Here is a 72089-nt window from a genome sequence, read left to right on the forward strand (position 1 = left end):
GGTTCTTCAATGTATTGTTCCAGAAAGCCATCCGATATGCACTCCAGAAATTCCTCCTCTATTGTACTGTGACTAATTTGACTTTCCCAATCTATATGCAGATTAAAGTTGCCCATAATCACAGATGTTCCTTTAACACACGCATCTCCGATTTCCTGTCTAATGCTTTTCCCAACATTAGCACTACAGTTTGGTGGTCTGTATACCACCCCCACCAATGTTTTTTGCCCTTTTTTGTTTCTTAACTTGACCCATACAGATTCCACATCATTTATGCTAATATTTTCCCTCAGTATCGTATCAATATCATAGAACATAGAACAGTACAGCACAGAACAGGCCCTTCGGCCCACGATGTTGTGCCGAGCTTTATCTGAAACCAAGATCAAGCTATCCCACTCCCTATCATCCTGGTGTGCTCCATGTGCCTATCCAATAACCGCTTAAATGTTTCTTATCATGTTTGATTAACAATGCAACTCCACCACCTTTTCCTTTCCGTCTGTCATTCCTAAACATTGAATAGCCCTCAATGTTTAGTTCCCATCCTTGGTCACCTTAGAACCCTATCTCCGTACTGCCAACCAAATCATACCCCTTTACATCTATCATGTGCAACTAATTCATCCATTTTGTTTTGAATGCTCCGAACATTCAGGGACAAAATCTTACGGTGAGCACTTTTAATATTTCTTTTCCCTTTCCTACTATTGTTTTACTCAGTCTTTATCATATCTGGCTCGCTCTATCTATCTATCTATCTATCTATCTATCTATCTATCTATCTATCTATCTATCTATCTATCTATCTATCTATCTATCTATCTATCTGTCTGTCTGTCTGTCTGTCTGCCTATCTATCTGTCTGTCTATCTATCTATCTACCTATCTATCTATCTATCTATCTATCTATCTATCTATCTATCTATCTATCTATCCTCCATTGTCTAATTAGGTTTTTCATAAATGTGCACCTACCAGGACACATTCTCAATTGCTGGATTTTTGAACTGAGTGTGACATATCGAAGTTTGTTGTTGATATAAAGTTAGATGGAAAAGTAAACAGTGAAGAAGATGAAAAGAGATCAAAAAAGTTTAAATGGGCAAGAACATGGCAGATTAAATATAATGTGATGAAGTGTAAAGTTATACACTTAGGTAGGAAAAATAAAAAATAATCTTTTTTGAATTGTGAGAGACTGGGAAATGTTTGCATTCAGAGGGACTTGGGTGTCTTTGCACATGAATTATAGAAAACTAAAATGCATTTCTGCTGAATCCTCTTTTAAATGTGCCAATCTATGTAACCTGCCATCCATTATAGCTCATTAACATTAGTTCCAAGAATGTCAGAACATTGGGTGCAATTGTTATTTTAATCAAAACCAATAAAGTGGGTACTCTAATAATAACAGAAAATACTGGAAACATTCAGCACTTCTGGCAGAACATATGAAGAGAGAAATTGTCTATCTGGAGGAGGGGTATCAGAGGTGAGATCAAGCTCGTGAAACTGCACACATCTATCTACACACTGGCATTCGTGCAACTGAAGTTACAAACTGTTTCTCTTCACAGATACTGCCAGAAATGCTGAGTATTTCAATTATCTTTAGTTTTTATTTTGGGTTTTCTGCATCCACAGCATTTTGCTTTTTTATCAGTATATGTTCTTCTCATGGTGCACATATGTGCAAACATACCAAACATCAGGACTTTATGTGCCTCAATTGGTAGCACTCCTGATTCCAAGCCACAACATTGTGGATTCAAGTCCAACTCCAGAACCTGGAACACGTGTCTAGGCTGAAAGAGCACTGCACTATTGATAGTGTTGTTTTTCACATGAGATGTTAAACTGCAGCCCTGTCTGTTCTCCCAGCTGAATGTGAGACAACCTGTGACACCACTTTGACAAAGAGCATTTCTTGGGATTTTGCTTGCATCAGATGTCAATGCTGAATCTTTTCGCTTGTTATTTATTGTCTTTCAGGTGTTAAGCGCTACACCAGCCTTTTGTAAGACATTTAACAAGGTAACCTATCATCTTCTGATTGGGCACGTTACAGCCTTTTGGGATCAACACTGAGTTCAACAACGTCAGACTGTGAACTTTCCCCTTCTTCGTGACCTTCTGCTTTTTTTTGTTTCCTTGGCTTGTCCCAATACAATCCCTCTCCTCCACGGGGCCATTTTTCACCTGTTCTTCAATTTTGCTTTCACTGAACACTGACCTTGGTTCTCCTATTAACACATTCTGCTATCTTAGGTCACTGTCAGCACTCCTTTAGTCCTTAATGTCACCATTAGCACTCTGTTTGTGTCCATGACACCTTTGTCTCTATCTCCTTAGCTCTGACCAATGCCTGACCTTCTTGCCCCACCTTCTCCACCACTATCCACCCCCATCTATATAACCTATTATATTTCTATTCTCCTTCAGTTCTGAAGAAGTCATACGAACTCGAAATGTTAACTCTGTTTCTTTCTCCGCGGATGCTACCGGACCTGCTGAGTTTTTCCAGCGTTTTCAGTGTTTCTTTTTTCATTTCAGATTTCCAGCATTTTGCTTTTATTACAGTGACCTCCACTCTCGGATCAGGATGGAATTAAAGTGGGTGGTGCACGAACATCAGCAGCCCCCTGACCCTGTGATGCACTATCAATAAGGCGAAAGACTACCGATATGCCAATATAAGTGTAGGCTTTTATTCACAACAGAATCAGGAGCAGATCCCAACAATTAACCGACCTGGACTGAACAAGGGGGAGGAGACAGCCACCTTTATACTAGGTGCTGAGGGGAGGAACCAAACTGGAAGGGGATGTGTCCAGGTATGACAAACACACACAATGGTGGTCCATATAGGACAAAGGCACAACTGAGGTCCACCACACCCTGACTCTATTTCCAGAGTCCGCCTCCTTATTATGACATGGGCAAACTCCCTACACAGCAAATGCCGGTGAATGGGAACTCTTCTCCCACCCCAGCTCATTGAAGGCTGGGGAATTCAGTGCTCCAAATAGAGTCTGACCGAACGGTCACTGATTATTGTAACCTGCAAGGTTTGCACAACTGTTCCCTACAAACAGGCTTGCCCACAGAACAGGCTTCCCTCTTCCAGCTCTCTCCTCGCCTTCATCCCCTTTTCAGTACCCTCTATTTCTTCCTTCACCGCCAGGCGTTTCCTTTCCATCTCCCGTCCTCTCTGTTCTTCCTTCGGCGTTTTTGCTCATAGAAATAAGTCCAACTATCTTGGACAGTAACTTCTGGTGAGAAATTCTGCCTACACTGGGCAATAAAGATACTGTAGATGCATTCGAATGGGAAACAGGCCATGAGCATTACCACCCACCCCCCAGACGGTCCTTCCCTCTGATCTCGATGTTTTCTTTAAACTGAACAACAGGTGTCGCTTGTACTGTCACAACTGCCCCGGACTCTCATTCATTCATTCATTCCATTCCCCTACTGGATTTATCACAATTGGCTGAGATTCGTTCCTTTCAATTATATATTAAACAAATAACCTTGGACCCAAGCAATCGGATTCAATCGTTGCAAATATAGAATGCTGCGTTTAAATTAAATCGAATTAAATGTCATCATTACTCTGAGAGAACAATTCCATCACACAATAATTGAAAATGTGGAACAGATTTTTAATGTCAGCACTCGGAACGGTAACTGTATTAAAATGTTCACGAATAAAGCAGATATATTTCCTGATAGGACAAGAAGGTTTTTATCCCTTCATTTTCCACTTAAAACAGTAATTAGTGAATTGGAATGATAATTTGTGACGATGATTACATGCAATGATTCGTAAACGCAACGGAGACAATAATTGTGAACAGACTTTATTTTAAATTATAATCTCTCTCCGCTTCCAGTGTTTTGCTCTTTGCCACTCTTTTTTCCCCCCTCGAATTCCTTTTTATGAAACTTTTCACTGTTTCGATCACAGTCGATGAAAGGCTCTTCATTCTCTCTTCGCTACGCCCCGCCGTTAACTCCTCCCAGCCAAGGCACTGTATATAGGGGCTCTCACTCCACACTGGACTACGGGCTTTGCAGTTTCACCGTCAACAGAGTCACCCCACAGTTCCCAACGTGAAATCTCTTCCTTCCTCCGGTACCGTCACCATGGTCGATGTTTTTGTTGGAACCTGGAAGCTCGTTGAAAGCGATAATTTCGATGCATACATGAAAGCTTTGGGTAAGCAGCGCAATGTTAACCTGCTTAAATAGCTGGGGGAATCAGTCTAAATCTTAATATCTGCAGTCAGAGCCGTAAAGGATGGCCGAATCTTGTGGAGATATGTGTTTGTTGTTTGAAATAATCGAGTTTAGGCTTTGATTACCGTGTCACGTGGTCCATACTTCAACAACTCAGCTACAGGTATGTCTTGATGTTGCTACATATGTCTTGATATTAAGCCTAAGTTTCTCTCGTGTTTTTTTTACTAAGTGATGAAACTAGCCGCTATCTCACTCTGTCCAGAGAGCAGCAACTCCTGCATTTTCTATCTTTTTGGCAGGTGTGAGTTTCGCGACTCGGCAAGTTGGGAATGTTACCAAACCGACGATTGTCATCAGTAAAGAGGAGGATAAAGTGGTGCTGAAGACCCTGAGTACCTTTAAAAACACCGAAATCAGTTTCAAACTTGGGGAAGAGTTTGACGAGACCACGCCAGATGACCGAAACTGCAAAGTAAGTTGAGAAAAAATGGCTGTGCCTTGTGTACATGAGGAGTGGGTGCAGGCCTCCCAGGCCAGCACAAGAGCCCATTCTGCAGGTTGGACGGTGCGAGGAGTGAACAGAGGTCGTGCTGAAATATTGCACATTCCACCGTTATACGGGAGGGAATATGTTCTCTAACCTGGATTGAAATATTTACAACTGCATTGACTACTGTGCTGGTTGGTAATGAGTGGCCGACTAATTCTTTAACTAACTAAATATGTTTGGCAATCGGTAATTCGTATTTTTGGTGTTAATAGACGACGGTGACGTTGAACGGTGACAAGCTTGTCCATGTCCAGAAATGGGATGGAAAGGAAACCACTTTCACCAGGGAGATTAAGGATGGTAAAATGGTTATGGTATGTCAACCCTGCAGTCACTTTTTCCTGGTGTTTTGCTCTGTGTGTGTGTGCACCTCGCTTGAGTTGTGTTATTGAATTATTTTCTATGTTCAAACAGACCCTCACGTTTGACGATATTGTTGCCGTTCGTACCTACGAGAAGGCATAACGTTCCGCGGGGAGGGAGTCCCGTGCCCCTGTCAGAGCAATCGGGTCCGATTTATTGGACTCAATGACAGTATTTGAAATCTGGAGCGGTCCTTCCTCTGCCAGTTCTGTAACTTGCAGGGATTTCCATTGGGGGAAACCAGTCCGCCAACCTCTTTTTTTTTTAACAAGATCCGAAATACTGCATTTTATGTTGTAAAGCTTAACAGAATAACAATTTTGTAATATCTGTACATCACTTATCCACCTTTTTATTTTTTATAAAACGGAGTTCAGCTGTGGAAGGCCTGTCTTTTAGTCACAATGACAAGTTGAAACGGTTAATAAAAGTGTTGCTCTGGAACTAGCAGTTGTGGTGTTTCTTCTGTTGACACTATTTATATCAAATCTTGATCGGGTCGTCATATCATCTCAAAGGCATAGTTTGTCTATCCAAAGGATTTTTTTAAAAAACGGGTTCTGTAGCTTCATTTTCGTGAAGTAGGTTTCACGGATGTTGTATTTTAAGGTGGGTGATACACTGTAAGGTATTTAAATACATCAGCATACAGCTTAAACCCATTGTCAGCCACTCAGCTGTTCCCTGGCCCTGGCCTGTCTGAGTCGAGCTGAAGCGGCATCCGTGGGCCTGTTTGCTGCAATTGTGTAAACTCTGTGTCTGAGTGGACCCAAAGCCAATCCCATTCAGTACAATGGTCACGGTGGGAGCAGATTGCGTGTTTATTCAAATATTATTTGACAAATAACTTTAAAGGTTAAGAAATTGCTCCACGTTAGTTTAAACAAAGATTAACCGTAATATAAAATGGGCAAACAGCTTCTTTATTTGTCCTTGAAGAAATTAATGATTGATGATGTGCTCAGACGGTTAATGTTGCCGACGATCGAACATTGTTCCCAGAAAATGTAGGAGAAGGAGGAGGGGGGGGAGGGGGGGGAGGGGGACTTTTCCAGCTCTTCTCCCTGTTTGGTTTGGGTCGGGGGGGAGGAGGGGGGCATTATAACTGGAGAAGGGTGGTGGGGGATTTTCAATCTAAACTCCTGGAAATACAACTCGCTCTCACCTAGTCTGTTTTAAAACCATTCTCAATACATTTTCCAGGGTGTGAAGGGGGAGAAAAAGGTTGTTTGAAACTAGTGAGCTGAAACAGTACACTAAATAACACGACTGTTTATTTAAGCAGTTGTAGTTTACTTCAACTGAAGTTAAAACAAATGCTGTTCTGCTTCTACATGCGTTACAGAGACAGCCTAATCCTTTACATGTATTATAAGTGGATTTTGTATGTGTCGAATTCAAACTCGGAAGGGAAAAGGAAAGCTCTCGCAGATTTTACAATGCGAAATGTAACCTCGGTTTCTGCATTTGACTGTGTAAGAATTTCAATGACTACAATGGACTAGCGATCCCTTTCTTTTGGCCGCCAATGCTTTCTTAATGTTACCCTTGTTGGGTGATAGCGGGACAGTAACCTGAGCTCAGTGAAGACTCTCCCACTTATTCAATGAGCGTGTTAGCTATAGACGTCGGTGACGTGGTGCCGCTGGGTTGTATCTGGCCAGCGATGGAGGCAAGGCTGGCAATGTTGTGTCTCTGCTTCGCAGGCAGTTTGTGTGCCTTCACTCTAGCCGTTCCCTGCCATCGGAAAAGGATCGGAGTCAGGGCCGCTGGTGAGTTACTGCTGTCCTGGGGGCTGCGATCTAAAGGAATGGGAGGAGTATGTATCTGCTGCAGTGAAAGTGCATTTGCCTTCGCTACGTTCCCCCTCCCCCCCCCGCTACCTAGTTCAAACTCTGTTGAGTCGAGAGGAGCAAGGGTCACATAATCAATCTATACCGAGTGCTGCAATAGATTGGATATGAAGTTATGTTGGGAGAACATTGCTGACATTATGTTTTGTAACATTAACGTAGCCGCAGCGGTAAGATGTGCTTCTTGTTTTGGGACGAGTCGGTCATTTGCGGATTGCCGTCCGATTTCTCACAAAATAACCCGAGAATGTCGCTATTCCCTTGACGACAATGGTTTCCTTCTCAAACAGAAATTTACAACAAAGTTTGTTGTTTCGAAGCTGATCCGGAAATAACAACAGTGGGAAGGAGGTGTGCCAATGTATTTAAGTGACGCCCAGCAGTTTGGAGAAGGGACGATTTTACATTTCCAGGGAATGGTGTCCAGCACACCCAGTCCCTTACATTCCCCCAGTCTTTGCTCATCGCCCTGCACTTGTTTTCTCTAAAGGCAAACATCCAATTCTCTTCCATATGCATCACGCTCTCAGGCGGGGCATTACTGATTCTAACCAATCCCGTTGGGAGAAAATAATTTTCTCATATCGCCCTTGATTTTTTGATATTTACTGTAAATCAGTGTCCCCTGTTTTTCCAAACCTTATGGAAACAGTTTCTTTCTATTTGTCTGTCCTGACGACTGTCGCCGTCATCCCGGATTTTGAATATCTCCATAAAGGAGAATATCACTAGTTTCTCAGAATATCCATTTGACTGTAGTCCCTCGTCCTAGAACCTTTCACATACATCTTTATATGCAACCGCTCTAAAACCTTCACACCCTTCAGAAAGGGTGATGCCCAGAATAGGGCACAGTACTCTAGTTGAGGCTGGACCAATGTTTTCTGAAAGTCCATCACAACATACTTGCTCTTGTAGTTTATGCTTCTATCTGTAAAACCCAGGATTCTATATGTTTTTAACCATTTCCACAACTTGCCCTGCCACTTTCAATCATTTGTGTCCAGCGCCAGTGCTCTTTTACCCCCATTAGAAATGCACCTTTTATATTGTCTTTCCTTGATTTTCCTACCAAAATATATCACTTCATACTTCTCTGCATTCAATTTCAGCTGCGCCATGCCCACCTAATTCACCAGCCTATCTGTGCACTCCTGAAGTCTATCACTATCCTCTTCATAATTTGGAATACTTCCAAAATTTGGAGTTGCACACCCAAGTCCAGGTCATTAATATAGATCAAGAAAAACAATGGTCCTACTACTGACCCCAGGGGTATCCACTGTATATCTTCCTCCACTCTGAGAAAACAATCATGATTCTCTGCTTCCTGTCACTCAACCAATTTTGTGTTTATGCTGCCACTGCCCCTTTTATTCAATGGCTTTCAACTTTGCTGATATGCCTGTTACATGGCACCTTATCGACTGCCTTTTGGAAGTCAATGTGTACCACATCACATCATTACCTTCATCAACCCCTCTGTTTCCTCATCAGAATAATCAAGTTAGTTGAACACAATTTGCCATAGACAAATTTGTGCTTTTCCTTAATTAATCCACACTTGCCTGAGTGACTGTTAATTTTGACCCAGATTATCATTTCTGAAAGTGTTCCCACCACCATGGTTAAAGTGATTGGCCTGCAATCGCTACTTTTTCCCTTACACTTATTTTTTGAACATTTGCATTTCTCCAGTCCTTTGGCACCACCTTCATATCTCAGGAGGATCAGTAGATTATGGCCAATAGCTTCATAATTTCCAGCCTTCCCACCTGCAGTTTCCTCATAAGCATCCCACTCAGTCCTCTTGGCTTATGAACTTTAAGTACAGCCAGCCTTTCCAATATCCTTCTTTAACAATCCACTGCCTAAACTTTCATCCTCTTTCATGTGACTTGGACAGCACTTTCTTCCTTTGTAGATAGATGCAAGTAAATAATTTAATACTTTGCCATGCCTTCCACCTTGATGCATGGATTCCCTTTTTGGTCTCTAATTGGCAGCAACCCTTGCTTGTGTCCCTTTCATTATTAACATGTCTACACAAGACTTGGATTTCTTTTTATGTTAACTGCTAGTCCCTTCTCATATTCTCCTTTTGCTGTTCTTATTCCCTTGTCCACTTCCCCTCTGAAATTTCTATTCTTAGCCTGGTTCTCATATATTATCAACCTGACATCTCTCATTCATAGTCTATTTTTGCTTCATGTTATACTTCATCTCTTTCATCATCCAGGGAGCTCTTCCTTTGGTTGGCCTTAGCTTTATCCCTTATTGGAATATATCAAAGTTGTACTCAAACTGTCGCATCTTTAACAGCAGCCCATTGTTACAGATTTGTTTCACAATCTTTCAATTTGCATTGACCAGATCTGTTCTCACCTCACTGAAATTAGCTCTCCTTTTAAATCTCTAAGACCATAAGACATAGGAGCAGAATTAGGCCACTCGGCCCATTGAGTCTGCTCCGCCATTCAATCATGGCTGATATTTTTCTCATTCCCATTCTCCTGTCTTTTCCCCATAACCCCTGATCCCCTTATTAATCAAGAACCTATCTATCTCTGTCTTAAAGACACTCAATGACCTGGCTCCCACAGCCTTCTGCGGCAAAGAGTTCTACAGGTTCACCACTATCTGGCTGAAGAAATTCCTCCTCATCTCTTCTTTAAAGGATCATCCCTTTAGTCTGAGGTTGTACCCTCTGGTTCTGGTTTTCTTACTAGTGGAAACATCCTCTCCACATCCACTCTGTCCAGGCCTCGCAGTATCCTGCTAGTTTCAATAAGATCCCTCCTCATCCTTCTAAACTCCAACGAGTACAGACCCAGAGTCCTCAACTGTTCCTCATACGACAAGCTCTTCACACCAGGGATCATTCTTGTGGACCTCCTCTGGACCCTTTCCAAGGCCAGTACATCCTTCCTTAGATCTGGGGCCCAAGACTGCTCACAATGCTCCAAATGGGGTCTGACCAGAGCCTTATACAGCCTCAGAAGTACATCCCTGCTCTTGTATTCTAGCCCTTTCAACATGAATGCTAACATTGCATTTGCCTTCCTAACTACTGACTGAGCCTGCACGTTAACCTTAAGAGAATCTTGAACAATGATTCCCAAGTCCCTTTGCGTTTCTGATTTCCTAAACATTTTCCCATTTAGAAAATAGTCTATGCCTCCATTCCTCCTTCCAAAGTGCATAAGCTCACACTTTTCCACATTGTATTCCATCTGCCACTTCTTTGCTCACTCTCCTCACCTGTCCAAGTCCTTCTTGGACAGCACCCCCCACCCCTTCCTTCTTTGTATCTTGCTTCTAGTCTCCTTCTTCACTTTCTAAACTCTGCCTGTAAGGTGTAGGGAGATGGTGGAATAGTGGTAATATCAATGGATTAATAATCCAGAGGCCAACACTAATGTTCTGGTGGCACAGGTTCAAATCTCACCATGGCAGCTGGTAGAATTGAAATTCAATTAATAAATCTGGAATTGAAAGCTAGCCTCTCAGTAATAGTGAAGCTGTCATAAAAGCCCACCTCGTTTTAGGGAAGGAAATCTGCTGTCAAAGTGTCGGAAACTCAAGATGGGGTGCAATCTTTTCAGCTTGGATCTTGTTTATCTCTCTTGTGGGGACCATGAATTGGATTCATTTGGATTTTGAATCTGACTTTGTAATTTTAAGGATGAAGTAAAGGTTTTTTAAAAAATGTGACTACAGAGACTCTTGGTTGACTCTTATCTGCCCTCTGAAATGCAAGCCACTCATTTCAATGCAATTAGGGCTGAACAACAATATGCTGGCCTTGCCAGTGATGTGAACATCCCATGAAAGAACATATAAGAAAATACCTAATCCATCTTTCTACTTATGTTGCTGCTACCAGACCCTCTGCCTGTTCATCCTTCCCTCTCAGACTGCTCTGTAACTGCTCAGTGACATCCTTGACCCTTGCAACAGGGACTTAAAATACGATCCTGGAATTATATCTGCAATGAAGAAATGCCTGTCTGTTCCCTTTACTATTGAATCCTCAATGACTATTGCTTTCCAAATATTTCCACCACTATAGCTCAGTCCCCCATGGTGCCATGGACAAGTCTGCACTCTCAACATGTCCAGAATTCAATCCAGGGATGAACACCCAGGGTGCGGGATCTCCCACACTTTCTGCCTGACCCTATTTGTCTGTTTGACGGTCACCCATTCCCCCTCTGCCTACAGGTCCTTTAGTTGTGAGGTGATAATCTCTATAAATCTGCTATCCAAAAAAACTCTCAAGTCTTGTGGATATACAACACTGATATCAATTATTGCTCACACACAAAAATTGAACTGGAGTTCCCACACAGAGCAGGGTATGCATTCCAGCGGACTGAGGTGCCTTGCCATGTCTCTATTTATTAAAGTAATAATTCCATTAGAAATAAACCGCAAGACTTTTAAAACAATTTAAGAATGAACTCTCTTTTTTAAAAACCCAATGGAATTATTCTCATTCCTTATCAGAGCTCTTTCCCTCAATACACAGTCTCAATCATAGTGTGAGTTTCTTTGTGTTCTGCTGCTTCCTGCTAACAAAATCCTATCTTACACTCTTTAAAATTTCTGCCTGAGTTAAATTACTTATCTTCACACTCCACTGTCTGGAATATACACCAGGATTGTTTATTGATTGTGGCAATTTTAGAACAAAGGAATTGCTAGACAAAAAATTCCAAATGTTATCTAGTGCAAATTTGTTTGGTTAAAGGAACCCTTTGCAAATTGATCTCAAAGCAGACACTCCTCTTCAAAATTAGCATACAATAAACTTTTTCCACATTTATATTTCTGAATGTAAACTTCATTAGTGTCTTGCTGAAGAACTTGCAAGAAATTTTGCTGGTGCTGTCCAAGACAATGAATGCTGATTGCCTTTATGCTGAAGTGAAAATACAATCTTACAGGTTTAAAGACATGCCTATTGAGAACTTCACAATTGCACTTTTCTTCCGAGAGTGAGAATTGGTTTGGTGTCACTTGTCATGTGAAATGACACTATTAGCTGTAATCCTCCATCTCCTGCCTACTCTTTGCTCAGCTGCTGGATCTTTGGGTGTTTTCCCCCTCCTCTGTCTTTTACTGGCTGATCTGCACTAAATATCCCTGAAATGCTGTCTGGTGTGTGTCATTTCTACCATTGTGACATTGCCAGTAACTTGGATGGCTCACAGCGTGTACTAGACCCATGCCATTCCAGCAACGGTGCCCATTCATATGATTTTGGCGACCCCTGTAAAGTCTCTTTGAACACATAAGAGTCCACAGACTCCACTTTCCGAACCACTGATCTTACCCATTGCGAATCTTCGGCAATAATCAAAGCACTTCCGCACATCTCATTTTCTCTTTTCCAGTGTGAGTATATCCCATTGAGATAATCACTCCTCATAATTTTTCTAGTTACTCTTTTCTTTATCCCTTCATTATCCAATATCCACATACACAAGTGCAGCCACACTAGTGATTTATAAAGGCACATGATTATCTCACTCTTCCACTTCAATAAGGACCATTTGATATATAACTTCACTATTGACACTTGTTTTGGTCCATTTTACAGGTTTTTACAAGAGCATATATCACATTTTTTAGTGAGCTTTGTGAAAGTGAATATATTTTGAGATGTAAGATGCTATGCTCCTTACTGACCAAAAAGAAGAACAATTTGCTTGCAGAAGAGTGAATTGAGCCCAACATAATTAGAATATACAACACAGTTGCTCAGCAACATGGCTTTTCTTCAAATTCTGTTTCAAAGAGCTACCTCTATAACAAGCTAACAAGTGAAGCACTACCAACTGAACGGCTGCTGCATATAAATGGCAGGAGAATAAGCCCTTCTGCCACTCCTGAAGTCAGCAATTGCAAGAAGTGTTTTTGTAATGTAGGAAACCAGTAAAAAAGAATGAAAATCTGAATGGAAGTTCAAGGTTGAAAGCACAAAATTGTGAGTGGTGTTTTAGGCTGATGCTTCCTATTTTTAAATTTTGCATTAAAATTCCTTATAAGTCACTTCCATATGTAGATCTCATTTTATTAGACTCAATCCAACTCCATACCTATTCACAGTAACTCTCTCTCCCTCTTCAATAGGATGTCTAAAATTGTAGATTTATACAACAATAGTGATTGGGCCACAGTTTTAAACACATTGATGCATGCACCATAAATAAAACACATAGATTCAACAGGATGATGCCAGGGAAGGGAAACTAATTGCAGCAAAATACTGGAAATGTCTCAGTTGGACCGATATTTGCTAGGGGATTTTAAAATTATGATGGAGCTGTTTTCAGGGTGAATGGGGAAGCACTATTTCCTCCATTTGAGGAGTTAATAATGAATTTAAAATCACCGCTGAGAGGGCGTCTAGGAGAATTTTATGCAGAGAGATGGACCATGGAATGGTTTGCAGCAGGCCATTGGTTGACATATATTTTAAGTGATAAATGGTTAATTGCAGTGGAATTTGTACATCTACACTTTCTAATTTCTCACCATTTAAGAAATACTCTGCACATCTGTTCTTCCTATCAAAGTGGATAACTTTATATTTTTCCACATTATATTCCATCTGACATTTTCTTGTCCACTCACTGGGCATGATTTGCCGCAACCCCCCCCCCCCCCCCCCCCCCCCCTGGTGGGATCGTCCAGTCCTGCTGCTATAAAAGGGGTTTCCTGTTGTTCTCATCCTCTGCCACCAGGGAACCTGCAGTTGGGGGGAAGGGAGGGGGGGGGGGGGGTCTGCCTCCGCCAGGAGTCAAAGGTCCCACCAGCAGGAGCAGCCAGAAAATCTCGCCCCTCCCAAGTCTGTCTGAAGGCCACTTACAACACACATTCCTGCCTAACTTTGTGTCATCTATGAACTTGGAAATATTACATTTAGTTCTACATCCAACTCATTGATATATATTGTAAATGGTTGGGGTCCAAGTACTGATCCTTTTGGTATCCCACACAGTTAGCCAACAGAAGAATGGCCTATTTATTCCTACTCTCTATTTTTTGCTTGTTAACAAATCCTGAATCCATGCCAGTGTATTACCTCCTATCCCGTGAGTTTCAATATTGTTAACCAACCTCCTGTCAAGCACTTGGTCAAAAGCTTTCTGAAAATCCAAATATACTACATCCACCAACCCCCCTTTTATCAATTCTGTTATTAACATCCTCAAAAAAACTCCAACATGTCTGTCAAACATGATTTCCATTCAAGAATCCATGTTGACTATGTTGAGTCATCATTATCATCCAAGTGTCCATTTATCACATCCTTTAGAATAGATTCTAACATTTTCCCTGTTACTGATGTAAGGCCAACAGGTCTGTCGATCCCTGTTTTCTCTCTTCCTTCTACTTAAACATCGGATGACATTTGCTCAGTTCCAATTTGAAGAAGGCATTCCTGAATCTATATAATTTTGGAAGATGATCACTAATGCATCCACTTTCTCCATCTAAGAAGTCTCACAACACCAGGTTAAAGTCCAACAGGTTTATTTGGAACGACAAGTTTTTGGAGTGCTGCTCCTTCACCAGATCCTCCTGATGAAGGAGCAGTGCTCTGAAAGCTCATGATTTCAAATAAGCCTGTTGAACGTTAACCTTGTGTTGTAAGACTTCTTACTGTGCCCACCCCAGTCCAATGTCGGCATCTCCACATCATGACCTTTTCCATAGATACCTCTTTCAACACTTGGAGACAGAGAATGTCAGAGAAAGGATTTACCAACCTTCAGTCCCATTAATTTCTCCAACACAACTTTCTTAGTTCTACTAATTTTCTTTGATTCCTCATTCTCCTGATCTCTGATTTACCCTGCTAATCCCCCTGCCACTAAAGGTCAATTTAGCATGGCCAATCCACTTAACCTGCACATCTTTGGACTGTGGGAGGAAACCGGAGCACCGGAGGAAACCCACGCAGACATGAGGGGAATGTGCAAACTCCACAGACAGTGAGGCCGGAATTGAACCCGGGTCCCTGGCACTGTGAGGAAACAGTGCTGGCTACTGTGCTGCAGTGCCGCCCCCAAACATTGAAACTCGAACGTTGGCTCTATTCCCTCTCCACAGATTCTGTCAGACCTGCTGAGGTTTTCCAGCATTTTCTGTTTTATTTCAGATTCCAGCTTCCGTAGTATTTTGCCTTTATTTTTGTTTTGTTTTGTTTGTTTTAAAGGATTTGATTCGTTCTTGTTGGTGAATAGCATACATAACTGGTTAGAGCTTACTTCTGAAATGATGAAATTCTTAATTTCCACTCTTTGCACTTAATATGGTTAAATCGGTAATAAAAAAGTTTTGAATTTCATCTTACACTACAATATACAACTTGAGTTCATTTGCAAATCTGGGCGGCACGGTGACAGTGGTTAGCACTGCTGCCTCACAGCTCCAAGGACCTGGGTTCGATTCCCGGCTCGGGTCACTGTCTATGTGGAGTTTGCACATTCTCCTCATGTCTGCGTGGGCTTCCTCCGAGTGCTCTGGTTTCCTCCCACAGTCCAAAGATGTGTGGGTTAGGTGGATTGGCCATACTAAATTGCCCCTTAGTGTCCTGGGATGTGTAGATTAGAGGGATTAGCGGGGTAAATGCGTGGGGTAGCAGGGATAAGGCCTAGGTGGGATTGTTGTTGGTGCTGACTCGATGGGCTGAATGGGCTCTTTCTGTACTGTAGGGATTCTATGATCCTCTGATGTCCATATCCTAACTCACAGTAATCCCATTCTTTCATCACATCCGTGCTCACGACTTACATTGGCTCCTTGTCTAGCAATGCCTCAATTTTAAAGTTCTCATCCTAGCTTTCAAATTCTTCATGTCATTGCCATCTCTGTAACCCCCTCCAGATCTCCTGTTACCATACTCCACAATTGTGGCTGCTTACATAAGCCCCACAGCACTATTTTAAAGAAGAGCAGAGGAGTTATTTTATTCCCCAATGTCCTGAACAATATTCATCCCTCACCCAACACCACACCACCAAATTATCTGATCATTATCAAATTGTTGTTTGTGGGAGCTTCTGTGCAGGTTGCCTGCTATATTTCATTTGTACTTCACTGGCTGAAATGTGCTTTGGGAGGACCTGTGTCACGAAAGACGCAATATAATTGCAGATTTTGTTACATTTTTTCTAACTCCCCACTCATCTTGGAGCCAACTCGATCCCAGGGCTACTTTTTCTACCACTCTCCGCACCCCTCGTCACTCAAGGAGGAGAATAACTAATTGGGTCTTATCATTAATGTACTCTGTACTTGCACCTTTCTTTTTGCTGATTCCTTTGAAATCTCTTGGAAATCAGTAAGTATGACAGTATATTGCTCAACTTATCTTTAAACCAAGTATTTTAACATGCTCAGTTGTTTGATTAGATATCTATCCTTGTGCCCATATGTCACATAGGTGAGCAGCATATAATGAGAAGCGTTGGCAGTGGGAGCTTCTGGAATTTAAACCAGCTCCACAATAATTTTATTAATATGATGTTGCATTTCAACTTGCGATAAATTAATCTCATATAGCCTGATACAAATGTAGGGGTGATTCTCCCATTGCGACCCACAAATGTTCTGGAGGGTCTGGTCAGGAGAATCGCGTGTTGGCCATTTTGTGGGATTCGCACATGCATTCCCGACGCATGCGCGTCTCCCAGAGCCAGGGAACAGTCGCAGTCAGGACCGTGCTGGAAACCAGCAGGAAGAGAGGTAAGTGATTTAAATCTGTTTTAAATGTATTTTAAATGTATTTTACATGTGATTATCGGGCCCGGCACGGAACTTGCCAGGCCCGATGGCATCTTCCACCCCGCCAGTACAATTTCACCCCGGCGGGGTTTAGAGTAGCTCCCCACATTCGCGGAACGAGCGGGAGACCTGACTGGAGTGAAGGGGGGGCATTGGGGCCCCCCAGGGGGTCGGGCAGTGGGGGCGTGGTGCCCCTGGGCATGGGCACCCTGGCAGTGCCAGCCTGTGACTCCTGGCACTGCCCAAGGGGCAAGGTGCCCATGCCCAAGGGGCATCTTGGCACTGCCCACTGGGCATCAGGCAGTGCCAAGGGGGTGGGGCCTATTGTGGGTGGAGCCTAGGGACGATCGATGGGGTTGGGGGTCCTGCTGCCATTCTGCATGGGGATCGGTCTGGGCTGGAGGGAGGCCAGCGATCAGGGTGGACTAGGGGGTTGGTGGTCTGCTGGGGGGGTGGCGGGGGGGGGGGGGTGCTGCCTCTCGGGGGAGGGGGGGTCTGCCTCCCGCCGGGTGGGTCTGACCCTGGGGGGTGTCAGCGGCAGAGGGGGGTCTGCCGGGTTGAGGGGGGGGGGGGTAGGGGGATCGCCACTGCTGGATGTGGGGGGCTGGACATTGGGGCGCTCCAGGGCAGGTGGGGGATCAGGGCTGGCCCGGGAATTGTTGTGGGGACCGCGATCGGGCTTGGGGGTGGGGGGGGGGGGGGGGGGGGTGTCTGGAGGGGCAGCACTGTGGCAGTCGTGGGCTGGCCTGTGATCGAGCTGGCCAGCAAACGGGGAGACTGACAGATCGGGGCCACTGCGCATGCGCAGAGTTCCGGAACTGTCAGACTCCGGCGCAAATAGGCCCCGCCCCCCCAGTTTTTTATTATATTTATGATTATGACCTCTGCAGTGCACAGAGTGGGGAGATTTGTGTCTGAACTTGCACTGAGAAAACAGTCATGATCTCGACTAGTTTTCTCACCAATTCAGCACTTTTGGGGGAATCACCCCCTATTTCTGCAAAGAAACACCATTAAGACAAAATCATAGCAATCTTGTGGTTCAAGACAAATTCCTTTTTCTGAAAGGAATGTGATTATCATTTATTTTTAAATGTGGGGGGTACCATTAAACATGTTAGAGGCAAAACCCAATTAAGGAGGAAAAAAGTTACAGCAAATAATTGGAGAGGGACAAATGAATGGAGGATATGGACAAGTTGGAGCAAAAGTAGATGGTCAGAAAGCAAAGGGATAGTGGCTCACAGGTACAAAGTGTGTACTGAAGCACGAGTGCTAACATTTTGAAATAGATCCAGTGGTGATATAAACCTCATTGAGCAACTGCAAGTAAACATACATAGGTTGTTTAACTTGTTTCACTGTTGAAGTTTTATTAGAATTTGAAATCTGTGTGGGGGGTTTTTGTTTGGCAAACTGCTAATTTTTGCATTTTATTTTCTGTTAGGACAATTCTGGCATATAACCGACTTGCATTTGGACCCTACCTACCACTTGACAGAGGACCCTACCAAAGTTTGCTTTTCATCAATGGGGCGTCCAGCAAAGCATGCAGGACCTTTTGGAGACTATTTATGTGATTCACCATATAACCTTATCCAGTCTGCTTTAAAGTTTATGAAAGATGCTAAAGTTCAACCCTCCTTTGTGATATGGACTGGGTAAATATTGACATAATGTCAAACTGAACCAAATGAGTCTTATTACCAAATTCTAGCAGCGTGTAAAACGTTTGATCGTATTTAAAATGACATCTCTTGTAGCACAGAGGCTGTACTGCACTGTTAGAAGTGCCATCTTTTGGATAAGATGTTGAATTGAAACCCTGTGTGCCCTTTCAATGTGAAATATTCTATTTGAAGACAAGCAGTGGAGCTCTCACCAAATCCATACCCAATACAAGAACAAAGAACAAAGAAAATTACAGCGCAGGAACAGGCCCTTTGGCCCTCAAAGCCTGCACCGACCAAGCTGCCCGACTGAACTAAAACCCCCTACACTTCCGGGGACCATATCCCTCCATTCCCATCCTATTCATGTATTTGTCAAGAAGCCTCTCATAAGTCACCATCTTATCTGCTTCCACGATCTCCCCTGGCAGCGAGTTCCAGGCACCCACCACCCTGTGTAAAAAACTTGCCTCATATATCTCCTTTAAACCTTGCCCTCGCACCTTAAACCTGTGCCCCCCAGTAACTGACTCTTCCACTCTGGGAAAAAGCTTCTGACTATCCACTCTGTCCATGCTCCTGATAAGCTAGAAGGTCTATCAGGTTGTCTGTCCCTCAACCTCCATCGTTCCAGTGAGAACAAACCAAGTTTCTCCAACCTCTCTTCATAACGACCTAATCCATAATGTGAAATAAGCTACATGTTGCTGAAGTTTTTCATCTTGCACTCATCAGGATAAACACAAAGAATGCCAAATTTTAAACTATCACAACAATTCATTATTCAGAAAAGGCTAAAAGAGTGCTGATTGGTTGGCAAATCAACTCTCCAGTTTGGCCAATGGGAAATTGGAAACGAGACGCCATAGTGAATAAAGGTTTAAACTCCAGTTTTGTTTTGAAAGAAAGCTTGACATTCACACACTGCTTGCTTACTCTTGTTTTTAGTGTTATTTTCAGAAACTGTTAGATTTAGTGATCTGCTCTCCCTCAAGTCCTAAGCCACCCACCATATCTAAATTCCCCCACCCCTCGCTCTGTTCACTGTCTACATCAGGACTTCAGTGCCAGTAAAGGCTACCCTTTTCACTGCTGCAGAGATGCCCTCAAGGTGTCAGGACAGATCACTTGCCACCTGCACTCACTGACTTCTTACTGTTTCATTGGTTGTAAGCCACTTTGGATCATCCTGAAGCTGTGAAAGGGACTGTAGAATCAAGTTCTTCATCATGTTCTTAACCTATGCAGGAAGTGACCATAAGACAAAAGAGCAGGGGTAGGCCATTTGGCCCATCAAGGCTGCTCCACCATTCAATGGGATTATGACTGATCTGATGCGATAATTCTCAAATCCACTTTCCCGCCTTATTCCAATAACCCTTGATTTCCTTACTGGTTAAAAATCTATCTCAGCCTTGAACATACTTAACAACCCAGCCTCTACAGCCGTCTGCGGGAAAGAATTCCACAGATTCTGGGGTAGGAAATTCCTCTTCATCTGTTTTAAATGGATGACCCCCTTATTCTGAGATTGTGCCCTCTGGTCCCAGACTCTCCTCCAAGGTAAAACAACCTCTCAGCATCTACCCTGTCAAGCTCACTGAGAATCCAATATGTCTCAATAAGGTTGCTTCTCATTCTTCTAAACTCTACTGAGTACAGACCCAACCTACTCAACCTCTGCTCATAAGAAAATCCCTCCATACCTGGGATCGACCTTGTGAACCTTCTCTGGGCTGCCTCCAATGTCAGTGAATACCATTTAAACAGTTTAGTCGATCATTTATCTTTTTTTGCTGTGTGTGGGGTCTTGCTGTGCACTAATTGACTGCCTTGTATCCATACATTCCAACAGTGCTGACTCTTAAAAATCACTTGGTTAGTTGTGAAATGCTTTGAGATGTATTGAGATCACAAAAAACACTGCATGACGGCACGTCCTTTCTTTTCTCATAATTCTGAGAAAAATACTGCAAGAAGTACCACAGGCCCAAGCAATTATATTCCAGGCCCTGTTGAGATTGAATATGCATTAGAGAGTGGTGTCACTTTCAATAAGGGATCCAGTTTTAATCTAGGTGTGTACAAATTAATATTTATGGTAGGGAGAACTTTAGATTTTGTGATTAAAGATGAATTTACTAAAAACATAGATTTTCTTTGGGTAACTTCACACCCACACTGTTTTTCCCTTTGGTGAATTGGAGGGGGTGGGGTGCTGTGGCTGGGAGGAGTGGAAGGATTCCTGAGCTGATTATCAGCCCATTGAACCACACTTGAATGCTCCTTCCCTGGCCAACAAGTCCTGGCGTTGGACTCGTACCCGGAGCTTCTGATCCAGGTGTAGGGGCGCTACCGCTACACCACAAGAGAAAATAATTAGAAACAACCAACATAGATTTCGGAAAGGAAGGTCTTGCTTGACAAACATGGAAATAATAAACTGGACTTTTAGAAAGCCTTTGGTGCAATACCACATAAAAGACTATTCAGGAAGATCAAGTGGTATGGAATTTCAATATCTAAGATGGCAACTCACCACTGCCTTTTCAATGACAATGATAATATATGATGGCTTAGCTATTGCTGCCCACAGCCCAGGAACAAATAAAAAAAAGTGCAGGAATTAGAAAGTTGTATTAAAAACAGAAGGGCAGCAGAGTGGAGTAGGTGTTAAGGGCAATTTCACAAGAGTAGTTGGAAGTATGTAAATGGATGTAGTGTAGATTCCATTCTGGCACCAGAAATAAATGTAATCATGTAGTAGTGAAGCTTTGTTTAAAAACATAGTAGGACTGCCATTGGAGTACTGTTATTGGCTCCACCGATAGGCAAGATGTTAAGGCAATCAGAAGGATCCAGAGCAGAGTCACTAGCATGCTGCCTTGTATAGTGAAATTCAGGCTGTTGGTAAAGGAGATTGTGGTTTAATTTGATAGGAATGGTTGAAAATTCTGAAGGTCTGGGACAAGGTGCAGATAGAAATTAACCCTCTCCAGTAATTGAAGATATTTTAATATAGTTAGCATGTTTGTAACAGCAAAGGCAAGAGTTAGATAGAGGACAGGAGCATTTTTTTAATGAATGCCATGAGCGTGTTACTGGAATTGGAGGTTTAAGCAGGAACCATGTCAATATTTAAAATAGATCAGTGGTTGAAAGAACATGGTTTAAGGCTGCTCTTGTGGAGGATAACCAACATATACTAGTTTGGCTGAATGGTCCTGTTGAAATGTCATGGACCTTTACCTTTAAAGTCTATTAGTTAATCACCCATGGTGTTACTCATCCAAAGCTGATATCAAATGCAGTGTTCAGATCAAGAGTGGATGGCAAATTGAACCCAGGTGAAAGGGTGATAACAGCAAAGAAATTAATCTTGTTGGACAATTGAATGAAATTTGATGAATTATTCAGACGGTCATATTTTCCTCTTCATGGGTAGGAGGAAAATTTTGCTGACTTGACTTTTCCTCACTAGGTGTTACAATTTAATGGAGGTGGAAGACATGGGTGAGGGAGAGATGCTCAGCCAGGCTTAACGATCATTGAGTCTGATTTGGCCCATAGCTGATGTTGCTGCTAGGGGTGGAGTGGGAGAAGAGCATTCTGTGGACCATTCTACTGTTCAGATGGATAAGATGGTTTCCACTGATGCAAGGTCACCCCTCCCAGCTCCACAAAATGATTCTTTGTTTAGAATTGAACACATCAGAGATGGCTTCTTAAATACTAGGGCACAATATATATTAAAGCCAAACCATTCATTTGGAAGAGAGCAAAGCAGAAGGATGGAGGAGAAAGGCCAATAATGTCAGGAGCAGAATCTAGTCATGCCACATGTAGGAGTGGTGGCATGAAGGGAATTGGCAGTCAACGAAAACAAAGTTGGGGACTGGTTGATCAATGAGCTGTCCATATGACAAAAATAGAATCAAATATATATGGTAACCTACTTAGACTTTGCACATGTTAAAGAATGACTTGCATTTTGCGGACTTAAAACAATGATGGCCTTTCCCACAATATATCACAACCCAGTGGATGGACTCTGCAACTGCAGGCATGCTAAAAACACTTGTTTTACCAAACTGCTATGGATTCCCTCACTGTGTAAATCCCCAGTAAAAACATAGCTATTCAAATAACGTTCAAAAAATAAATGGACTTGCAATTTTTGATTTTTGTTTGATTTGATTTATTATTGTCACATGTATTAGTATACAATGACAAGTATTGTTTCTTGCACGCTACACAGACAAAGCATACCGTTCATAGGGAAGGAAAGGAGAGAGTGCAGAATGTAGTGTTACAGTCATAGCTAGGGTGCAGAGAAAGATCAACTTTATATAAGGTAGGTCCATTCAAAAGTCTGATGACAACAGGGAAGAAGTTGTTCTTGAGTCAATTGGTTCGTGACCTCAGACTTTTGTAGCTTTTTCCCGATAGAAGAAGGTGGAAGAGAGTATGTCCGGGGTACATGGGGTCCTTGGTTATACTGGCATAATCAAGGACCCCATGGCATATCCTGATGTTGTAGGGTGCTACTTATATAGCACCCAACAACATCAGGATACCCTGGTACTATAATAACCATTGTAATGAAAGAAATGTGGCAGCCAATCTGTGCATACAAGGTTCCATACTCCACAATAAGATAATGACCAGATTTAGTGATGTTGATTGAGGGATAAACATTGGCCAGGCCACCAAGAGTAACTTCTCTTCATTGATGCACGCCATGCGATCTTTTATGTTCATTCGCGAGAGAAGTCGGAGTGCCTGTTTACTACCATCTCTTCTCAAAGCTGACATCTTCAGCAGTGCTGGCTCATTTGATACTCCACTGAAGTGTTAGCTGGTCAAGTCTTTCCAGTGATACTGGAACCCAAGACCCTCTGATACAGGAGTGGGAGTGGTACCATTGAGACAAAGCTGAATTTACTTTGCAGGAGGAGCAGTTAATTACTTTGGAAAATAAACTCCACCATTTAACCTTTATAGTGCCTGAATTCATGAGACATTTTGGAATGGAATGTTCTGACCCACTCAGTATTTTCAATATATTATAAATCGACCCTATAAATGTCTAAGGATAAGAATATAACATCTCAGCCTTTGTTGTAGGTTGTTATCAAAATATTGAGTCCTGCGACCATTCACATCATTGTTGCTTTTGATTTCTTTTTGTGATTGTAGAGATAGTCCTCCCCATGTACCAGTTCCAAAGCTTTCTACAAAAGTTGTGATTGACATTCTCCATAATATGACGCAAACTATCCGGGAATACTTCAAAGATCTACAGGTTTTTCCTACATTGGGAAACCATGACTATTGGCCACAGGTAGTAACTTAGTTTGCCTTTGGATTGAAAGAAACATAGCAGAATATATAGGATAACATAATGCTTAGCAAAACAGATAACAGATACTTGACACGTATGTTATGTACTTGTATTTATATTCACAAGAGAGAAATTCTACAAGCTCTAACAGCTATATAGTCTAAAAATAAATGTATAATCTTGACCAGCTTCACCAGGTGTTTAAATTTATTGGTGCTGTTTAAAAAGAATCTGTAAAAGAAGCAAAGAAACAAAGAACAATACAGCACAGGAACAGGCCCTTCGGCCCTCCAAGCCCGCGCCGCTCCCCGGTCGAAACTAGACCATTCTTTGTATCCCTCCATTCCCACTCCGTTCATGTGGCTATCTAGATAAGTCTTAAACGTTCCCAGTGTGTCTGCCTCCACCACCTTGCCTGGCAGCGCATTCCAGGCCCCCACCATCCTCTGTGTAAAATATGTCCCTCTGATATCCGTGTTAAACCTCCCCCTCTTCACCTTGAACCTATGACCCCTCGTGAATGTAACCACCGACCTGGGAAAAAGCTTCCCACCGTTCACCCTATCAATGCCTTTCATAATTTTATACACCTCTATTAGGTCACCCCTCATCCTCCGTCTTTCCAGTGAGAACAACCCCAGTTTACCCAATCTCTCCTCATAACTAAGCCCCTCCATACCAGGCAACATCCTGGTAAACCTCCTCTGCACTCTCTCCAAAGCCTCCATGTCCTTCTGGTAGTGTGGCGACCAGAACTGGACGCAGTATTCCAAATGCGGCCGAACCAATGTTCTATACAACTGCAACATCAGACCCCAACTTTTATACTCTATGCCCCGTCCTATAAAGGCAAGCATGCCATATGCTTTATTCACTACCTTCTCCACCTGTGACGTCACCTTCAAGGATCTGTGGACTTGCACACCCAGGTCCCTCTGCGTATCTACACCTTTATGGTTCTGCCATTTATCGTATAGCTCTCCCCTACGTTAGTTCTACCAAAATGCATCACTTCGCATTCATTTGGATTGAACTCCATCTGCCATTTCTTTGCCCAAATTTCCAGCCTATCTATATCCTTCTGTAGCCTCTGACAATGTTCCTCACTATCTGCAAGTCCAGCCATTTTCGTGTCGTCCGCAAACTTACTGATCACCCCAGTTACACCTTCTTCCAGATCGTTTATATAAATCACAAACAGATCCATAAGAATGGAAAATAATGTCTTTGTTTGATTTGTTTTTAATACCAAATAACAAAATTCACAACTGAGATTACTGAGCAAGTCATTTTGAATTCATCATTACCAGTTTTAAAGGACGATAATTACACATTTGTTGTAAAAATCAAAAAGAGTAAAAATTAGCATGTTTTTGAAAAAGAAAAAAGCCAAATATAGCGAGTGTTCCAACTTCTCTCCCAACAAGTATTGTTCAATATTGTTAACATTGGAGGGTAATACTTATAGTGAAAACCTTAGACCAACAGCAGTTTAAATGAACACAGTAAGAAGTCTCACAACACCAGGTTAAAAGTCCAAGAGGTTTATTTGGAAACACGAGCTTTTGGAGCACTGCCCCTTCCTCAGGTGAGTGGAGAGTTGGGTTCACAGACACATGTCCAGTCACCTGAAGAAGGAGCAGCGCTCCGAAAGCTCGTGATTCCAAATGAACCTGTTGGACTTTTAACCTTGTGTTGTGAGACTTCTTATTGTGTCCACTCCAGTCCAACGCCAGCATCTCCACATCAGTGTTAATGAAGAAATTGGTCAAAGCGGTGGGTGTGTCTGATTCACCATGCTTTCACTTTTCTGGCGATTGAAATGAACTATTGAAACAAAACCACAAGTGCTACAAAGTCTGTTTAAGAAGGGCTGCAAGGAAAAGCCTGGGAACTGCAGGCCTAACTTCTGTAGTGGCTAAGTTATTAGAAGGTATTCTGCGAGACAGGATCTACAAGCATTTAGAGAGGCAAGGACTGATTAGGGACAGTCAGCATGGCTTTGTGAATGGAAAATCATGTCTCACGCATTTTATTGAGTTTTTGAACTGATAACCAAGAAGGTTGATGAGGGCAATGCAGTCAGACGTTGTCTACATGGACTTTAGCAAAGCCTTTGACAGTGTACTGCATGGTAGCTTGTTGCATAAGGTTAAATCTCATGGGATCCAGGATGAGGTAGCTAAATGGATACAAAATTGGCTTGATGATAAAAGACAGATGGTGGTTGTAGAGGGTTGTTTTTTAAACTGGAGGCCTGTGACCAGCGGTGTGGCTCAGGGATCGGTGCTGGGTCCACTGTTATTAGTCATTTATATTAATGATTTGGATGAGGCATGGTCAGTAAGTTTGGAGATGACACCAAGATTGGTGGCATAGTGGACAGTGAAGAAGGTTATCTATGATTGCAATGGGATCTTGATCAATTGGGCCAGTGGGCAGATGAATGGTAGATGGAGTTTAATTTAGATAAATGCGAGGTGATGCATTTTGGTAGATCGAACTAGGGCAGGACTTAGTCAGTTAATGGTAGGGCATTGGGGAAGGTTATAGAACAAAGAGATCTAGTTTCATAGCCTCTTGAAAGTGAAGTCACAGGTGGACAGGGTAGTGAAGAAGGCTTTTGGCACGCTTGGTTTCATTGGTCAGAACATTGAATCTAGGTGTTGGGACGTATTGTTGAAATTGTACAAGACATTGGTAAGGCCACACTTGGAATAAACTAGAAAGAGTGCAGAAAAGATTTACTAGGATGCTACCGGGACTTGATGGTTTGAGTTATAAGGAGAGGCTGGATTTACTTTTTTCCCTGGAGCGTAGGAGGCTTAGGGGTGATCTTGTAGTGGTCTATAAAATAATGAGGGGAATAGATAAAGTAGATAGTCAGCATCTTTTCCCAAAGGTAAGGGAGTCTAAAACTAGAGGGCATAGGTTTAAGGTGAGATGGGAGAGGTACAAAAGGGTCCAGAGGGGCAATTTTTCTACACACAGGGTGGTGAGTGTCTGGAACAAGCTGCCAGAGGTAGTAGTAGAGGCGGGTACAATTTTGTTTTTTAAAAAACATTTAGACAGTTACATGGGTAAGATGGGTATAAAGGGATATGGGTCAAACACGAGCAATTGGTACTAGCTTAGTGGTTAAAAAAAGGCATGGACAAATTGGGCCGAAGGGCCTGTTTTCATGCTGTCAACCTCTATGACTCTAAGTCAGGCACTAGCCTCCAATTTTGAATATTCGGTTTACATCTCTCTCATTCTTTGCAATTGGTTCGGAGTTTGAGGATTCAGCCACATTATTGGTTAAAGTTGAGGGAGCGTTCTGTTATTTTCAGTATTATATGTGAGCTGATTATGGTTGATGCTAAAACTGGAGCTTTGAAACAGAGGTGTCTTCCATTCCTTGATTCTATCATCTCTTGAGTAGATAAGCAGGTTAGTCAACTGATAAGAACAATTTACTTTTTAGAGTATCAGAAGACAATTCTGCTTGGAACTATTGCTTTGAATCACAATGGTATTGGCTCCACTGATGGATAATTGATTTGAATATCACATTCTTGCTTGCTCCAAAAATGAAATTCAAAATCCAATTGAATCAATTGATGGTCCCCACAAGAGAGATAAACAAGCTGAGAGGATAAGGCATTGCATCCCATCTTGGGCTTGATCTGATGCTGGGTCTTAGCCAAGAGACCGAGAAGCATGGTGACTCTCTAAACACAGACCATCATTCTTGAAGATCCCTCCAGCACAGACAGTAAGTACCAGGTTTAAGTAATTTGTGCTTCAGTGAGTAATCCTGGCTTGTCCTAATTGGAAGAGGGGTTGGAATGCTATAATTGGCATAGACAAACAGGTTGTAATAAATACTATTTGGAGTTTCCGCCTTGATTTCCAGTCTATGACTCCTGCTGAAAACACAGATGTCTGAATATTTTTTGAAAATGGTCTTGACTGTGATGCTGTCCATATAACTCATGAAGAATATCTTCTAAAGTTACCTATCTTTACTTTCGTCTTCACAATGTCTTGCCGAAAGTAACTTGACAAAACTATATCCCAGCAAAGGTGGCATTTTCAGCAGAAGAGCTGAGGAATAGAAGAGAAAATAAAATAAAAACCCCAATAATATTTACATTCAAAGTACTTCTTGATGTAGTATTTTTTAAAAAAAAGATAAATGTGTTTGTTTTCCTTCTTTTGATAGGACCAGCTTCCTGTTAATGCAAGTGATGTCTACAATGCAGCAGCTGACATGTGGGAACAATGGTTGACTGGCGATGCACGTAGGACCTTGCAAAAAGGTTAAAATTTGATCCTAGTTGCTTGGATTGTGGTTTTAGATGAAAGGGGAAATCACATTTAACTGTAAAATGCCATTTAAAAATGCTTTTTGAAGTCAACAGTGTGTATTTTCTTCTACAAAGTGTCTTGCCAAAAGTAACTTGATCATACCCTCAGTGGTCTTGACAGGGTGGATATGGAGAGGATGTTTCCTCTTCTGGGACAATCTAGTACAGGGGCCGCTGTTTCAAAACACAAAGGGTCACCTATTTCAGGCAGAAATGAGGAGAATTATTTCATTGCGAGGGTCATAAGTCTTTGAACCTCTCTTCCTCAAAAGGGGGTGGAGGCAGAGTTCTTGAATATTTTTAAGGCGGCGGTAAACCGAATCTCGATAATCGAAGTGAGTGAAAGGTTATCAAGTGTGGACAGGAACATGGAAATGATGTTGAAATCAGATCAACCATTAATCTTATTGAATGTCAGAGCAGGCTAGAAGGGCTGAATGGCCTACTCCTGCTCCTAATTTGTCTGTATCCTTGAAGAAGCATCTAATTAAAGTGACATAGAGTCATTATGATACAGAGGACGGAATTTTCCCATCCTGCCCACCACGGGTATTGTGGGCAGGACAGAAAATCTGGTGGACTATGCAAAGATCCACTTACCTCGGGCAGGAATTTCCAGCCTTGGGGCAAGCGCGGCTGGAAAAATCCACCCAATTGAATGCATGGATTTCATGCAGTTCCCTGTACAACAATCTAGTCAGTACCATTCCTCTGCTCTCCCCCGTCGCCCTGAAAGGTTACTTCCCCCAAGTGCCCATCCAAATAGCAGCAAGTTCCAGCTCATTGTCACTTGCTGTGCAATATATTTCTTCCTTACTGTGGAGCTAATTTGTCTAATGGTACTAGAATGAATGTGAGTTCTTGTTAGCGATAAGAAGCTGTGAGTGAAATGGTGGATAGTTGGTCATTAGGAGATATGCAAGGGCTAGTTTTGGGGTGACTCTCCCTCCCTGTGTGAAGAATGTTTCAATGATTAGATGAGATTGGAAGCTTGTGAGGCTTTATATGTGCTAATTCATCTCTCTGCTTTATTATATACAAGCTCAAGACCCACCCTGATGCTCCTGTCCTAGGTACAATTTCAGAACTCCCTCTCATTCTGTTAACATGGGTCTGTATGAGATAGAACATAGAACATAGAACATAGAACAGTACAGCACAGAACAGGCCCTTCGGCCCACGATGTTGTGCCGAGCTTTATCTGAAACCAAGATCAAGCTATCCCACTCCCCATCATCCTGGTTTGCTCCATGTGCCTATCCAATAACCGCTTAAATTTTCCTAAAGTGTCTGACTCCACTATCACTGCAGGCAGTCCATTCCACATCCCAATCACTCTCTGAGTAAAGAACCTACCTTGGACATCCTTCCTATATCTCCCACCATGAACCCTTTAGTTATGCCCCCTTGTAATAGCTCCATCCACCCGAGGAAATAGTCTCTGAACGTTCATTCTATCTATCCCCTTCATCATTTTATTAAGTCTCCCCTCAACCTCCTCCGCTCCAGAGAGAACAGCCCGAGCTCCCTCACCTTTCCTCATAAGACCTACCCTCCAAACCAGGCAGCATCCTGGTAAATCTCCTTTGCACTCTTTCCAGCGCTTCCACATCCTTCTTATAGTGAGGTGACCAGAACTGCACACAATATTCCAAATGTGGTCTCACCAAGGTCCTGTACAATTGCAGCATAACCCCACGGCTCTTAAACTCCAATCCCCTGTTAATAAAAGCTAACACACTATGGGCCTTCTTCACAGCTCTATCCACTTGAATGGCAACCTTCAGAGATCTGTGGATATGGACCCCAAGATCTCTCTGTTCCTCCACAGTCTTCAGAACCCTACCTCTGACCCTGTAGTCCACATTTAAATTTGTCCTACCAAAATGAATCACCTCACATTTATCAGGGTTAAACTCCATCTGCCAATTTTCAGCCCAGCTTTGCATCCTATCTATGGGGCGGCACGGTAGCACAGTGGTTAGCACTGCTTTGCAGTTATCATGGGGAAAACTGAAGGTTTGGATCAGTTTTTCACATATTTTAGCTGGACATTGCGTGCAACATCTACTTAGTCTTGAGATTAACTAATTTTTTGGGGAGCAGTTCAGTTACAGGCTTCAGTGATTTTTTTAATAAGTTCTTGATGCAGTAGAGACTGTAGATTGGTCTCATAAAAGATCCAACATGAAATTCTTCTTGCATTGTGAGACTGGATTATTCTTCCTTCAGTTATTCTGAGAGAAGGAAAAGCAGGAAGTGTTCCTGAGTGTCAGCTGAACAGCTGATCACTGATTTGGGAGCCTCACATGGCTGGCAATGTTGGCCTAGCGTGATTCACATGGGAGCATTTTTTTAGTTTTAAAGTCATTGAATCCCACCAAGGTAGCGTTGCCAGTGCCAGCAGGAACTGTACTGAATTTCCCGCTGGTGGCAGCACCTAGATTTCATTTGGGAGAATCGGGCTGTTGATTTGACTTTATAAAATCCCGACAGTGCAGAAGGAGGCCATTCAGCCCATCGAGTCTGCACCAACCACAATCTCACTCAGGCCCTATTCATGTAACACCATGACTCTAGGGTCAATTTAGCATGACCAATCCACCTAACCCATATATCTTTTAGAAACAGTGTCGAAGAAGTGAAGGGGAAATATTTCAAAATTAATTGTATCTGCATGTAATCTTTCTTCCAATTCCTCCAGTTTGTTTCCTGGTGCACAATAATTCTCCATTCTGAATTAATTTAGTCAAAATCAGAATGATATTATTCTACCCTACCATTTTTATGTTGTGTTCAAAGTCAAGCTATAGTGAGGTTTCTTTCTTTTAGAAACAATCTTTCTATTAAAATCAATAAGGGGTGGTACGGTGGCACAGTAGTTAGCATTGCTGCCTCACAGCGCCAGAGACCCCGGGTTCAATTCTGACCTTGGATGACTGTCTGTGTGGAGTTTGCACATTGTCTATGAGGGTTTCCTCCGGGTGCTCTGGTTTCCTCCCACAGTCCAAAGATGTGTGAGTTAGATTGATTGGCCATGCTAAATTGTCCTTTATTGTCAGGGGGATTAGGAGGGTAAATATGTGGGGTTATGGGGATGGGACCTGGGTGGGATTGTTGTCGGTGCAGGCTCGATGGGCCAAATGGTCTCCTTCTGCACTGTAGATTCTATGAGTAGCTCCCTCTGTCAATTCATTTAGTTTTCTGGAGTTTTTTTGTTAACTAAGTTATTTTGTTACATTCCTGAGTTTGCTTTCTTCTTTCTACAGGTGGATTCTACACCCAAGCCTTTAATTGTAATGTTACCCAGCAAACTCTCAGGATAATCAGCTTAAACACAAACTTGTACTATGGTCCCAATGCAGTGACTGAGGGAATCCCAGACCCTGCAGGGCAGTTTGTCTGGCTTGAAGATACATTGAAGAAAGCTCAACAAAACAAAGAGAAGGTAAATCTGTTTAACCATCTTTCAAAAAAGATATGAATTTAAACTAGTAGGAGCAGATTTTATATTGGAGGCATAAATATACTCACAACGTGGCAATTCTCCTTTCTGTTTTCTTAGTAAATATTAATTTATTAACATTTCCTTTCAGCGTTGGAGGTTCTGCCTTTCAAATGAGACTTTAAGTGAGATCCTATCTATTCGTTGAGATTAATGTGAATGACTTTAATCATAAGATCAGTGACTGGAACTTCCCGGCCGTTCCCAGCAGGATATTCCGCAGCAGTGAGGAATGCATTCAACGGAAAACCCCACTGACAACAGCAGGACTAAAAGACCCTGTTGCTGGCCAATGATGGGCTGCCTCTCGCCCCTCGCAAAAATAGAATCCCTACAGTGCAGAAGAAGGCCATTCGGCCCATCGAGTCTGCACCAACCACAATCCCATCGAGGCCCTATTCCTGTAACCCCACATATTAACCCTACTAATCCCCTGACATTAAGGGGCAATTTAGCATGGCCAATCAACCTAACCCGCACATCTTTGGACTATGGGAAGAAACTGGAGCACTCGGAGCAAACCCACGCAGATATAGGGAGAACGTGCAAACTCTGCACAGACAGTGACCCGAGGCCAGAAATCAATCCGGGTCCCTGGCGCTGTGAGGCAGCTGTGCTAACCACTGTGCCACCGTGTAGCGGATTACACGGTAAATCCTACCGAGTATCAACCCTTCAAATCCGTTATTTATATGCTACTTTGGAATGGCCTGAGGACACAATAAGATATACAAATATGAGATTTGTCAGCACATTAAAAGTTACAAATTAAGCTTGTAACAGTATTTTTTTACATTTGAATGTGCCCACATGCCACTGATTTAGTGGGAAAATAAAGCCAGTATATATTTTTCTAAGAAAGCTTTACAACTGGGGAGTCTACATGATTTCCCCTATTGTGTCTATAAGACATGGCCTTCATGTGTGAGTTTCCGTTCATTTCTTTTGCCTTAGGAATGAGTCACAACACAAGATGTTCCACAGCATGAGAGAAATAAACTTTCCAAAAACACTGCATTCCTATATTTTGTTTTGTAAATTTCCACAATTTATTCACGGGTTTTTGTTTTTTTAAAATCGAATATACAGAATAATGCCTTTTTTGAATAACAGTAATGAAATGTGGGAAGCTTGTAATATTTGTGAAGTATGTTAAAGATTGCAATTCACTGACACCTTACAGGCTAAATAGATACTTTTCTTGAAAATATGAAGGCAGACAAAAACAAAAATGCAATCATTCTTGCAGAGGAACTAATCAGATCAGCGTGAGCCTGAAGAGGACTTGTTTTCAGGAGCATAAAAAAGAAATATAGATGTAGATTTTTATCACTCTGGGAAGTGATAGAGACCATAGGCACTGAATGAAAACTGAATTGCTGGATAGAATGTTGTATTTCACATCATCTCGAGCAAATGGTTATTGCAAAATGGATGGCATTGTGGCACAGTGGTTAGCACTGCTGCCTCACAGCACCAGGGTCCCAGGTTCAATTCCTGGCTGGGTCACTGTCTGTGTGGAATCTGCCTGTTTTCCCTGTGTCTGTGTGGGTTTCCGCCGGCTGCTTTGGTTTCCTCCCACAGTCTGATAAATGTGTTGGTTAGATGGATTGGCCATGCTAAATTCCCACTCAGTGTATCTGAACAGGCACTGGAGTGTGGCAACGAGGGGATTTTCACTTTATTGCAGTGCTCATGTAAGCCTACGTGTGAATAATAAATAAACCTTAAAAAAAATTATATTTGCAAACTGTTCGCAACCTTTGTGTAATATTCATCTCAAATTGAGTTTCCACCCACTTGTCTTCACTGTCACTAGGACTGTTTATTTTCACCAATCTATCATTGTGCAGTGGGAGTGGTGTATGCAGTGGGGAGTGCAGTCTCAGCTCAACTGCCGCTCAATCCCTCATTCACGCCTTTGTTAGCTATATAGCTTTTTCCCCCACTTTACATACCTCCCCAAGTGCACACACCGCCCCCAAAGCACACACCACTCCAACTGCACACACCACTCCAACTGCACATATCTCCCCACTGCACACACCTCCCCAATGTACACAGCTCCCCCACTGCACACACCTCCCCACTGCATACACCACTCCCACTGCACACACACCTCTCCTATTGCGCACAGCTTCCCCACTGCACACACTTCCCCCAATGCATGCAGCTCCCCACTGCATACACCACTTCCACTGCACACACTACTCCCACTGCAAACACTTGCCCCAATGCACACAGCTCCCCCACTGCATACACCTCCCCACTGCACATACCTCCCACAATGCACACATCTCCCCCAATGCACAGAGCTCCCCCACTGCACACACCTCCCCACTGCATACACCACTCCCACTGCACACACTTCCCTCAATGCACACACCTCCCCCAATACACACACCGCTCCCACTGCACGCACCTCCCCCATTGCACACGCCTTCTCCAGTTTGATTTGATTTGATTTATTATTGTCACATGCATTCGGATACAGTGAAAGTATTGGGGGTGATTCTCCCAGCCCGCTGTGCTGCTCTAGCAGGCTGAGAGACATCATCAGAGGCTGTTTAGCAGGCTCCCCACTGAGCGCCACATCCTCCGCATGTCTCCCGTTCCATGATCTTTAGAGTATTCAGCTCCTCACCGGAAATCGGGACGGAGCTGATTAAAATATTAAAATAGCCATTTCAATGTTATTAGCAGACCCGGGACTGAAATCTCCGGGCCCGCAAGTAGTCCCCCCCCCCCCCACCCCACGCCCCCCCCCCCACCCCCCCGTCCCCCCCACCCCCCACCCCCCACCCACCCCACCTCTGGCCAGGAGTGGTTCTCTCCAGTGGAGTTTACAGCTGCTGCCCACTAATGGAGAACAGGCGGCCAACCCTGCTGGAGGAAGGAGAGGCCATGGAGGCCCCGCCAATAGATCAGTGGTAAGTGGGTGCCCCTTGGGCAGTGCCAGCCTGGCAGTGCCCAAGGGGCACCAAGCGGCAATAGGCCCGCCCCCTGATTTTCAGAGTGAATCACACTAGGGCACTGTGCAGTGCTCAGGGTGTGGGAAATTCATTCTGAAAATCACGGTAACAAATTGGCGGGAGTTACTCCAGTTTTCATACAATTTCAGCACTCAGAATTGTTTTGGGAGAATCGCGCTCAATCTTGCACGCTATACAGACAAAGCATACCATTCATAGAGTACATAGGGTAGTAGTAAAGTAGAGAGTGTAGAATATAGTGTTACAGTCACGGATAGGGTGTAGAGAAAGATCAACTTAATATAAGGTGGATCCATTCAAAAGTCTGATGGCAGCAGGGAAGCAGCTGTTCTTAAGTCAGTGTACACACCTGCCCCCCATGCGCATATACCCCTATGCATCTCTTCCATATGCACTCCAACTATGCACGCCACTCCCCCATGCACACCTCCTCTCATGTGCACCTTCCCCCCATGTGTTCCTTCCCCTGTCACACACCTCCCCTCCCCCCTGCACACACCATATCGAGGGGTGAGTGGTGCAAAGAGGAGCAATCACTGGGTAAATCTGGAAGATTGGGACTGTTTTCACACTCCTGGTTTTTCTTGTAATGCGTTTCTCAGCTTTGTACCAGGGAGCGGACCTTAAAAAAACCTAAACACTGTTGCATGTTCTGGGTAATCAGCCCAACCATCTGACTGACAGCTTCCAGTGGAACTGTCACAGTGAGCTCCTCTGTATCCCATTCAGGGGCACCACAGTGTCTGGGTTCAAATGTCACAGGGCTCCCCATCAGTTGTGGTGTCATTGCAGTCCTCAGTAGTGGCAAAGCTCTTGGTGCCCTTTGCTATAGTGAGCACAAGATCCAGGTCTATTGTTAGCTGTTTATGCTGTTTCTTGCAGGTTCCACTGAAGTTAAAGCTGGATATTGGGAGGACTTCTACTTGAATCCCAGGCTATCATAAATAAAAGAAACAGTTTATCTAATGAAAACCTCTGCCAATTGGACATATGTATTAATAAAATATTGGACTCAATTTATATTACAATTTTCAACTAAATCATACAAATCATATCAAATGTTAGCTTCTCTTTGTTGTAGGGTGGGAGAGAATTGGGGAGCAGAAATATTTTAAAGCTACAATTCATTAAAGACTTGATTTGTAAAAGGTAAGGAGGAGAGTTGGAAGACAAGTTTTAAATAAAGACATTATGCCAAATGGGATTCAATTTCTTATAATGAATGCATTTTCTTCCAGGTATATCTCATAGCACATGTTCCTCCGGGCTATCTGCCAGATTCATTGAGCACCACTGCAATAAGAGAGAAAGACAATGAGAGGCTGGTGCAAATATTTCGCAAATACAGTGGTATCATCGTTGGACAGTTTTTTGGCCACACGCACAAGGACAGCATCATGATCCTTCTGGATAATCAAGGTAATAGACTCTTGTTCCTTCCTCCTGTTGCCGACAATTTCCTTCCAGTTCCATTCACCTTCTTGAAGGGAAGCATAAATTCCTTGCTGGAATATAGTTCTGAGGATGCTGCTGATCCTCTCTCAACTTCTTCATGTGCCTATTCATATATAAGTCCAGAAAATGGATAATCAGGTTGTGGGAGCATAGAATTGTGTTCAGTCATATTGCACGTGGGATCAGCAAACTTCATTCAAAGGTTTATGAAATTAGAAATCAAGGGCAAAATTTTCAAAGTTTCAGCCCTGCTCAATAGCTAGAGCAGAGTGTGTTGGTGCCCAAATGGGGGCTTTGCTGTGGCTCTTCAACCAGATCACAGTATTGGCACCTCACTTCTGAGTTCCCTGGTTCAGCAGAAAGGATGCTCGAGCTGGCAAAGAGAGGATTTCTGATTCTCGAGACCCTGGCAGAGCTCAGAAAGATCGAATTACGCACGGGATTTTGAGGCTTAGCAACCACAGCAATGGAGAGGAGACCTGGGAAGGTTGCCTGACTCCTGCTGTGAGATCTGAGGGACCATAATGAAGTGAACTTGACCAAAAAAACCAGGAGGATGAGGAGAGCCTGGAGACAGTGCACCACGAGGATCCAGAACCTCAGGAAGGTGAGAACGTTGAATAACATGGCACTTTCCGGTGCAGGGCCTCACATTCCAGCATTCCCAGCATTTTCACAGCACAGAACAGCACGCTGTATAGCACCACTAATTCTTCGCTCTTGCCCGACATCTCCTCACATCTCCATCTGCACAGCCAACACTCACATTCACCATCATCCTCTGTCACCCATACCTCACCTACAGCATCTACAAATGTCCTAACTTTCAATCCAAACCAGCCACCTCTAACACCTGTGATCCTCTGCTATCTCTCCTTGAGATAGAATGGAGAAGCTTAGCTCAGGAGAGACAGACACTCTGTGGTGTTGCAGGGAGTGATCTCCCAGTGATGGCCACTGGCAATACCTATCCACTGGAAAGAGGTCTTGTTCCAGCAGGTTGCAGATGCCAGCAGCAACCTGCCATGAAAACCTGAGTCTCCTGAAGCATTGCAGTTCAGATAGATCAAGAGAACTGATCCTTTGCTTCACTGAATACTAACATTTGTTCTCCCATTAATACATTCTGCTATCTTACCTTTATGCCACTATCAGAACCTTCTATACCTCATCACACTGTCATTAACACTTCCTCTATATCGTGCCCGCCACATTTTTGTTGCAATCTCTCCGAGCTCCCACCTATTACTGCCCTTCTGCTCTGCTTCAGCTGCATCATTTCCTCTTCTACACTAAATGATCCATCACATTTCTCCCTCTCTTTAACTCTGAAGAAGAGTCAAAATGACTCGAAATGTTAGCTCTGTTTCACTCCTCAAAATGCTTCCAATCTGCTGAGTTTTTACAACATTTTCTGTTTTCACCCTGCTGGTAGTTTCTGTTTTAGGTGCCTCACCTCCTTGGAGCCAGACTTGTGTCCCCATGCTCCCTGCACCTTCCCTGGCAGTTCACAAAGACTGAGAAGAGAGTATTGGTGAAAACACATCATCACTGGATTTCACATTTGAGAGGTGGCATCTGTCAGTGTGCAGAGGACACAGTGCATCCTATATTTCAATCAAATAATGCAAGTTAAATGTATCTCACAATACCCATGCTTGATTTCAAGTGCGGGTTCCAATTTAACCCCTGTATTGATTTAGATCGCTTTAAGTATACTGATAATTCCAGGAATATATTTTAAAAGTGTAAGTATTAATGTTGCAACATTTTGGAAAGATTAAGTTATTTTATTTCATATTCTTTGTTCTTCACCAGGGAATCCTATCAACTCTTTATTTGTTGCACCAGCTGTGACTCCACAAAGACGATCTTTAACCGGTGTAACCAATAACCCAGGAATACGCTTGTTCAAGTATGACACAAATGACTACAGGTTGTTGGTAAGTGTCTTTTAGACACAAGAACTTGGACAAAAGTGAGGCAGTGTTTCTACTTAGGCCACAATCAGCAAGTTCTTCTCCAAATGTGCCTTATATTGAATTGATAGGGTTGGGCTTCATATTTGTGCTGAAATGAATTTGTTTAAATGTAATTGTAAAGTGTTCCATAAACCGGAACAATTGGGCAGTGTAACAGGACATAATTGCTTCTTTCTTTTGCTTTCCATTAAGTAGAGTCTCAAGTTCAGCCCCTGTGACTAACCTGCTGTAAAATCACTGAAAAAAACAAGAGCAAAACATACTGATCCCATTTAATAGTTCTTTTCCTATACAATAATAGGTCCCTTGATAAATTCATTTTTGAGTTGGAAAGCTTTTAGGACATGCCTTGGCAGCTAAGATAATGATACAATCTAAAGAGCCTTCCCAAACTGGTTAATCTCTCAATTTTTGCCTAGGGCATGCCCGGCCACATTTTTATGTGGTTTTAATCTTGAACCAACCAGCATAAAAGATCACGAAAAGCATGAATGTAAATGTTTTTGGCTGTCGACCATTTACATTAAAACAGTGGTTTCCTAATTCCATGTGGTTGTGTACCCATAGATTAGTCAGCTTTTGCATACTCCCAGACAGTACTTTCTTTTTAACTGCCCCTCTAATGATCACATTATGTAAATAACTAAAATTACCCATTACAGGTAAACATATGTCTATATATTTTTTTTACAATTAACATGATGGATGAATTTGTTTATTGATGTTTATGCACTTGAGGTTGGGAACAATATATCAATTAACCCCCTTCCCCATTCACTCAATCAACCCTCCAACCCAAGCTCCTTCCCCCGCAATGTCTCACTCAGCTGCCCCCCCCCTTCCCAGTGCCTCTCCCCATACTATCTCACTCAATAACTCCTAATCCCAACCCCTTCTCCTACTCATTCACTCATTCAGCAGTCTCTCTTCCCAAATCCCCTTCCCCATTACTCAATTAGCCTCTCTTTCCAACCCCGCCTCCTACTCTCTCGATCACCAGCCCTCATTCCAACCCCCCTCACTGTCTCACTCAACAGTCCCTCTTCCCACTCCATTTTGTACTTTTGTGAGATGGTTCCACCAGGGTGACGGCCTCAGCCAGGTAGGCCAGGTCTGCCCAGTAGCCCACTGACCCGCAGGCTAAGTGGCTGTGCCTCCCACTCAGCAGTGCTTTGGCCAGCAGCTACTGGTCTTCCATCACAACTGCGCCAGTGCTCAGACTCATGCGCCTTTTTGCTGCTTCTCCAATTTCTCATCCATGACTGCTGTTAATAGGCACAGCTGCATCTCAATAGTCTGCCTGTTATTGGCAAAGAATTGGAGAGAAACAACCTGTGGTTGGAGGAGCAGTGGGAAGGTGAGAGGTGGCACATTGATTTGAGCACAGAAACATTTGTATTTGGGAGCCATTGGACAATGGAGAGGGGAAAGCAGAGGTCAAAAAAATGTTCTCATTACTGAAAATTCGTCGTTACACAATTGAGAGAAAGTAACCCTTAAAGACACCTGCATACCTACAGGGACACACACACTCCATTTTGGGAACGACTGCATTTAAAACAAGTCTCAGAAATTTTGTGCAGAATTGTCTGCTTCTGGCTGGATTCCACTGATAGAACTCCTACAGTAATGTCCCAGAACTGAGATGATTGATCTCCAACAACCACAAACATCTTTCCTTGTGCTAGGTATAACTCCAAGGCGGAGAGTTTTCCCCCCTTAGAACATAGAACATAGAACAGTACAGCACAGAACAGGCCCTTCGGCCCACGATGTTGTGCCGAGCTTTATCTGAAACCAAGATCAAGCTATCCCACTCCCTATCATCCTGGTGTGCTCCATGTGCCTATCCAATAACCGCTTAAATGTTCCTTAAGTGTCTGACTCCACTATCACTGCAGGCAGTCCATTCCACACCCCAACCACTCTCTGCGTAAAGAACCTACCTCTGATATCCTTCCTGTATCTCCCACCACGAACCCTATAGTTATGCCCCCTCGTAATAGCTCCATCCACCCGAGGAAATAGTCTTTGAACGTTCACTCTATCTATCCCCTTCATCATTTTATAAACCTCTATTAAGTCTCCCCTCAGCCTCCTCCGCTCCAGAGAGAACAGCCCTAGCTCCCTCAACCTTTCCTCATAAGACCTACCCTCCAAACCAGGCAGCATCCTGGTAAATCTCCTCTGCACTCTTTCCAGCGCTTCCACCTCCTTCCTATAGTGAGGTGACCAGAACTGCACACAATACTCCAAATGTGGTCTCACCAAGGTCCTGTACAGTTGCAGCATAACCCCACGGCTCTTAAACTCCAACCCCCTGTTAATAAAAGCTAACACACTATAGGCCTTCTTCACAGCTCTATCCACTTGAGTGGCAACCTTTAGAGATCTGTGGATATGGACCCCAAGATCTCTCTGTTCCTCCACAGTCTTCAGAACCCTACCTTTGACCCTGTAATCCACATTTAAATTAGTCCTACCAAAATGAATCACCTCACATTTATCAGGGTTAAACTCCATTTGCCATTTTTCAGCCCAGCTTTGCACCCTATCTATGTCTCTTTGCAGCCTACAACAGCCCTCCACCTCATCCACTACTCCACCAATCTTGGTGTCATCAGCAAATTTACTGATCCATCCTTCAGCCCCCTCCTCTAAGTCATTAATAAAAATCACAAAGAGCAGAGGACCAAGCACTGATCCCTGTGGCACTCCGCTAGCAACCTGCCTCCAATCCGAAAATTTTCCATCCACCACCACCCTCTGTCTTCGATCAGACAGCCAGTTACCTATCCAATCGGCCAACTTTCCCTCTATCCCACACCTCCTCACTTTCATCATAAGCCGACCATGGGGGACCTTATCAAACGCCTTACTAAAATCCATGTATATGACATCAACTGCCCTACCTTATTTCCAATGACACAAGTTTTGCCAGTGCTTCTTGATGCTACACTCAGTCAAATGTGGCCTAGATGACAAGAGCAGTCACCTCACCTCTTGAGTTCTGATCTTTTGTCCATATTTGGACCAAGACTGTAATGAGGTCAAGAGCTGAGTGGCTCTGACAGAACCCAAACTGAGCAAGTTGCTAAGTGCTGCTTGACAGTACCATCAATGACACATTCCATCGTGTTGCTGATGACTGAGAGTTGTTCTCTGCATTAAATTCCATCTCTCAGTTTTCTGTCCTTCTGCTGGCCTATCTATGTCATTTTGCAGATGATTCGTTTCACCTTCACTATTTGCCACTCCTTCAAATTTGGCATCAAAGACACATTTTGAAATGTTACCCTATACTCCAAGGTCCAGGTCATTTATAAGTAGCACAAAAACACTGAGGTCTGAAAACTGGTTCTTGGGGAACACCACTATTTACCATCTTCCTGTCTGAAAAATAACCATCTTTCAACTCGCTGTTTTCTTTCCTTAAGCCATTTTTTAACCCAATTGAACACAGATCCTCATTCATAATAAAAGCAAATTACTGCAGATGCTGGAATCTGAAACCAAAAGAGAAAATGCTGTAAAATCTCAGCAGGTCTGGCAGCATCTGTAAGGAGAGAAAAGAGCTGACGTTTCGAGTCCAGATGCTTTGATAAAGGGTGGTCTGGACTCGAAATGTCAGCTCTTTTCTCTCCTTACAGATGCTGCCAGACCTGCTGAGATTTTACAGCATTTTCTCTTTTGGTTACGGATCCTCATTCCATGAGCCACAATTTTGTTAACCAGCCTTTTAAATGGTACTTTGTTGAACACTTTCTTAAAATCTACATAAACAACATCAATGGTGTTCCTCTTACTTCTCTCACTGGCTCCCTTATACATAGGGCCAAGAGGATCATGCAGAAATCAGGGGCGTTTGAGAGGTACTCATTGCAGCGCTTGTGTACATCTACATCATGCAAATTAGGTTCCCTTCAACTGACCCAATACACTACCATGTCACACCTCGAGAAATGTAAGGATCTGTGAATTAGAGTACATGGTGCCTTTTAGGTGTTTTGTCATCTTGGTGGTGCTTGTCTGTTTATTTGTTTCTTTGCTCATGCTTACTCCCTTTTACTTCTCTATCTATATCTAATCTACAATCATACAAAAACTGTTTGGAAAAGACCAGCTTGTTCTTCAAGCCAGTCTCAGACAGTCATGACACAGCCAAGCAGCATAATTCTCTCTGTGTTCACTTGGAAGTTGCAAAAACAAAATTAAACAAATCTAGGCCAATTCAGGAATGAAATCCAGGAAATTCCTCTTCCGGTCTTCCATTCTCTAAAGATAAGTTCCAGAAGGTCAGTGACCATGAGGTGCATATTCTATGTTCCATCTACTTTCTGTCTGTGATGATATATGCAACAGAGAGAAACCCATGTAGCTCTTTCTAGAACTTTTGCAACAAATTCACACTTAACATGTGAGCTGATAACATAATCTAATTGTCAGTACACCTCCACTTAAAGAAAAACATCTTAACTTCTCCTGCGATTGTATAGCTTATATACCCAAACCCTGATTTCCCTTAGTTTGATAGTCTGTCCACATAGACAAGACAAGATTCTGTTATAAACTAACTTTTCAAATAAAAAGCTGTTTTCACATGACATACCAGGTAATAAAATGGAGAAAATATTATTTTCCTTGCAGGATTTCTGGCAGTATTACTTGAATCTTACTGAAGCCAATGAGGAGAAAAAACCAGACTGGAAGCTGGAGTACATCATGACAGAAGCCTATGGCATAACAGATATGCAACCACAATCTTTGTATGATTTAGCTAATCAATTCACAGGGTCACACAGTAAAAAATTTCAAATGTATTATGATCATTACTTTGTTAATTACAGTAACAATGTGAAATGTGTTGGCCTTTGTAAGGTGAAACAGATATGTGCTATAAAACATTTAGATCATGCTGCATACACTAACTGCACTTTAAAGAGAATAAAGTAAGACTCTTTCAAAGAAAATGTTTGTGTTGAACTCTGTTACCTGTAATTTAAAAAAATTCTTCCTTTTTTCAAGACAGGCTGCTTCTATTTTGCTCTTTTTAAATTAATTTTCCCAACTTTAATTTCTTCCTCTCTAACTTTCAATTGCACTCTGCTTATTTTGCTTTCCTTTTATGTTTCCACCCTTCTGCTTTCCAGTTTCTTCTATCTGTTTGTGTTGAATATTATGCTTCCAGAGCTTCAGTGGCTGTTTCCTTATTCTGAGGATCAAAGACCACATAGGTCCAGTTTCAGTCCACTTTCCAGTGGTGTTCCAGTGTTGGGGCCCTTGCTGTTGGTTGTATATATTAATGTGGGAGGGATGATTGGGAAATTTGCAGAGCACACAAAGTTGGCTGTGTAGTTGATAGTGAAGAGGATAGCTGTCGACTCCGGAATGATATCAATGGGTTTTTGAGTGGGCAGAGAAGCAGCAGATGGAATTGAATCTGGAAAAGTGTGAAGTAATTTATTTAGGGAGGGCAAACAAAGCAAGGGAATCCACAATAGATGGGGAGATATTGAGTGGGGTTGAGGAAGGGAGAGACCTTGGAGTTCATGTCCATAGGTCCCTGAAGGTGGCAGGACAGGTGGACAAAGTGGACAAGAAAGCATATGGAATGCTTTCCTTAATTGGACGTGGTTTTGAATACAAAACCAGGGATGTAATGCTAGAACTGTATAAAATGCTGGTTAGGCCACAGCTGGAATTTTGTGTTCAGTTGTGGTCACCACATTACAGGAAGGACATAAACATTGTGAAGAGAATGCAGAGAAGATATACAAGAATGTTGCAAGGGCTTGAAAATTGCAACTATAAGAAGAGATTGAATAGGCTAGGATTGTTTTCCTTAGAACAGAGGAGGCTAATGGGTGACCTAATTGAGGTGTACAAAATTATGAGGGGCCTAGATATGAAAGACTTGCTTCCCCTAGCTCAGGGGTCATTTATCAGGGGGCATAGATTTAAAGTGATTGATAGGGGTGGCATGATAGCAAAGTGGTTAGCATTGCTACCTTATAGTGTTAGGGACCTGGGTTTGATTTCAGCCTTGGGTGACTGTATGTGTGGAGTTTACATATGTCTGCATGTGTTCCATCCAGGTGTTCTGGTTTTCTCCCACAGTCCAAAGATGTGCAGCTTAGGTTGATTGGCCACAGCAACTTGCCCCTTAGTGTCCAAAGATGTGTAGGTTAGGTGGATTAGCCATGGTAAATGCGTGGGCTTACATGGATAGGGCAGAGGGTGGGCCTGGGTAAGATGCTCTGTCAGAAAGTCGGTGCAGACTCAATGTGCCAAATGACCCCCTTCTGCACTGTAGGGATCCTATGATTCTAGGATAGAAGGATTAGAGGGGACATGAGGAAAATCCTTTTCACTCAATGGGCAGTAGGTGTCAGGAATTCACTGCCTAAATGGGTGATTGAGGCTGAAACGCTCAATTCATTTAAAAGGTGCCTGTATTTGCATCTGAAGTGTTGTAACCTGCAAGGCTATTGACCAGGTGCTAGATAATGGGATTAAAATGAGCGCTAGTTCCCTTTTTCACTTTTTTGGCCAGTGCAGGTTCAAATGGGCTGAATGGCCATTTGCTGCATCATAACTTTTCTATGGTTCAATGGTTCCAAAATCAGACAGCACAGAAAACAGTTATTTGACCTATTGTATCAGCAATTTGAAAGAACTGACTAATTGGTTCCATTCCCTGATGGGCGGCAAGGTGGCACAGTAGTTAGCACTGCTGCCTCACAGCACCCGGTACCTGGGTTCAATTCCTGGCTTGGGTCACGTTCTCCTTGTGTCTGTGTGGATTTGCTCCAAGTGCTCTGATTTCCTCCCACAATCTGAAACATGTGCAGGTTAGGTGCATTGGCCATGCTAAATTCTCCTTCAGAGTACCCAAACAGGCACCGGAGTGTGGCAACTCGAGGATTTTCACAGTACCTTCATTGCAATGTTAATGTAAGCTTACTTGTTAAACTAATGAATATAACTTTAAACCTTAAACTATCTTAAAAGTTCAGCAAATTATTCCACGCTGAATATTTATCAAGATATACGTTTGAATCTGCTGCTACCATCTCTTAAGGCAGTATATTCCAGATCAGTGTAACTTGCTATTGTGACGCTACTGTGCCTTGAAGAAATGTATTTTTTAATCATGTTCTCTGCAGTTATAAGCAGCTTTGTTTTTTTTTCATTGTGGCACCGGCTGCCTGATTTGAGGTCCTTTTATTGCTGCTTAAATGGTTTAAATGGGGTTTTGTTTATTTTCACTCAGGACTAGTTCACTTTCTGGGAGTTTATGACCTTTTGAATTGGTGTGGGAAGAATAATTGACAGGTCAGGTGGGACAGTTTTTTTTCTCTGCCATGAGTTTGTTCACGTTCGGTTCTGGCTGCTGGCTAGTCAGAAGGTGTTTGGACTTCAGGCTAGATGCAGTGTTCTTTCTCTCCCTCATGTTTTGGGAAGCTGTTCTGACTTCAAGCTTGTCTGGGTGTGTGTTAAGAAAGTTGCAGAATCCAATAACAGAACATGAGCATAAGGGCTTCCTGTGCTAATCCCAAAAAGGGTGTTTGTTTATGGGGCTTGTTTGATTGGAACAGTGCATTTAGTTGTTAAGATTAATACAATATCATGGTTGTTTTATTTTCATGTTTGCAATTGGTAAAAGTTATTGCTAATTTTCTTTCTATGTGTGAACTGTATTCTTAAATAAAATTTGTTTGATAAAAGTTCCTGGTGGGTCACTTGAATCATACCTTCAGTGAATGGTGCGTAGGAGGCTGAGGAGTGACCTTACAGAGGTCTATAAAATACTGAGGGGCATAGATAAGGCAGATAGTCAATATCTTTTCCCAAAGGTAGGGGAGTCTAAAACTAGAGGGCATAGGTTTAAGGTGAGAGGGGAGAGATACAAAAGTGTCCAGAGGGGCAATTGTTTCACACAGAGGGTGGCGAGTGTCTGGAACAAACTGCCAGAAGTAGGAGTAGAGGCGGGTACAATTTTATCTTTTAAAAAGCATTTAGATAGTTACATGGGTACGAATGCGGGCAATTGGGATTCGTTTAGGGGTTTTGAAAAAAAAGGGTGGCATGGACAAGTTGGGCCGAAGGGCCTGTTTCCATGCTGTAAACCTCTATGACTCTAAGCATCTTATGCTTACCGTAGCCAAATTCAAATTGCAAAATGTATGGTCTAGGCCTACTTCATAAAATACCTTGGATTATAACAATTGGGGTTTCTTTATGGGATCAAAATCTATATTTGATTGACTTGGGATGCTTGAACTCAAAGACAGTGAATGGTCAGCATATTTATGTTTTCTTTTCAGGTGTTGTACTCAGGTTTAAATAGGGAGCACTTTGTGGAAGAAGTTCCTGGGAGTGGAAGAAGTCACGCAGGGTGGTTTACAAAGGTGAATAAAACAAAGCTTTTGGAATTGGCACAGACATTGCAGTTGACATTACCTGACAGTATAAGGAAGGGGGAGATAATTGTGGCGATAATTCAGCATTTAAAATAGCCAGAAACACAGTCAAAATCATTGGAAATAGCTAGAATTCAATTACAATTGAGACAGCTTGAACATGAAAAAGAATTGAAACAGTTTGAATTGCAACTAGAAAAAGAAATGAGACTGCTTGAATTGCAGGCAAGGGAAAAAGGAAAAAAAGGGTAGCCCTAGCAGAAGAAAAAGAAAAAGAGAGAATTTGAACTTTGGAAACTGGCAATAAGAAGTGAACGTCAGTTTAAATTCGCGGAGGTAAAGGGAAAAGTATAGGTTGAGAATAGTGATGAGGACAGTGAGGAAGAGCGTGAGTGTTGTACAAAGGCCTGGTGGGGATCAATTTAAATAATGTCCAAGTGTTACCAAGGTTTGATGAGAAGGATATAGAAGCCTTTTTCATTTCATTTGAGAAAGTGGCTAAACAAATGAAATGGGCACAGACCATGTGGATATTACTGATTCAAACAAAGTTGGTTGTATAACTAGTGAGGTGTTTGCATCACTATCAGAGGAGGTATCTGAGGATTATGATGAAGAGGAAAATAACATATATTAAGTGCATATGAACTAGTGCCAGAAGCCTACTTAGAAATCTAAGGAAAAAACCTGGTCAAATGTACAGAGAATTTGAAAGGATCAATTTTGATAGGTGGATAAGGGCTTTGAAAATAGGCCAGATGTATGAAGCTCTTAGAGAAATGGTTGTTTTAGAGGAGTTTAAAAATTAACTGCCTGACACAGTGAGAACTCATGTGGAAGAGTAGAGGATTAAAACTGCAAGGTTAGCAACGGAAATGGCAGATGATTATGAATTAGTTGATAAATAAATGTTTGGTTTCCGACATCAGTTTCAAACTGTGAGTGATAGAAACTGGAGAAAAGGGAGATCCTCAGGTGGTAAAAGTAAAGGCGATCTTGTGGGAGTTAACAAAGACAGCGTACCTCAGGTTAAAAAGGAAACACAGGAGGGTGGAAAAGAAATGAAAAGTTTCAGATGTTTTAACTCTAATAAATTGGGCCATGCAAAGTTGTAGACTTGGTGGTTTAAGAAAAACACTGGGAAAACTGATGTGGTAAAACAGGATAAGCCAGTGAGATTTGTTAAAGTAGTAAAGGATAACCCAGTTGAAACAAAAGAAGTACAAAGGAATGTACAGCCTGGTCAGGGGTTGGTTGATAAGGAGGTGCCAGATCTTTTCAAATAATTTACTTGTCTGGGTAAAGTTTACTCATGTTTACCAGGAGGAGTAGGTAAAGAAGTTAAAATTTTAAGAGATACGGGAGCAAGTCAATCTTTGAGGGTAAGAGATAAGGAGTTATGTAGTTTGGAAGGAATATTGCCAGAAAAGGTAGTAATATGTGGAATTCAGGGTGAGAAGAGTAGTATTCCATTGTATAAGGTGAGGCTGGAGAGTCCAGTGAAGAGTGGTGAAGTGGTTGTAGGAGTAATGGAGAAATTATCTTGTCCAGGAATATATCTTATCTTCGGTAATGATGTAGCTGGATCACAGGTGGGAGTGATGCCTACTGTGGTTGAAAAGCCGGTGGAAAATCAAACAATTGAGTTGTTGAAGGATGCCTATTCTGGGATTATACCTGATTGTGTAGTAACAAGGTCACAAAGTCACAGGTTAAGGCAAGAGGAGAAATCAAAGAGCGAAGATAAGAAAGCTGAAGTTCAATTATCAGAAATGATTTTTGATCAGGTGGTTGGAAAAGAACAAGAACAGGTGGAGGAGGTAGTGGATATTTTTAGTTTGGGAAAGTTGACAGAGTTACAACAGAAGGATCTAGAAATAAAACAGTTGCATCAGAAAGCACACAGAAGAGGAATCTGAGTGCATACCGGAATGTTATTACCTTAAAAATGATGGTGGCAATTCTCCCATCCCACTGCGCTGCTTTAGCAGTGTAGCTGGTCAGGAGACTGTAGCAGAGGCCATTTAGTAGGCTCCCTGCCGGGTACCACATCCTCTGCATGTCTCCCAGCACTGGATTTCCGGTGCTGTCAGCTCTGTGCCAGAAATCGGCGCAGAGCTGAATAATTTATGCAAAAGCTCATTGCAATACTAGTTAAATATCATTAGCCGGTCTGGGAATAAAATCTCTAGGCCCATTAGCCTCTCTCACCCTGCCAGGAGTATTTCACTCCAGCAGGGTTAGTATAGTTCCCCACTTGTGGAGAGCTGGTGGCCGATCCTGCTGGAATGAAGGGGGGCAATCGAGGCCCCCCCATAGGGTTGGGCGCTGCGAGGGTGCGCCCTGGGCATTGCCATGTTGGCAGTGCCAGACTGGGCCCCCGGCACTGCTCAAGGGGCAAAGTGCCAATGCCCGGGGCCTTTTGGCATTGCCCATCGGGCATGGGGCAGTGCCAAAGGGATGGGGCCTAATGGGGGTCTGGGCCTCTGAGAGGCCGATCGGTTAGGGGTGAGGATTTCACTGCTACTCTGCACTCAGGCTGAGTGAAGGAGGGAGCACAGTAAGAATTTTAACAACACCAGGTTAAAGTCCAACAGGTTTATTTGGTAGCAAATGGTATTTGCTACCAAATAAACCTGTTGGACTTTAACCTGGTGTTGTTAAAACTCTTACTGTGTTCACCCCAGTCCAACGCCGGCAACTACACATCATGAAGGAGGGAGGCCAGCGATCGGGTCTGGCCATCAGGGTGGTGGGGTGTAGCCCGCTGGGTCCGTCAGGGCTGCAGAGGAGGGATCGTGAGATCAAGGCGGGCCGGGAGGTTGGTTTGGTTGGGGGGGGGGGCAGGCCTGGACACATCCGGAGGCCCAGCGATCGGGCCATGGGGGGATCTCACGGCCAGCGATGTGGGGGTCACGGGGAGGCTGGCAGGCAGGGACCATTGCGCATGTGCCAATCTTGGTGCTGATCGATCGGCGCAGGCACAGTGGCCTGCTCAGCGCTATGCTGCCGGTTTCTCCAGTGGGAATAGGTCCCACCCACTGATTTCTGGAGTGATTCACGCTAGTGCACTCTTCAGTTCATTTTGAAACTCCCACTGAAAAAACCAGCATGATTTACTCCAGTTTTTACGTGAATTCAACACATAGAATGTTTTGGTAAAAGTTATTGTTAATTTTCTTTCTATGTGTTATCTGTTTTCTTAAATAAATTTTGTTTGATAAAAACTCCCTAGTGGGCCGTTTAAATCATACCTGCAGTGAAGCAAGTGATGCTTACCTTAGCTAAAGTCAAAGTGCAAAAAGTATGGTCTCGGCTGACTTCATAAAGTACATTGCAGTTTCTGACCTGGATTATAACATTATCTAAATACTTTTTCCTCAAGGTGCCATTAACTCAAATCTATGTCCTTTTGTTACTGATCCTTCTGCCTCTGAAAACAGCGTGTCCTGATTTACTCTGTTGAAACTTTTCAACAATTTTGAATGTTTCTGTCAACTCTCCCCTTAGTCTGCTTTAATGAGGACAACCAGTTTCTTCTTTCTTTCATGTAACTTTTGTAGTCCTTCGTTACCGTATAATTTTAGTAGATCTCTTTGGCACCCTCTTAAAGGCTTTAATAACCTTCCTAGTGACTACTGATGCCTGCAAGTTAGTTAAAAACAAATAACTAAAAGGTCAAGCAATACAGAAACTTAGATGTACAGCAGTTAAAAATTACTGCGGTACATAGAAAATCAATATATAATGATGATTGGTCTGTTAAACTTGATGTATCAATATACATATTACAAAATACCATATTCTATTAACACATTACATGTGCATGAAAACAGAAATCATAAAAGCTACATAACTACAACACTATTACAGAAACTGATGATAAATGCAATGCACAAAACCTGTTGTGTAATTTGAAGGAAAATGATTATTTCTCTTTAAGGCACTTTAAGTTAAAAAGGCAATACAATTTAAGACATATAACTGTAGTTTGAGAACAGCTATTTTACTTCACGTAACAGGTATTTTGAGGAAAACCACTTCTGAAAGCCTAATCTCTATACCATTTCTGCAGCATTTGCTTTCACAATTAAACTACAAGAGACTTCACCTGTATCCTCTAATCAAGCCATAAAATGTGAGCTTCCTTCGACATTCGTCCAGCGGTAAAACCATAAAGTATATCTTTAACTTTGGCCTAAGGCAATATGGCACACATCATTTGTCAAGTAGGATAGCACCTAAAGACAGAGACTCACATAGCATGATACCAAGGCTGCAAATTTCTGGCTGTTCATGCTGGCGAGATCTTCTGGTCTTGCCTATGGTGCGTCCCTGCTGCAAGTTTCCCAGTGGCATGGGGTGGAATCAAGGGGAAATTCCATTGCTAGTGGCTGGACCAGAAGATCCCACCGCTGGCCAATGGCGGGTAGCCTCCCACTGCTGAGAAACACAGTGTAGGAGACCAGAGAATCCCACCCCATATTGAGTTATTGATTAATACACTTTGATTCCTTGCTCATCAAACATAACTAAACCATAACTATTAAAATCATTGAACATGGATGTCCCCCCACAGACGAATAACGACTCCTGGTCACAATAATTTATGATTCTGATCCGTGCCACTGTAATGCTATGGATGGGGCAAAAACTTGGTTAGTTTCAAACATGGAGTTGTGGGAAAGATGAGAATGGATTTAGGAGGTGAAGAATTTTGGATAGAAAAGGGAGGTTGGAGATGCGGAGCTAGCGCACAAGTCACTAATTGCTTAAGGCAGCTTTAGACTGCAGGCTGACTGATGTGGCTGGTAAATGCTGTAGCAGTCTGAGGAGAAGTGATAACATTCAGGGTTGAAGTGACTGATGCACTATCAATAAGGCGAAAGACTACCGATATGCCAATATAAGTGTAGGCTTTTATTCACAACAGAATCAGGAGCAGATCCCAACAATTAACCGACCTGGACTGAACAAGGGGGAGGAGACAGCCACCTTTATACTAGGTGCTGAGGGGAGGAACCAAACTGGAAGGGGATGTGTCCAGGTATGACAAACACACACAACGGTGGTCCATATAGGACAAAGGCACAACTGAGGTCCACCACAGTGACCTTGACAGACACTGGAATTTGGCTGATTCTCAGCTTGAAGCATGTAGCTTTATGAAGTTCTTGTCACCACTTCCATCACTAATCATACGTTTGGCATATGTTGTTCTGCATAAGGCAACTTTTATGTTACAATCCCAACTTTTACTTAGCAATGATCTGTAGTTTTTTAATAGCTGCCCCCGCCAAATTTTCTGATTCTTCAGCCAAATGTGTTGCAGGCCAAGCACCTTGGGCAAGCTTTTCCTGTACACATAGCAAATTAAAAATAGCCTTTCACTGCACTGAGTGCATCTCCAGGGAGACATACATATCCCCAGAGTTTTCAATATCATAGCATTACGGTTCTTGTTTCATCATCTTTAACCTTTACTCATCTCTCGACCTCTGATCCAATCAGTCAGTGTGTTATCTAATATTTCAGGTTAAAAATGAACAGAGAAAAAATATGGAGAATCTGTTTTACTTCCATTGCTTACCTACAACACAATGCTGAGACACGAAAACAATCCTGTTCTGGTCTGTCTTGTGCAAGACATGGAAATCAGCATAATGTCCTGATAAACCTCGATACAAAGGAAACAAAGCACAACATGCAGCATTCTATCCTCGTCAATTCAGATAAAAATAGAAACTGAATGGTATCCTGGCAAAGTTGAATAAAAATTAAACATAATATAGACAACAGCATCTGTCTTTGAAAACTTGGCTAAGATGAAACTAACATAGTGTTAAAAGTTGTGTTTTAGTGAGGATCTCATTATTGTTGTGTCTATGTTGGATGCTGTGAATTGCAACAAATCTTTTGTCTGTATGAATCCCATATCTTTAGCTTGTTTCCAATTTTTCTGTACTGTAACATTCTACTGCCCTTTATTAAAAATAAGACTGGGCAAAATAGTTGTATAATTTAAAGTTAAATCAAAATCTTTTTAGAATTGAAGATAACCAGCACTGTTAGTGATGCTGGAATGCAAGTCAAGCATAAGAGGTCCAGCAGACCCAGGATTTCAGATGGAATCCAGGGGCACTTCTCAGTATCACACTTTCAGGTGAGTTTCTGAAGAGGCCTGAGGCAGGTGGAACTTCAGTTCACGACAGACATGGGCCTGTAACATTACAAGGAGATAGTGAGGAACTGACTTTGCCAGGGAATTACTTGTCTTAGTCTGCCGACTGTGCAACCATCTGAATGGCGGGATGAATCTGCTGTGTGTGACGGTCTGGTAGAGCCCAGAAACAGTGTCTGGAATACACACACATACACGCATGTGCATGCACACACACACACGCCAGTACCACGAACATCACCCATCAATCCATTTCCTGCTCCTTCCTCTCGAGGAATATCAAGTTAACATTCACATCTGCTGGCAGCATTGGAATTAAGTAATTCCATTATGTCCTTAATAGCCTGGTTGCCTCTGTACAGCAGTGATGGCTAAGGGTCTATCACCACACAGATTCCTGGTCATGCAAGAGACATGGCCGACAGCTGAGATATAGCTGAAGAAGGATTGAATGAGGACAGAGAAACATAAGGGGAGAGGACCCCAGAACACTCCCGGTGGTGGCAGGACCATCCTGTGACTCACCAGAAACCATGCACTCACCACAGGCAGATCACAGTAGACCAGCAGCATGCCAATGCACTTGCTCCTCTCACAAAGGGGCATAAAGAATGAGCTGTTTTTGTTTACCTGGAGCAGTAGAGTATCTGACTCAACTGCTTTCTTTTTACCAGCTACACAAATTAAAAAGCAATTGAGAAAAATACAGAGGGACTGCACCAGATGTTGCTAAGAAATCTTTTTCACATTAAGGAAAAATTAAATAGGCTGGGATAGTTTTCTTAAGAACAGAGAAGGCAGAGGAGTGATTTAATTGCTTTGTATAAAATGAGGAAGGGCCTAGATAGAGTATTGAGGAAAGATCTATTTCCCTTAGAGGTCAATAGCCAGGGGACATAGATTGAAAGTAATTGCTTCAAGGATTAGAGGGGAGTTGAAGAGAATGTTTTTCACCCAGAGGGTGGTTGGGGGTCTGGAACTCACTGTCTGAAAGAATGGTTGAGGCAGACACCCTAATCACTTTCAAAGATGTTTGGATATGCACTTAAAGTGCTGTAACTTACAAAGCAACGGACCAAGAGTTGAAAGGTGGGATTAGGTTGGATTATTTTTTCTCATCTGACATAGACATGATGGATTTAATGGCTACCTTCTGCGCTGTAAATTTTCTATGATCCTACGGGTGCACAAAAGCAACTTTCCTGGAGTAATGTCTAAGCAGGAGATTGAAATCTCAGGAAGCTTCATATTAAAAAGCTAAAGTTTCTGGATACATATGAATATGTGTTAAAGAATTTTAATAATTAATGTGAATACAGCTTCTGCCCTGCTGCCATCAGACTTTTGAATGGACCTACCTCATATTAAGTTGATCTTTCTCTACACCCTAGTTGTGGCTGTAACACTACATTCTGCACTCTTTCCTTCCCTATGTACGGTATGCTTTGTTTGTATACCACGCAAGAAACAATACTTTTCACTGCATACTAATACATGTGACAACAATAAATCAAATCAAATCAAAAGAATCACATACTTTTGAAAGTGTGTAGATTTTAAATTTCTTAATGCAGAAAAATGTTTCATTATCATCTTTTTGAGAACAAACATTTGGAGATGTTCTTTTAGCATCAGTGAGGTAAACATTGTGTCTCATACTCCTGACACAGAGCTCTGTGTGACCGGAAGCACATATCAGCAATTTTTTGTTATTTTTAATAGATGAGCAATTGTATGGTGATGGGTGAACATGCCAAAATTCTCAGTATGCCTTTTCAAGCTTTGCATTATTTGTACTAAAGTACTAAATTTACCAAGGCACATACTTTATCAGTGTTGCCGTTAGACCACTAACTAGATCAAGAGTGCATGTACGTTTTCATGATCCGTTTTGTAAGAAAGTAATAAGTTTCTGAGTATTGCCTGTCAGTGAAACTGGGCATTATTAAACCATTTTATTTTAAACCGTTGACAGTCCTAGCGACAGTGTAAGAACAATTCAAGTTAAGTCATAAAATAAGACCATTTGGCTTAACATTTTTTTATTCACAATCACAAAAGTAGTAAGGAACTTACAGATTATTCAGTGCTAAATAGGAATTTATCCATGAAGAAATTAAAAACAGAGCCTTTATATATTCTATGTGTGCTGTTGAGAAAATCTCCATGGTGATGGAAAACTAATTAGTAAATCTCATGCGTGCTTGCTGCATTTTCCAGTGTATTATAACAAGGACTTAAGTTAATTTCATCACCAAGGAGATTTTCTAGCCATTTACACAGGACTGGGCTAATGTCTTCCATTATTTCTTTTTACTTAGGATTTCAGTATTTTATCTCAGTGAAATGTTTATCTAGTTTACGTTGTAATATAAGAAATACCTTGTTTGAAACCATACAGGAAAATCATGTTAATATGAAAAACGTATCGTGAACGTTTTAGGGCATCAATGCATTTTCCAGATTGTACTCTGATATTTCACCTTCTTGAACAAAACATCAATGATGATGTTAGTAATCTTCTTTGTAGGATTTACCTTTCCAATCACAAATATGAACACACAATCATTCCAGGCTCATAAACGATTCAGATTGAACAATGTAGAAGAAAAGCTTTCACTTAGCTTTAGAAGCATTAAATTCACGATGGAGCAATATGTACATGATTTTGTTCCATGCTTTCGTATAGTCTTATACTTGTTCCATTTGAGGAATAGGAGGAGGAATCATGTCTGGATGGGGATGTATGCCTTCTCGCTGGTGGGAGTTTTGGTGCTGGATTCAGGAAAACCCTGGACCCATTCACCTTGGCTTCAGTTAGATGGAGAAACTGAAAAAAAAGGGCTAAGTAGAGATTTATATGCTGATAAACCAAATCAATTCGTATCATATTTCCATTTTAACCATATACTGGACTAGGTTTTCCGGAGTTATTTTTGTTGTTATTTTGTTTACACAGGAAAAGCCCAGAGCAGGCAGCAATCCGATAATTATGCAAATACCTTCATTTGAATATCATTAGTGGACCTAACCCCAGATGCAGCAGCCATGTGATATTCACCCAGCCTCACTGCCAGAAGTCACGAGGGCATAGTTTGTTATTACTCTTTAAAAGCGGGGATCTGGTGGCAAGGCTTCCAAGGGAGAGCTAGGAGGTAAGTGTTGATTGTTAAAATGTTTTTGCCTTGCTTGGTTGTGGGGGGGGGGGGGGGGGGGGGGGGGGAATGAGGGGGGGGGAATGGGGGGGGGGATGGGGAGGATGGTGGGGGATGGGGGGGATGGGGGGATGGGGGGATGGGGGGGATGGGGGGGATGGGGAGGATGGGGAGGATGGGGGGGGAATGGGGGGGATGGGGGGGGATGGGGGGATGGGTATGGGCGGGGGGTGGGTGGGGATGGGGGGGGTGATGGGTGGGGGCATGTCTGACTCAACAGGGACGAGGGAAGAAGGTGATTTCAGGGGGTTTCCTGGGTTGGAAATGCCTTGCATGACCGCTTCCATTGCCTCTGGTGTTGTAGCTAACCCGATCCATATCAGTTTCTGGCATCGGAATGTGAAAAGTGTTGGTTCCTCTCTGTGCCTCAGCTCTGACCTTCTGGCTCCATGGGAACCATGCACCGAGGACATCTGGACCCCTGCGTACCTGGACCTGTTAACAATCTGACATAGTCTTGTCCTCATGTAGAAACCCCCTACACAGGCCAGCCCTGTCCTAACTCCCCTCACACACAGCAGTGTCACTGACCCAGGACCTCTCTCCCTTCATACCCTACATGAGCGCTGAACGTTGGATGACCTCATGGAACTCCCTTCAATTACAGTCCCACACCAGATGAGGGGGAGGAATTGGGAAGGTAAATGTACGCAAGGGTCAGACGTTGCAGTAGCAACTGAAAGAACTGCTGCCAGATAACTCATATCACGGAAACAGCCTCATCTCTGAGACAGACAGGGGATACCCATAAAGGATCATGCTCACTGCCCCTGCATGCCAACTGCTCCCTCACGTCTCATCCTTTTCCCACTGGATGACAGTAACACTCCCAGAAACTTGCTGGGTCTCACTAAAGAGCACAATAGAAACACATATAGCAATGGTTCTGACCGTTGGCGCCGAGGCAAGAAGAAGGTTGCGAGAGAATCAGGGCCAACCCAGACACGGCCTCGCACCACAGGAGCCAGATCCAGATCAGGGGGCAACTGTAGAGGCTCCAGGTGCCAGCCACCCCCATGAGCAAGATCTTGGACATCATCAGTCATTGCTCAGAACCCTGTTGCTGTAAGAAGACAGGAGGCATTGGCATTTGAGGAGCTGCTGGACCACATGTGTCGCAAAAGACTATGTCTACAAAGGGAGACAGTGCAGCACCTGTACAGGTTCTTGATCACGTGGCACTGAGAGGAGAAAGAAGAAGACACTCGTGGCTATGAAGGTCACCATCACCCTCAACTTCTTTGCTACTAGATCTTTCCAGGGTGCGAGCGGGGAGCTGTGCAGGATCTCAGTCATCCATGCACAGCTGCATCCATTAGGTCATGGATGGCCTGAATACCCGGGCATCAGATTACATCAGCTTCGACCTGTACCAGGCCCTTCAGGATTCCCAGGCTGCAGGATTCAGTGCCATCGCTGGGATGCCCCAAATCCAGGGGGTGATCAATGGCACACTTGTCGCCGTACAAGCACCATCTTGAAAGGGAATGCCCTACATCAACAGGAAGGGGGTTCCATTCCCTAAACATACAGCTGATGTATAACCACCAGCTGAATATCAAGTACATCTGCGCATATTTTCCTGAGTGTATGCACAATGCCTACAACCTGGCAAACCTGGAAGTACCCGGTGCCTTCTAGGGTAACCCTCAGCCGAGGGGTTGGCTAGTAAGGGACAAGGGTTACCTTCTGAGTTCATCGCTAATGATCTTGAGCACTTCTACAATGTCCACTTGGACCTTTGGCATGCCCGTAGGAATGCTGGACTTGCTGACTTGGTCCTCAGCAATGGACAGCACAGAGTGAGCACAGAGTGAGCTCATCATCAGTCACTGCTCAGACTTGTTGCCCCAGGCTCACCACTGTGGATGCCACCCTTGCGGTGTTGGCCTGGGTTGCACCATCTCCTGCGACAGAAGCCTGGTGGACTCTCCCAGATGGCCTTGCAGTTGCAGGAAGATTCCAGACACCCCCTCCTGATAAGCATGGCTTTGCTTCTGCATCTGCAACAGTGCTGAGATAAGCTTTCCGAGAGGATTGACATCTGCCTTTGGGGCAACTGGTTCCTGAGAGTCAGCAATCCTCCGAATGCCTTGAAGTTCCTACCTCCACCGATGTGCAACAGCACCTGTGCGGTGCTCACCAGAAAGTGCCCCATAAGCCTGACTGCCAACATTCCCCACTGAGGTGAATGTATCTGTGCTCGTAGATGGTGAAGGTGAAAGCAGTGCCCAGAATTCAGTGTCATCCCCGGAGCTATGGTTTAGGATGCTTTCAGTTGTTGGATGAGAGGGTGCGGTGCCAGATGGCTCAGCTTCATTGGATGGTGATCCTGGAAGAGAGAGGACATGGATTAACTTTTGGGATCTTCAGTGGTGTGGAGAACATTAAACTCACTTGAGATATGGATGAATGTGCTTCGGACTCTCACTTGCTCGGGCCATCCCGATTCTGCAGTTGGCTACTGATTGCTCCTGGGCCTCCCCTGTGAATTACAGAGCCCTTTCTTTGCAGGGGGTAAGAAGCCTCAGCGCTGGTTCGCTCCCTCCTGTTAATGTGCGGTTGTTATCCTTTGGGGAGAGAAAAAGGAGATTTTGAGAGTGTGGCCAGGTGGGTTTGGGGCTTGAAATCAGTGCCATGTGTGAGACTTCCATTCCTTCACTGAATGGCTGTCCTCTGGGTCATATAGTTGTTGCTGACAGCCTAGCCACCGCCTCCCTGGCTTCTGCCACTACATCAGCGGGTGGTCTCCTGCCTACCCTGGGGGACAGGGTGGCCCTCCTCTCCTCGATGGCATCCAACATCCAGGTCAACATCCGCATCCAGGAAGTGCTGCATGGTCTCCTTTTGGCTATCTTCCCTGGTAATGTGACTGTGGGGTGTGCAGGGGGCGTTTTTAAGCTGTTCCCACTTGTTGCTGATTCAGGTGATCCCCGCTACAGCGAATCAGCCACCGCTGGAATCAGATAATCCACACGTTTCACATGAGGGATGGGCTAGCCAGTTTGAATAGGCAGGAGATTTGTGAATACAGCAGCCAGCGGAAATGAGAATCACTCCGCTTTCCTGCTGGCGGGAATACTTTATCTCAAAGCGGGAGAATCACGCCTTGTGTTGTGACTAAATTATCTGTTTATTACACCTAATAAAGTTCTGGTTATTTTTCTATTTTCATTGTTACAAATATTAAACATCTCGTACAAATGCTCAGGAACAAGAGTTTGGTGAAGTACAATCATTTTCACAGCCAAGTAGCTCTGCATTTAATTTGTATGCACGGCACTGATTTCTGTCTGAGCTTTAGAAAGATTAAGCTGTGGGAGAGGTTAGACCGGGACCTTTGACAAAAGAAAATGCCACAGAACTGTACAAATCCCACTACTTTCACCGCCCTGCAGACAGAGTGACTGAGTACTTCACCCGCACAAACACAAAATGCCCTCAAGTCTTCTGTCTAGGAGGAATAAAGTCATTTCCTCATTTTAAAAGTAAGTTTTTATGTCACAATTTCAATCTAAATTGGTAAACTCAAACTGAATCTGAACAGATCGGAGTTTCATATAAGGCGACTAGTTTTCTTAAGGAATTAAAGTATACGCTGAGCAAAGAAATCTCTTTGCAGTGGCAAGGAAAAACCCATAGCAACAGAACAAAGACGATGCCTTCAATTATGCGTTTGATACTGTTGTGGCAAAAATGTTTAATCAGAGCCACAGTATTTTCAGACATAGAATTAAAGAGGATATGATTAGGCAGGCCTCATTGTCATGAGCAACCTACTACTCAAATACTTGATGTGGATATTAAAATACAACCCAACATTGGTTTATTCCAAGTAATATACCACTTAAAGAAGCTTTCCAGAGCAACAATCTTTTGTCAAATTAAACAGATAATTCTGGAAACTGAAATAAATGCAACAGGAACTAACTTTATCATCCAATCACCTAATTATTTTAGCCACTCTTAACATCAAATCTAAGTGAGAACATCATTGAAAGCATGGAACACGTTATTTAATCTATAATTAGTATTCTAGACAAAAATCAAATTTTATTTGATAATTTGTTCGCATTTGAAATCAGAAGATACTCTCATTCAGCACCATTACTTGCAGAATACAATATTCCGATTGTCCTCACTTTGGGGCAAAAAGCAACTATTGGAGTATGAATAACAGCTGCCTGTTGTGCTGCAAACTGATTAATCTTCATTCAAGTCAGCCTAAGGAGTTCACAATGCTTTTAATGAGACAGACTGAACTAAAATAACCTCTTGGCTCAGCTGAGTAAGCTTGGTTCTTAATGGGGATGGAGATGCTTGTAGTCAGCAGTCATAAATTATAAAATATTAACTGATAAAAAGATGTTTACTCGAGGCAAAGCTCCTTTGCCACTTTAACTTAAGTTGTTGCGTTTTTTAATTTACGTATTCTCTGCTTGCCACTTGAGTTACCACCACTTTATGCTCACAGACTGGGATAGACATCTTCTGGAAGGAACTGCACATTTCTGGTCACTTAATATTGAGGGCAGTTTATTGGAAATCTACATAATTATTTTGGGTGGAGGGATATTAAAATTAGGAACTGTATTTTTTTTGGGGGGGTGGGTGGGAGGTGTTTTATTTATTGCTTAAAAATGTCTGCTCCATACTGAAAGCTGTAGTTTGCAACAACTTCAAAAGTTTGTTTATTTTTCTCTGAGTCCACAGTTAGGCTTAACCAATCAAGCACAGCGAGCACCAGTAGTAAACAAACTCTAGTAATCAAACAATTGAACACTACACTAAGAGCTGCTGAGTCTGGTGGTTGAGGGAGTTTTAAGGGTTAACTTCTACCTAAAATCTCGGCTGGGATTCACCCAAAATAAACAAGTGCCCAATGGGTGGGAAAACAGGAGCATTTCCCACCCGTTTTTGGACGTACTTACCAGAACGAATCTCCAATACTCTGAGCATTGCAGAGTGCCTCAGCATGTTTCACTCTTGTAAGTAGGGGGTAGGACTGTTCCCACCCAAGAGGCTGACTGGGCCACTGCGCTGATCTGTCAGTGCAGAGGTCAGCGCATGCGCACTGGCCCCTGTATCGCCAGCCTCCTGATCGTTGGCATCCAGTTGCTGACCAGCCTCAAAGCCCCCGATCGCCTGCCTTCCAGACCCCCCCCCCGACAGCTGGTGTACTGGACCTACCTGGGCCAGCCCGAATGACCCCTCACCTCTGGCCAGCCCCCATCTCCTCCCTCCCTGACCAGCCCCGACCAATCCCCCTACCTCAATGACCAGACCCAATCATCCCAATCATCCTCCGCCCTCCAACTGCATAGTGGCAGTAGGTTCCCCCTCCCACCTATTGCCCCCAATATTCCACCCTCTCTGGCCCCACCCCCTTGGCACTGCCTGGTGCCCAGTGGGCAGTGCCAGTTTGTCCCTTGGGCAGTGCCAGGGTGCCAGGCTGGCACTGCCATGCTGGCCCTGCCCAAGGGGCACTTCACTCCTGCCCCAACCTCTTGGGAGGGGGCTCAATGTCCTTGGTCCCCACCAGCAGGGTGAGAATGCCTGTTTCCCATTTGTGGGGAGCAGTCATAAACCCCGCTGGAGGGAACCACTCCCGGCGGGGTGAGGAGATGCTAAATTGTTATTTCCATATGATAATCAGCTCCGTGTCAATTTCCAGCACGTAGCTCACTGTGCAAAACAAAAAACACTTGGGAGACTTGCGTGGCCCTAGTTCTTTTTAATTTGGCAGTCAACTAAAAATTATTCCTAATGTTATGAGAAGTTAAGTTTATTCTAGCCTTAAACATGGGTATACATGCTGTCTAAGAACAATTACAGCCAGTTAATTAGTTAGCTAACTTAAACTGGTTTTCAGAGCTTGAATCATTTGTTTCTCAAAGTTTAAAAACAGGGGTTCCTCAGTGCTGCTTGATCTATCCTGAGTACTGTTTTCAGTGCATAGGGTATCAAGCTGGGAGTTTGGTGAGTGAGAGATTTCAGCGAGGGTGGTGTCCCTTTTACTCCCACACTTTTTGTCTTTGAATAGTTGGCTCTTACTTCAGTACAGGGGAAGAAGCTGATTGGTGAGTAACTGAGAAGTTAATCTACTTATTCTAATTTTAAAATTACAGTATGGCAGGTCAACTCAGCCAAGTGGAATGTATATCCTGTGGCATATCCTATGGTTTGTGTCCTAGACTAACATATCTGCAGGACGTACCACTGGCTCCAGAAGCTTGTGCTCCAGGTTTCAGAATTTGTGTGGTGGCTGAAGTCACTGTGGCGCATCCATGAGGCAGAAAGCTACATGGATAGTACATTTAGGGAGGCAGGTTACGAGTGTGAAGGCAGAAGGGAATGAGTGACTGCCAGGCAGTCTAAGAGAATCAGGCAGGCAATGCGGGAGTCCCCTGAGTCTATTTTGCTTGCTGATTGGTTTTCCATTTGGAATACTGGTGAGGGCAATGGTTTATTTATTTAGTTTATTCAGTCACAAGTAAGGCTTCCATTAACACTGCAATGAAGCTACTGCAAAATTCCCCCAGTCGCCACAGTCTGGCACCTGTTTGGATCAATGCATCCTAATGAGCCTGTCTTTCAGAAGGGCTCATCGGGAGACTGCAGCAAGAGCCAAGTCCATGGCACCAAAGGTGGTTCAGCTGCACAGAAAGGAAGGAAGAAGAGTGGAAGAGCAATAGTGCTAGGAGATTCAATAGTCAGGAGATTAAACAGGTGTTTCTGTGGCTCCAAACATGATTCCAGGATGGTATGTTGTCTCCCTGGTGCCAGGGTCAAGGATGTCTGGGGAAGAGCCAGAGGTTGTGGTCCCCATTGGTACCAATGACATAGGTGATGCGCGATTAAATCACTCGGGAGGCTAGATCGTACCCGGGAAATAAAGGCTTTTATTACTAACAAGAATCGAGCACACTATATACAATACAATCCCAGACTAAAGGGTCACCAGACAGTGCAGAGACCTTTATACTCCTCCAGGTAGGCGGAGCCAACTGGAGTGTACCACAGAACAATATCAACAGGTAGAACAGCCCAACCCTAACCCCAATAGTGACAACAGTAACATATCTACAAGTACCCATAGTGCTGACCATCTATGGTTCAGTACTCATAGTGGTAACCAACTATGGTTCACCACAATAGGTAGGAAAAGGGCTGGGATCCTCGAAGCAGATTTGAGGGAATTAGGAATGAAATTAAAAATCAGGACCTCAAAAAAATAATTCTAGAATTACTCCCACTGCCATATGCTAGTGAGCAGAGAAGTAGGAGGATTGAGCAATTGGAAAGTGGCTGGAGAATTTCTGTAGGTCGGAGGGCATCAGATATCTGAAGCATTGGGACTGGTTCCGGGGCAGGTGAGACCTGTACAAGGTGGACAGGTTATAGCTCAGCAGGACCAGGGCTAATATCATAGACATTTCATAGAATCTTAAAGAACATAAGTACATAAGAACATAAGAACCAGGAGCAGCAGTAGGCCATCTGGCCCCTTGAGCCTGCTCCGCCATTCAATAAGATCATGGCTGATCTTTTTGTGGACTCAGCTCCACTTACCCGCCCGCTCACCATAACCCTTAATTCCTTTACTGTTCAAAAATTTAGCTATCCTTGTCTTAAAAACATTCAATGAGGTAGCCTCAACTGCTTCACTGGGCAGGGAATTCCACAGATTCACAACCCTTTGTGTGAAGAAGTTCCTCCTCAACTCAGTCCTAAATCTGCTTCCCCTTATTTTGAGGCCATGCCCCCTAGTTCTAATTTCACCTGCCAGTGGAAACAACTTCCCTGCTTCTATCTTATCTATTCCCTTCCTAATCTTATATGTTTCTATAAGATCTCCCCTCATTCTTCTGAATTCAAATGAGTATAACCCCAGGCTACTCAGTCTTTCCTCATAAGCCCACCCTCTCAACTCCAGAATCAACCTAGTGAATCTCCTCTGCACCCCCTCCAGTGCCAGTATATCCTTTCTCAAGTAAGGAGACCAAAACTGTACACAGTGCTCCAGGTGTGGCCTCACCAGCACCCTATACAGCTGCAACATAACCTCGCTGTTTTTAAACTCCATCCCTCTAGCAATGAAGGACAAAATTCCATTTGCCTTCTTAATTACCTGCTGCACCTGCAAACCAACTCCTTGTGATTCTTGCACAAGGACACCCAGGTCCCTCTGCACAGCAGCATGCTGCAATTTTTTGCCATTTAAATAATAGTCCACTTTTCTGTTATTCCTACCAAAATAGATGATCTCACATTTACCAACATTGTACTCCAGATCCTCACCCATTCACTTAGACTATCTATATCCCTTTGCAGACTTTCAGCGTCCTCTGCACACTTTGCTCTGCCACTCATCTTAGTGTTATCTTCGAATTTTGACACACTACACTTGGTCCCCAACTCCAAATCATCTATGTAAATCGTAAACAATTGCAGTCCCAACACTAATCCCTGAGGCACACCACTAGTTACTGATCGCCAATCAGAAAAACACCCATTTACCCCCACTCTTTGCTTTCTGTTAGTTAACCAATCCTCTACCCATGCTAATACATTACCCGTAACACTGTGCACCTTTATCTTATGTAGCAGTCTTTGGTGTGGCACCTTGTCAAATGCCTTCTGGAAATCCAGATACACCACATCCACAGGTTCCCCATTGTCCACTGCACATGTAATGTTCTCAAAGAATTCCACCAAATTAGTCAAACATGACCTGCCCTTTATGAACCTAATGGGACAATTTATATCCAAATGTCTCGCTATTTCTTCCTTGATGATAAATTCAAGCTTTTTCCCTACTATAGAAGTTAAGCTAATCGGTCTATAGTTACCCACCTTTGGTCTACCTCCTTGGTTAAACAGTGGCGTCACATTTACTGTTTTCCAATCTACGGGAACCATCCCAGAGTCCAGCGAATTTTGGTAAATTACAACTAGTGCATTTGCTATTTCCCCCGCCATCTCTTTTAGTACCCTGGGATGCATTCCATCAGGGCCAGGAGACTTGTCTATCTTTAGCCCGATTAGCTTGCCCAACACTGTATCTTTCGTGATAATGATAGTTTCTAGGTCCTCACCTGCCATAGCCTTCATGGAGTCATAGAGATTTACAGCATGGAAATAGGCCCTTCGGCCTAACTTGTCCATGGCGCCCTTTTTTTTAAAACCCCTAAGCTAATCCCAATTGCCCGCATTTGGCCCATATCCCTCTATACTCATCATACCCATGTAACTATCTAAATGCTTTTTAAAAGATAAAATTGTACCTGCCTCTACTACTACCTCTGGCAGCTTGTTCCAGACACTCACCACCCTCTGTGTGAAAAAACTGCCCCTCTGGACACTTTTGTATCTCTCCCCTCTCACTTTAAACCTATGCCTAGTTTTAGACTCCCCTGCCTTTGGGAAAAGATATTGATTATCTACCTTGCCTGTGCCCCTCATTATTTTATAGACCTCGAAAAGGTCACCTCTCAGCCTCCTACGCTCCAGAGAGAAAAGTCCCAGTCTATTCAGCCTCTCCTTATAACTCAATCCATCAAGTCCCCGGTAGCATCCTAGTAAATCTTTTCTGCACTCTTTCTAGTTTAATAATATCCTTTCTATAATAGGGAAACCAGAATTGCACACAGTATTCCAAGTGTGGCCTTACCAATGTCTTGTACAACTTCAACAAGATGTCCCAACTCCTGTATTCAATGTTCTGACCGATGAAACCAAGCATGCCGAATGCCGCCTTCACCACTCTGTCCACCTGTGACTCCACTTTCAAGGAGTTATGAACATGTACCCCTAGATCTCTTTGTTCTGTAACTCTCCCCAACATCCTACCATTAACTGAGTAAGTCCTGCCCTGGTTCAATCTACCAAAATGCACCACCTCACATTTGTCTAAATTAAACTCCATCTGCCATTCGTCAGCCCACCGGCCCAAATTGATCAAGATCCCGTTGCAATTGGAGATAACTTTCTTCACTGTCCACTATGCCACCAATCTTGATGTCATCTGCAAACTTACTAACCATGCCCCCTATATTCTCATCCAAATCATTAATATTCCTGTCATCCAAATCATTAATATTCTTTACATCAATTTTTGGCATGTTATTTATGTCTTCCACTGTGAAGACCGACACAAAATACCTGTTCAATGCCTCAGCCATTTTCTCATTTCCAGTTATTACATCCCCCTTCTCATCCTCTAAAGAACCAATGTTTACTTTTGCCACTCTTTTTCATTTTATATATTAGAGCGCAGAACGATGCCAATGGCCCATCGAGCCTGCACCAATAACAATCCCACCCAGGCCCCATTCACACAACCCCATGCATTTACCCTGCTAGTCCCCCTGACACTAAGGGATAATTTAGCATGGCCAATCAACCTAACCCGCACATCTTTGGACTGTGGGAGGAAACTGGAGCACCCTGAGGAAATCCATGCAGACACGGGGAGAAAGTGTAAACTCCCGAGGCCGGAATTGAACCTTGGGTCCCTGGTGCTGTGAGGCAGCAGTGCTGTGCCACCGTACTGCCCATCCTCACAGGAAGATTTGCTAGTGCTGTTGGAGACGGTTGAAACGAGCTTGTCTGGGGGATGGGAACCTGAGGGGCAGCTCAAATTGGAATGAAATAAAGTTGATAACGGGAAATAGAAATTAGCAAGCAAAATTAGAAGGCAAGAGAAATGAAGGTGAGCATCAACTAGGCTTAGAGTGTGGATGAATGTTAAAAAGACAAAGTTAAGGGTGCTCCACCTGAATGAAGGCTGCATTCGCAACAAGGTAGATGATTTAAAGGCACAAAGGAAGGTAAATGATCTAATTGCCATTACGGAAATAGGGCTATTGGGTAACTGAGACTGGGAACTGAATAGTCAAGGATATTTGACATTTAGGAAGGACAGGCAAAAATGGAAAGGAGTTGGTGTTACGTTGATAATTAGAGATGGGATCAGTACATTAATAAGGGAGGATATCAGATTGGAAGAACTAAATGTGGAATCTGGGTGGAATTTGGCAGTCCTGCTGCAATGGGGTTGCGGCGGTAAAATGCATTGAGCCGTTCAAAAGTCTATTGACTTTGGCGGGACCGTAAAATCCTGCTGGCATAAAATTCCACCCTTTGGGTGGAGCTAAGAAACAGCAAGGACAGCAAACGTTGTAGGAGTTGTTTATAGACCACCCAAAGAGTGGTGGTAGAATGGGACATGGTGTTATTGTGTCCAATTCTGAAATCATGAGGTGTCTAGATAGAGTAGATCGAGAGAAACTGTTCCCATTGGGAGAAGGACTGGGAACCAGGGGACATCGATGTGATAAAAGACAACGTGAACAAAAAACATTTCTGTGCAGCAAGTGGTAACGATCTGGAATGTACTGCCTGATTTTATGAGGTGGAGGCAGATTCAATCGTGGCTTTCGAAAGGGAATTGGATAAAAACCTGAAGGGAAAAGAATTGCAGCATTATGGGGAAAAGAGAGATAATTGGGACTAGCTGAGTTGTTGCTGTTGTTGAGAGCTAGCAATGACAAGGTGGGCTGAATGATCTCCTTCCATGCTGTAATCATTCTATGATTCTAGATAGGGCAAGCAGTTAGGACAAATGGTACATTAGCTTTAATTAAAAAGGGATTAGAATGCATGAATGAAGAGTTCTATTGGACCTTGGTAAGACTACTCCTGTGAGTGGTGATGGTCTCCTTACTTCAGAAAGGATGTACTTAATTTAGGGGCTGTGCAGTGTAGGCTTAATAGAGATGAATTTGAGGTAGAAGATCAGTCGTGATCTTATTGAATAATGGAGCAAGCTGCAAACACACTGATAAAGTCGACTGCACTGAGATCGAGGCACCATTTTGATGGGCACCCTGATCAGTTCAAGAAATATCCTCCCCCCATCACCCACACTACCACAGCGATCTCAGCGGCTCTCTTCCCACCCCTACCCTCCACATCAATGGCTATATCTCACTCCCCACAATTCCACCCCCCCCGCTCACATCAACGGTGGCATCTCCCCACCCCCACTCCATCAATGCTAGCATCTCACATTCTTGCCCCCGCCCCCAACAGTAAACATCGGTATCTACCCCTCTCTCCACAACAACATAATCACTGGCATTTCCTCCCCCCTTCATTGAATGGTCCCTCCCTCCCCACTACATATACATGCTCCCTTCATGAGGCTCCCACTAGGGTCCACCCTGGCACTGCCCCGGGCACAGGTTGGCACTGCCAGGTATCTGGAAATGCCAACCTGTGCCAGGGCAGTGTCAGGGCACTACCTTGCCATGGCCTTCTCCCCTGGGGCCTATACTCACCTTTGTGCTCCTAGGGAGAGATCCCCATGACAAGTTCACATCTGCATGAACTTGTTGTAACTGTTACCTCGATGAGCTTTGATAATTTAGTGAAGGGGGAAGATCTGGCGAGGGTGGTGCTTAATAATATTAAAATTAATTTAAATGGATGTAAATTAGGTTCTTGTCCATTATGGGTATGAATCTGATTACATCGCTGGCAAAGGGCAGTGAAAATTGGAAATCGTGATCTCGTTGGCAAGATTCTGGGTTTTGCCGGATCTTGAACCCCTGCCACCAAACCCATGGACAGAGAGTGCGGGGCTCAAGATTGCCCCCATGGTGTCTTTGGCTAGCCTACGTCCTCCCAGCGTCTGCATGGGTTTCCTCCCACAGTCCGAAAGATGTGCTGGTTAGGTGCATTGGCCATGCTAAATTCTCCCTCAGTGTACCCAAACAGGTGCCTGAGTGTGGCGACTGGAGGATTTTCACAGTAACTTCATTGCAGTGTAATGCAGTGTAATTGCAGTGCTTCATGAGGGGAGCATGTCTATGTAGTGGAGAAGAAGGGACCATTCAATGAAGTGTAAGCCTACTTGTGACACTAATAAATAAACTTTAGTGTTCCTATGAAGTTTATATCAGCGTTCTTCTGTACTGCCTGAAGTGTTCATCAGAGACCTCTGCCACAAAATCTGTGCCCTGTGGTGAGCTGGCACCTTTGTTATCCTTGTGCTCTGCACTGGCTACAGCCCATTTGTATTCAGTGATTCACCAAGTGCAGGCCTAGTCTCTGAACCATCCTCTGGATAACATGCAGCGTTAGTATTTGAGCTGCTGGCTACAAGTGTCACTCTGAATGTCTTCACTATCACGGTTTTCTTGCTATTCCTTCACTGCCTAGCCGCACAGCACTGTTTGGTTATCTGAAAGAAGAAATGCATAATTCCAGATACTTTGTAGGTTAATAATCAAGGGCACTAATATACATTTTGTGCAGGGCACCAATTCTGCAGCAGAGGACTCATGCACAATCCAGACAGAAAAGGTTTCTGTAGATTTGTTCTGTTGTAAATCTCAATTAATTAAATGCAAAGAAGTATGAATATGGATTCATCAATAAGTATTTTCTTTTGAAAAACATGGAGGGTGATTTTGAGCTCGCAGTCTTGGCGGCGTGTGCTCAAAATCCAGAGGGCACGATTCGCGCTGGCGAGTTTCCGGGTTCCAATTTTCCTGTCCCCTCGCTGGTGGAGTGGCCTGAAAAATGCTGTGGGACCCCAAAACACTCTTTTTAATATATTAGCATATCATTAGCAAACACTCTTCAGATACTGAGGCCACACAGAAGCTTCAGCGGACATCAGCATGATGTCACGTCGGTGACATTTACAACAGGACTACAGAAGCATGAACCTGGAGTCTTCACCTCCAGAGGTGGGCGCTCAGGTAGCCAGCACCATCCGCATTGTGGACTACTCAGGGGACATTTGAGAGGACTCTGGGGACACAGAGAAGTTCAACTCAGGGCCGGGAATTGCCATTTCATGGAGAGGGGTTGGGAGGGGCCATTCGCGAGTCTTACCTTCCCTTCATGTCAGGGTGTCCCTTGCTTTAAGGGCGGTACGCAGACAGCACCTCCCGTGTCTACCTTCCTGGGTACCTGTCCATATCGCAGCTGAGATAGTGCCCTTCTTTAGTGGGGGCTGGCAAGAGGGTGAGAGGAACATAGCACTGCTATTCTCAGGGATGAGGTGCCAGGTAAGCATGGTTTTACTTCCATGCTTGGTGGCACGAACAGACAGGATGGAGATCCTGTGGGTGAACAAAGTGAAATTTATTGACAATCATTCAGAATAAAATGGTGACCTATCTACATTAGTGCCGATATTAACCTGCGTCCACGAAGTGCCTACAGTTTTTAAATCTTCCTCACCCTCCCACTATGTAAGAACATAAGAACATAAGAAATAGGAGCAGGAGTAGGCCATCTAGCCCCTCGAGCCTGCCCTGCCATTCAATAAGATCATGGCTGATCTGAAGTGGATCAGTTCCACTTTCCTGCCTGATCCCCATAACCCCTAATTCCCTTACCGATCAGGAATCCATCTATCTGTGATTTAAATATATTCAACGAGGTAGCCTCCACCACTTCAGTGGGCAGAGAATTCCAGAGATTCACCACCCTCTGAGAGAAGAAGTTCTTCCTCAACTCTGTCCTAAACTGACCCCCCTTTATTTTGAGGCTGTGCCCTCTAGTTCTAGCTTCCTTTCTAAGTGGAAAGAATCTCTCCACCTCTACCCTATCCAGCCCCTTCATTATCTTATGGGTCTCTATAAGATCCCCCCTCAGCCTTCTAAATTCCAATGAGTACAAACCCAATCTGCTCAGTCTCTCCTCATAATCAACACCCCTCATCTCTGGTATCAACCTGGTGAACCTTCTCTGCACTCCCTCCATGGCCAATATATCCTTCCGCAAATAAGGGGACCAATACTGCACACAGTATTCCAGCTGCGGCCTCACCAATGCCCTGTACAGATGCAGCAAGACATCTCTGCTTTTATATTCTATCCCCCTTGCGATATAGGCCAACATCCCATTTGCCTTCTTGATCACCTGTTGCACCTGCAGACTGGGTTTTTGCGTTTCATGCATAAGGACCCCCAGGTCTCTTTGCACAGTAGCATGTTGTAATTTTTTTCCATTTAGATAATAATCCAATTTGCTATTATTTCCTCCAAAGTGAATAACCTCGCATTTGTCAACGTTATACTCCATCTGCCAGATCCTCGCCCACTCACTCAGCCTGTCCAAGTCTCTCTGCAGACCTTCTACGCCCTCCACACGATTCACTTTTCCACTTATCTTTGTGTCGCCTGCAAACTTTGTTACCCTACACTCAGTCCCCTCCTCCAGATCATCTATATAAATGGTAAATAGTTGAGGCCCCAATACCGATCCCTGCGGCACGCCACTAGTTACCATCCGCCAACCAGAAAAGCACCCATTTATTCCGACTCTCTGCTTCTGTCGGATAGCCAATCCACAACCCACGCTAACACCCTACCCCCAACTCCGTGTGACCCAATCTTCTTCAGCAATCTTTTGTGAGGCACCTTATCAAATGCCTTTTGGAAATCCAAAAACACCGCATCCACCGGTTCCCCTCCGTCAACCGCACTAGTCACATCTTCATAAAAATCCAACAAGTTCATCAAGCACGACTTTCCCCTCATGAATCCATGCTGCGTCTGCTTAATCGAACCATTCTTATCCAGATGGCCTGCTATTTCTTCTTTAATGATGGATTCCAGCATTTTCCCAGGTATCTCCCCCGGATCCACAGCTGAGGTGGTCTGCTGACTTCCCTGTCCTTTTGGTGGTAACTTTACTGGTTGGAGGTGTGTCACTCACAGGGAGGGAGTGTCAGATGGGTGGGAGATGGCTAGCATCTCCTGGCTCGGGAGCCCTGTGCTGTGCTCCTGCTGATACTCTTCCCTTTGGGTTCCCGGGGGCCTCTGTGCTCCTTCATGGGATGGAGGGGCAGTTGAAGTGGAATCCAGCAGCCCCGCCGTCCTTTGGTACTGACACTCGTGGATTCCCATCAGTGCCTGCAACATGCAGTGAAATCCTTGCACCATGGTACAGATATCTCCTGCAGTGGAGTACGCATCCTGCACCAAGGTCTCTACTGCAGACGCCAACCTCGTAACGTTGGCCTTGGTGAACTACAGTGATGGCACCATCTCCTTGGATAGAAGGCAATGGGACTCCTCCAATTGGCCTTGTGCTCTGAGGAGGGCTGCTGTCATCCCTTCCTGATACTC

The 72089-nt window shown here is 43.4% G+C and overlaps 2 protein-coding genes across 2 annotated transcripts; both read left to right on the top strand.

Moving 5' to 3' along the window:
• The first annotated feature begins 4063 nt into the window (after positions 1–4063).
• Positions 4064–5605, top strand: fabp7b (fatty acid binding protein 7, brain, b). Its single transcript, XM_078212741.1, has 4 exons — positions 4064–4225; positions 4548–4720; positions 5011–5112; positions 5213–5605. The coding sequence occupies exons 1-4, from the start codon at positions 4153–4155 to the stop codon at positions 5261–5263; spliced, it is 399 nt and encodes a 132-aa protein (XP_078068867.1). The 5' UTR covers positions 4064–4152; the 3' UTR covers positions 5264–5605.
• Positions 5606–6798: 1193 nt separating this feature from the next.
• Positions 6799–43086, top strand: smpdl3a (sphingomyelin phosphodiesterase acid like 3A). Its single transcript, XM_078212747.1, has 8 exons — positions 6799–6933; positions 18263–18476; positions 23685–23829; positions 28037–28133; positions 31451–31629; positions 35918–36098; positions 37953–38077; positions 42764–43086. Exons 1-8 carry the CDS (start codon positions 6828–6830, stop codon positions 43067–43069), a joined length of 1353 nt encoding a protein of 450 aa, XP_078068873.1. The 5' UTR covers positions 6799–6827; the 3' UTR covers positions 43070–43086.
• The last annotated feature ends 29003 nt before the right edge of the window (positions 43087–72089 follow it).

This window comes from Mustelus asterias, chromosome 5 (assembly GCF_964213995.1).
Source record: "Mustelus asterias chromosome 5, sMusAst1.hap1.1, whole genome shotgun sequence".
In the NCBI taxonomy this organism is placed as follows: Eukaryota; Metazoa; Chordata; class Chondrichthyes; order Carcharhiniformes; family Triakidae; genus Mustelus; species Mustelus asterias.

Coding starts and splice junctions, on each gene's coding strand:
- fabp7b (XM_078212741.1), top strand. CDS start 4,153: ATGGTCGATGTTTTTGTTGGAACCTGGAAGCTCGTTGAAAGCGATAAT. Junction 4,721..5,010: donor CAGATGACCGAAACTGCAAA/GTAAGTTGAGAA, acceptor TGGTGTTAATAG/ACGACGGTGACGTTGAACGG. Junction 5,113..5,212: donor AGGATGGTAAAATGGTTATG/GTATGTCAACCC, acceptor ATGTTCAAACAG/ACCCTCACGTTTGACGATAT.
- smpdl3a (XM_078212747.1), top strand. CDS start 6,828: ATGGAGGCAAGGCTGGCAATGTTGTGTCTCTGCTTCGCAGGCAGTTTG. Junction 6,934..18,262: donor GATCGGAGTCAGGGCCGCTG/GTGAGTTACTGC, acceptor ATTTTCTGTTAG/GACAATTCTGGCATATAACC. Junction 36,099..37,952: donor GATCCTTCTGGATAATCAAG/GTAATAGACTCT, acceptor GTTCTTCACCAG/GGAATCCTATCAACTCTTTA.